Here is a 62,635-nt window from a genome sequence, read left to right on the forward strand (position 1 = left end):
AAGAGGCTCCACTACCCTCCGCCTTTGACGACGGGCGCCACCACCACCGCTGGCAGCGGCCAGGGGAGCGCACTGCGCACGTGTGAGGTTTGGCTAGCTAGGGTTTTAGAGGGCCTCCGGAGCAACCCTAGCGAGCGGGCCCAGGAGGCAGTAATAGTTCCTGACCAAGGCCAGACTTGAACTCGGGTTACATGACTCAGAGTCTTGTGAAATTGGAGGATACAAAGCACTTCACCATAGTTTGACAGCGCACTATCGATGATATGCATGCACTTCATAATGCAGAAAATTCAACATATATGTTTTTCACCAGACGACAACAATTATAGAGTATATCACATCAAATAACATGGTAGATTCAACAAAGTTCACAGATATTAGATAGTACTAGCTGATAAACGACAGGATCCACAACAACGTCCGCCTTGGAGATACTGATTGCACACTTTCTACGCACACGGCAATTCATTGATCAGCTGAGGTGACCTGCCGATAGGGCTGGAACTCCTTGACGCTGCCGAGTCCGGCGAAACGGGGGCGGGTGTTGATCTGCAGCGGTGGCCCCTTGGCAGACGCCCAGCGACGGCTCTCGGCCATCGCGAGCTCCCACTCCCTCTCCACCTCCTCGTCCGACGGCTCGGAGAACTGGCCGGCGTAGACGAACTGGACGGGCTTGCATGCGCCCGCCCCGTGCTTCTGGAGGTACTCGAAGGTGTCGGAGTCGTAGTCGAGGACCGCGTCGTCGTAGGTGTCGTCGCCTTTGCGGGGCTCGGGTGTACGCTTCACGCTGGCCGGCGGGCGCTCACGTGGGATCCCAGGGGCGCGGGGGGAGGTGCGCTCGCGGCGGATCTCGGAGTGGTCGGCCTCCTCCATGGCTCCGTCGGTTAGGGTTAGGGCTTCCATTCAGATTCGAAGATTAATTGAAGACGCACGAGGGGAAAAGGTTTAGGGTTAATTAGGGCCAGCAAAAAGCAGAGAGCTTATGGCTTTATCATGTCTTTATCCGGCATGACTCTGAATACTTACCGGCATACGAGTAGGACCCTTTATCGATCTGCCGGCCATCGGTCAAATCCAATCTTCATAAATTTAAGAAATATTATTATATTTCAAAGTTTTAGAAGTTTTTAAAATAATTCACGCATATACGTACTCACTCTTGTAAAATAGAAATTTGACCGTATACTACCTACACAAAAAAATAGAAATTTGTATTTCTTTGAAATGTTAACTCCAATTGTTGGTGTTACTATTTTGACATTTTGTCATTCTTGTGTAGGCCACATACACTCAGATTTTATCTTGAACATTTGCACGAGTAAGCATCTTGTACATGCTAAAAAAATATACATTTTTGAAAACTTCAAAATAGCAATTTTTATTTCAAAAAACAGGGCCTGGCGGAACCCGGGATTCACTAGCCACTTCGGTTCACTTGGTTCCATACTAATTGATGGTGTATATTGTCTTAACTCAAACTATTTTAAACTTCACAAGTCTAGGGAAACATATATATGAATATATACAATATCAAATCGGAAATTCAATTCGGCTCCCGGGTGCGTATGCTCCCTCTATCAACAAAACATATTTCAAAGTGTGAAAAAATTATGACAAAAAATTCTACATGTGCATCTCCATAATATATGTGTGTGCGTCAAGTTTCACGAAAAAATAATAATTTTTGTGGCTTATGTAAAAAAGAGAAAACTTATCCTGTGAAAAGCATTGTTTTTAGCACTGAATTTTGTCTTTTTTACACACGTCACATGATAAGTTTATTTTTTATGAAACGACTTTGTAAGCGTGTAGCACCTGAAGATGTACATATTCTTAGGGCAACACTAGCGAATGACCTAAAATATATATCTCTGAATCTATTTTATATCCTAGTCCAAATAGTTTGGCTATGAGAAAAATCATACATCCTAAATTTTGGGAATTATTATTTTTCATGTATTTCTTATTCATTTGATCATACAAGCTCTCTTTATTGACATCCAGAATAAGCCAGAGTACGAATTTTTAGGTTTAAACTGGAAATATTTCAACAATTTTACAAATACAAGCTCTTTTTTTTTTTAGGTTTAATTCAAATTTGACCAAATAGTTCATAATAAATTTATCACAAATAGTTCATATATCACTAAAAATAAATGATTCAAACATAACATATGATAGAGAATATGATCAAAATGGATACTATCACCTACCAAATCGAGATCATTGATTTCAAATAAGGTCATCACAAAGTTGGGTATAGAAAACCCGTACTTCTGTATGTTGGTACACGATTAGGAATGTCTCAATCCGATCAATTGTCCTTTGAGGCCTCCCACAAGTATCATCACTATAGTAGCCATATATATTTCAACTCAGCCCTCTCATCTTCTGTGATCATATTATGAAGGATCACACAACATGTCATTATAAATCTTAAAGCATTCTCGTCCAAAAGGTGAGCAGGTCTACCCACAATTTCAACCTAGATTGCAACACTCCGAATTTTCGCTTTCCTCGTTGCATATTGAACTTTGGCAAAGCGGACATTCTTCTTACGTATAGTGTTCTAATTCCCTCACATAGGTGGACCAACCGGGCTAGAAGGTACTAGCTAGATAATAATCCATATCATACTCATGACCATTGACATTGTACATGATGGAGCTTCCCAGTTCTAGTAGTGCAAAAAAAATGCCGTATTTGTAAGACATATTAGTTTCATTGTGAGGGCCAAACATCCCAAAGTAGCAATTCCAAATGTCCCAACGTACCGACATCGGGCATGGAAGTACAAACATGATAGTAACTCCAAAAGGACAACAAACCCCACATAGTTTCTACAAACACATGAAGCGGTCATTATTGCAATCAATGATCAATTGTTTCTTCTTGTAATACCAGCAAGCCCTTGTCACATTGTCTGATGAGGGCATTTTATATCGCGTTTTCATTATGATTTTACAAAAGTAGTGATTAGATTTTTGGCATTTTACCGCTCTCAAACACACCTACTCTACTTGTTTCACAAGGATCCAAGAAATAAAGAGTTTGATGAAAAAATCAATTAAAGAAATCATTTTTTACACAAATATGGTGATTGAAACCAATAAATACGTTCCATACATTTACCCATTGACAAGGTATCAACTTATCAATGCCTATGGATTGTAGGCTAGGGTTTAGTTGGAAGTAGAGGGCAAGTAGATCTCGAAGGTTTCAGCCGAAAAGTACTCGACGATTATGAAAACTAGGATTTGCAGACAATGATTCGATGATCTCTTCGTCCCTCGACTCCCCCTTTATATAGGAGGCGGAGCCGAGGGTTTCGTTTCGTACAAGTTACAGAGTCCGGGACGGTTTCTAACTCATCCCGTCATATTACAAATAGCATTTCCTATTACAACTCTAACTTTCCTTAATATATCTTGGGCTCCCGAATCTTCTTATTCTTCGGGTAATGGGCCTTCAGTAAACCCCGGGTACTATCTTCGGCAGGCCCATTTGGGATGCCTGTGTCAGTAGCCCCCGAGATTTTGCTTGAATTGTAGAGTCAGGGAAAATCTCCATTGTTTATTTTTATTCGAGAGCTTTAACTTTTTTATATTTCTTCATATAAAATTCTATATTGTACAGGGATAATGGTAATTGGGGCTAGTTCATCTGACGGATCAGGTACTAGTTAACTGCTCTAGTGGCAATCCGCAAAAACCTACTTCAAGATCACGTCCCTGGACATGATCTCGGGATACTGGTGCAAACTTCGACGAGTGCCGCTTAAGGTCTTACCATTCTGTCGAGTCCCGGTCAAATTTATCGAGTACCTAACGCGTCCGTTAGGATTTTTCTTCGTATCTGTTGATACGGATAAAAGTAGCAGAGCGCAGTCTTCGGCGATGCCACGCCCAGCAGAACGGATCTGGGGTCTTACCTTCGCAAATTTGCGGCATTCAGAAATTGATCGCAACTTTGGCGTTCTGAGAATATATTGTCGAGTGCTTTTCCGGCTGTTGGAATAGCACATTTCATCGAGTCAAATATGACTTATATTGCTCTCCCGATGGGAGTATATGTAGAGTTAATTATAACTCGAAATATACTCTCTTGCTTTTCTATCTTTTTTCTTTTTTAATTTCATCGGGCACGCGAACAGCGTTCCCGATGGGAGTAGCCCCCGAGGCTACAACCAAGAACTTGTGCTTGGTTGTAGGCTCAACATTTTAGTCCACCTTGTCGCTATATTGTCATTATTTCCCGATATGATCTTCTTTTCATCTCTCGGGTGCGCGAACAGCGCTCCCGATGGGAGTAGCCCCCGAGGCTACAGCCAAGAACTTGTGCTTGGTTGTAGGCTCCCACAATTTCTATATTGCCATACTCGAAATTTTACTTTTATCGAAGTAGCCCCTGAGCATTTGGGCAAAAACTTGTAGTTGAGCAAAGGCTCCCGAAGTATTCAAATAACTTCTTCTGTCGCCAATCTTCTTTTATTTTTCTTGTCGACACGCTTCCCTTAGTCAAATTCACTTCATCTCTATTAATAGTCGGGATTTTTCTGCTTTGTGGGTCCATTGTTTCCACCACGTTGACACGTCGTGCAAGTGGGGGACACACGTCCTCCGCTTTTCCTGGCGCACGTACGGTAACGCCTGTTCTATTCCATCTCAGTAAAAATACCTTTTTATCCTTTTATCTACAAGATCATTTTTCACCACACGATTTCTTCATCCAACGGTGCATTGCTTCGCCCGATACCTATATAAACCTTTCTTCAACCTCGATTCACTCCTTCGCTTGCGCCGCACATCTGTTCCTCTTTGCAAAAACTTCCCCTGCGCCCAACTCTCCTTGATCTTCCGCACGCACGAACGTTGCTTTTCCAGTGCCGTTGATGCCACCGCGCACGCGACTCACTCGCCACAGTACTTCAGAGTCCAAGATGGCCACTGAAGATCCTGAGTGGGAGAGATCTAAAATCTCTAACCAAGACGTCAACATGCTGAAGAGGCTTGGTCTGATGAAGAAAGAGGACGCCATCCGCTTTCCCAGCGAAGAAAGCTACCCAAACCCTCCAATGGAGTACCGGGTTAGTTTCGTTGATCACCTCATCCGCGGCCTTTCTGCCCCAATTCACGATTTCCTCCGTGGCCTTCTTTTTGTTTATGGGATTCAACTGCACCAGTTGACCCCCAATTCCATCCTCCATATTTCCATTTTTATCACGCTGTGCGAATGCTTCCTTGGAATCCCTCCTAACTGGATTCTGTGGAAACGCATTTTCTGCCTCCGCCGCAATGGCTCCCACAACACCACCTATAACATAGGCGGCGTTGTTATCTGTGTTCGAACTGACGTTGATTACTTTGACGTCAAATTTCCTGATTCTGTCCAAGGATGGCGCAAAAGGTGGCTCTACATACACGAAGAAAGTGCCAATTCTGTGGAACACAACATAATCCCTTTCGACGGAAGTGCCAAAATTCAACGCCGCCGCTCCTGGGATGCTGAGGCTTCCGAAAAAGAGAAAAAGGCGACAGAAGCACTTATGTCTCGTATTCATCAACTTCAAAATACTCGAGGCAAAGAGCTGTCTGGTGTTCAAATCACTGCCTACTTTCTTAGGATTAGAGTGCAGCCTCTTCAGGCTCGCAAAAATCCCCTTTGGACGTATCTTTGGTGAAAATGACGCCAATAGGCTCTCCAATGATCTTTCCGTGAAGGACTTGGAGAGGCTGATTCGAAGAATTTCCTCCGCTGAACAAGAGGGATCCTATTCCCTCCTCTTGCCGCGTGGAACCATACAGCTCCGCCAATCCTCTCCCCGAGGTATTTTGTCTTCTCGAATTTTTATCTTGTTCCAAACTTTCCCTGCATCTCATTGTATTGATATCTCTCTAATTTTTCTTTTGTCGCTATTTTTCTGCAGAACCATCCTACTATGGCTTCCCTTCCTCCTCTTCCTGAGGGTGGAGATGTCGAGGAAAGGGCCGTTATTGCCGATGACAACCAAGAGGCCCCCTCTTTTGTGAATGAACCCGCAGATTCTCGAAAATCTGCGGGATCTATTGAAAAGGATGCTGCCTCTGAAGGTACTACATCAGCACAATCTCCTCCTCCTGCTGTTTCTCCAAAGAATAAAAGGAAAAGGAGTGATGTCGAAGATTCCGGGACCTCCAAACCCGAAGAAACTGCTCCTTCACCGCGAAAGGCAGGTTATGATCCATATCTCGAGAGTCTCATTAGTTCGTGAGTTCCCTGTCTCTTTTTATTTATCTACTCGAAGAATTTTGTTTGTCTTGCTTTTTATGCTACCACCCTTTTTCCACAGTGATGATGATGAAGAAACACCAACTTTGGATGTGGCTGCTCGAACGAGTACGTCACATACTCTAGTTATTTCGGAACCGCCAGTTAAAGGAGAAGAATCCTCGCCTCCTCAACAAAACGTCGGCGCGTCTACTCCTCCTTCAAGCCCCCTTGTCCCTTCGCCAAAAAGGGCAAGGACTGAAGCAATTCCGGAGCCGAGTCTCCAATTGAGTAGCTCTTCTAACCTTCTCTTGGATGATGTAAGTTCTCAATACTCTTGTCACTGTCTCGTACTTTCTCTGTTTGCCTCTGTATGCCATTATATTTTCCTCATACCGAAATTTTCTTTCTTTTTCCCTTTCTTTTCTTGACAGCCCATGATTAAAGAGCTTATTCGCATCGGTGCTCAATTCATTGGGTATCGTGAATATGCCAACAAAACTGAAGGTGATGCCTTGCTGCTTTCTTTTTTTACCATTACTCTGTTACTCCGTTGTTGTCGATATTTTAACGAAATTTAATCTTTCTTGGCAGAAAAACTGGCGGCTGTCAACGATCGTGCCAATGCACTTGCTCAAAAATTAGAGCAAAGTGAAAAGGCTCGTAAGAAGGCCGAATTAGATGCTATTCAAGCTAGAGCAGAGGCTGACAAGGCCAAGACTGATGCTGCTGGTGTCGAAGATCTTAGGAAGAGACTTCACACTGCCGAGACTTCGCTGAGCGAGCATATAGCTGCACAATCTGCTCGCGAGGAAGCGATCCTTAAGCGTGTAAGGACGCAAAATCGCCGCTTTGTCAGTAAGTATCTGAACCACTTCATATCCTTTGTATTTTCTTCTCTGCACTCGTTTGTTGCTCAATAAGTTTTTTCCTTGACAGATAGAACAGCTCAAGAGTTTGAACTTGAAGATCCCGACAATGATCCTCTTCTTGACGCCGTTTCATTCCTCGAGTTTCATGGGTCAGAGGCACGCGGGGGCATTGATCAGGCTAAAGCAGGACTGTCGCGGCTCTTTCCCTATTTCTTCCCAAAGAAAGAGGAACCCGCAACTTTCCTTAACCTGGCCAAGTGCTTTAATCCACCAGAAGATCTTGGGCTGAAGGTGCGTCATGAGAATATGAAGGTCACCGTTGAAAACACTGTTGCCTTGGTTGCCGATAGCCAGCAAACTATCGGCCGGGCGAAGGTTGGCGACAACGAGCAGATAGAACAATCAAGGTGGAAGTCGTTGATCAAGGCAGCTAAGCCCAACACGAAGAAAATCCTGGCCTATCTCGGGATCAAGCCGTCTTCAACTCCTAGCTCATCAAGGCCGGAGGTCTAGTTGAATGCCTCTTTGCTTCTTTTTTTAGCGTACCTCTTTCTTTTGGCATTGTCGCCGTAGTGTTCTTGGCGATAACCTGCTTCGATAGGTCTCGAGAAGGTCCTTCTTTTGTAATAGACATGTATATATTATGGGAATGAATGGAAATCTATCTTTACTCCGTGATTGATGTCGAAATATTTCTTTTTTCCAGTTAATTTTTGACAATTATACGCCAGCTCCTGGTCCTTCCAATATTTCGCCTTCTTCTTCTCGCTCAAGGAGAGCTCTTGCTGATACTACACCTGTCGAAGATTTCTTGCCGCAAGAATTGGATGAACTTCGGCAGCAACTTCAGTATGCGAAAAAGCAAACACTTGTGATGATGGAAAAGTCTCGTAAGTCATCTGAAGCCGAAAAAATTGCACTTCAGCAAGCTCGCGAGGCCGTTGCTGCTAGGGAAATTGCTGCTTCCGAGGCTGAAAAGGCGACTACTCGAGAAAATTTCATGCTCGAGTTAATGACTGAAGCCAGTTCGGATATGTCGGGTATGCTTGTTTCATCCTCAATATCTTCCGTTTTCATGCTACTTCTCTTAAGGTTTTCTGCTCCTTTGTTTTAATAGGTTCCTTTACTGATGCTGTTGCCGAAGAGGAGAGGGTAAATACTAGGACAAACCTCCGTGTTAACCTTGCCCTTGATCATGGTTCTCTGTTTTGGGCTACCCCAGAGAGGACCCGCCAGATTGTCAGATTTCAGGATCGCGCCTCTCAAACTCGCGACTTCCTTGACTTCTGTACCAAGACCCTGTCTATGGTTTATAACTCCATGTTTCCTCGGAACGTTCAACCAAAAACTCTTCCCGAGTTAATGGAGAAATTTAAGGATGCCCACAGGATTCATGACTTTGTCAGAGCTCAACTGGTAGCTGGCGCCAGATTTGCCCTTATCATGCTTCAGATCTGCCACTCAAAGCTTGACCTGACCCAAGTTGTTGCAAAAGTTCACGAGAAGGTACGGCGTCGAAGAGTTGGTGTTGATCGTATTAACACGAAGGTTTCGCCTATAGCTGAAGAAATGATTGAAGACCTTCTTCGGATGGATGCCGACTTTTTTGCAGATGGTCATTATGCTGATTTTCTTGGCGCTGCTCCTGAAGAAAACAGAATTACCCTTGATGATATATTGAATCATGACTAATTATTTTCCTTTGGTAGATAATTCTTCCTTGTGAATCATGATTGTGATTATATTGTGAAGAAAACATCATATTTCTATATTTGTCTAGCCCCCGAGTGTTTTCGGTGGCTATTCACTGTATTTGTATAATGCGAGGTTTTGAACCAAGGCATTTATTCAATATGTAGTTTTGGTGAATATCAGCCCCCGAGCTTCTTTGTTGAGTACTATTTTGTATTTTTATTGACTCACGAGGTATTTTAATACCAAGGCGAGGCTTTTCTTTTTGCGAGGAACTATATTGAAATTCGTCGGGTTGGGGATTTTGAGCATGTCGATAAAGAAGAGTTATATTGACACTATCTTTATTATATTGCAGCACCGCGAGCCCGCCTCATTAAAAACCTTTCCCGGCCCCACTCGGTGCCCCGAAAAAGGAAAAGAGTGCGTCTGAAAACTCGCGGGCGTTTCGGTACATTGAAGTTTTACAAGGACTATATTTTAGCTCTAGGCGTAGAACCGCCCGAGTTGCGCCACGTTCCGGGGGTTTTGCTCCTCCACCCCTGTCTTCTTGTCCTTTATCCTGTATGCTCCTCCTCCGATTACTTCCGTGACAATGTAAGGGCCAAGCCATGGTGACTCGAGTTTTTCATGACTTTTTTGCGTGAGCCGAAGAACTAGGTCTCCCACCTGAAAAGATCTTGGCCGCAAACGTCGGCTGTGGTAATTCTTCAAGTCCTGTTGGTATTTGGTTACCCTTGATAATACTTCGTCTCGAGCTTCGTCGAGTGCGTCTACGTCGTCTTCCAATGCTATCCTGGAAGTTTCTTCATTATACTCTGTGACTGCGGGGGAGTCGTGCTCTATTTCTATTGGTAGTACTGCCTCTGCTCCATGGACCGGGAAAAACGGGGTCTCTGTGTTCGTTGTATTTGGTGTTGTTCGGATGCTCCACAACACACTTGGTAGTTCTTCGGCCGGGTATGTCGAGCTTTTTCCGGTGGTCCTAACAGGCGTTTCTTGATGCCATTGGCAGATGATGCCATTGGCTTTCTCGACTTGCCCATTGGTTTGAGGATGTGCAACTGACGCAAAGTGCAACTTGATACCCACTTCTTCGCAATAATCTTTGAATTCGTGGGATGTGAAGTTACTGCCATTGTCCGTGACGATGCTATGGGGCACTCCAAATCTGAAGACGAGGCCTTTTATGAATTTTACTGCGGATGCTCCGTCTGGTGAATTTATCGGCTTCGCTTCTATCCACTTTGTAAATTTGTCGACAGCTACTAGCATGTATTCTTTTCCTCCTGGCCATGATTTGTGTAACTTGCCCACCATATCGAGTCCCCATTGTGCAAAGGGCCACGACAATGGTATTGGTGTTAGCTCTGCTGCTGGAGAGTGAGGTTTTGCGGCAAACCTTTGACACGCATCGCAAGTCCTTACTATTTCTTTGGCGTCCTCGATTGCTGTCAACCAGTAGAATCCTGCCCGAAAAACCTTGGCTGCAATAGCTCGACTACTCGCGTGGTGGCCGCATATTCCTTCGTGTACATCCTTCAGAATTATTCTTCCTTCTTCGGGTGTGACACACCTTTGCGGGACGCCTGAAATACTTCGCTTGTACAATTCTCCTTTGATCACCGTGAAAGCTTTAGAGCGTCGAATTACTCGCCTTGCCTCAAGCTGGATCATTGGGTATTTCTTTCCTGAGGATGTATGATATATATACTTGCATCCAAGGAACCTGTACCATCATCACAAGCTCTGGTTCCTCTTCATCCTCCGTGGTTTCTCTGAGGGATGTCGAAGTTTTCTCTTCTTTTGCTTTTTTCTGCACCTTTTTTGGCTTCGTAGATCTCTCCGCTATTTCTTCCCAAAATACTCCTGGCGGGATTGGGAGGCATTGCGACCCGATGTTTGCGAGGACGTCAGCTTCATCGTTGCTCAATCTACTGATGTGATTTACCTCGCATCCATCAAATAGCTTCTCGAGTTCATTATACACCTCCTTGTATTCTACCATGCTATCATTGACTGCGTCACATTGGTTCATAACTTGCTGAGCCACCAACTGTGAGTCGCCAAAGATTTTTAGTCGAGTTGCACCACAAGCTTTCGCCATCTTCATCCCGTGTATGAGGGCTTCATATTCTGCTTCATTGTTAGATGCGTTAGGGAACGTCATCCGAAGGATATACTTCAATTTGTCGCCTTCAGGTGATATAAGTACTACTCCGCGCCAGCTCCTTCTACTCTTTTGGACCCGTCGAAATTCATGGTCCGGGTTCTCGACAAGTCCGGGGGTCCTGTGTTTTGCAGCTCCATCCACTCGCGATGAAGTACGGCGGAACTTGCGACTTGATTGCTTTTCTTTTTTCATACGTGATGTCCCGAGGGGAAAGTTCTATTCCCCAAAGGGAGACACGACCCGTAGCTTCTGGATTGTTTAGTATATTTGACAAGGGAGCTTCATTGACCACTATGATCGGGTGTGCCGAAAAATAGTGGCACAATTTTCGTGTTGTTGTGAACACTCTGTATGCTAGCTTTTGGTACTGAGGGTACCTTTGTTTTGATGGCGACAAAACTTCGCTGACGAAGTATACTGGCCTCTGTACTCCGTGGAGTTTTCCTTCTTCTTCTCTTTCGACAACTAGCACCGTGCTCACCACTTGGGGCGTGGCTGCGATATATAGCAGGAGAGGTTCATTTTCCTTCGGCGCCACCAAAATTGGTGGTGTCGAGATTGTGCGCTTCAAATCTTCGAAAGCTCTATCTGCTTCTTCGTTCCACTGGAATTTCTCCCCTTGCTTTATCAAAGCGTAGAACGGTAGTGCTTTTTCTCCCAGCCTGGCGACGAATCTACTTAATGCTGCGACTCGCCCAGTTAACTGTTGTATTTCTTTCAACTTTGTTGGCTTTCTCATTGTTACGATAGCTTGTATTTTATCGGGATTTGCTTCAATCCCTCTTGCTGAGACTAGAAACCCCAGAAGTTCTCCTGCTGGGACGCCAAAGGAACACTTCGTCGGGTTCAACTTCAGGCAGAATTTGTTAAGGTTGTCAAAAGTTTCCTTGAGATCCTCGATCAGTGTTGTCCCCTTTTTTGACGTTATGACGACATCGTCGATATATACTTGCACGTTTTTCCCAATCTGTGTTGCCAAACACTTCTGCATCATCCTCTGATATGTTGCTCCCGCATTTTTTTAGACCAAAGGGCATTGTTCTGTAGCAAAACACACCGTAAGTTGTAATAAACGCGGTCTTTACTTCATCTTCTTCTTTCAATCTGATCTGGTTATAACCAGAATATGCGTCCAGGAAGGAAAGACGTTCACATCCAGCCGTGGAGTCGATAATTTGATCGATCCTCGGGAGGGGAAAGTGATCCTTTGGACAATGTTTATTGAGACACGTAAAGTCGACACACATGCGAAGGACTTTAGTGTTCTTTTTTGGCACCATCACTGGGTTAGCTACCCAAGTGGCTTCGGTGGATATCTCTTTGATGAAACCAGCTTCTCTGAGTCGATCAATTTCTGATAGCATCGCTTTGCGGTTTGGTTCCGAAAAACGTCGCAAAGGTTGTTTGATTGGTCTCGCTAATGGATCCAAGTTTAGGTGGTGCTCGGCAAGTTCCCTGGGTACTCCTGGCATGTCAGCTGGACACCATGCGAAGATTTTCCAGTTCTCACGGAGGAACTCGACGAGCGCGCTTTCCTATGCGATATCTGATACGTCTCCGACGTATCGATAATTTCTTGTGTTCCATGCCACATTATTGATGATACCTACATGTTTTATGCACACTTTATTTCATATTCGTGCATTTTCTGGAACTAACCTATTAACAAGATGCCGAAGTGCCGATTCTGTTTTCTGCTGTTTTTGGTTTAGAAATCCTAGTAACGAAATATTCTCGGAATCGGACGAAATCAAGACCCGGGTTCCTATTTTCACCGGAAGCATCCAGAACACCCGAGAAGGACCAGAGGGGGGCCACAGGCCACCCAGACCATAGGCCGGCGCGGCCCAGGCCCTGGCCGCGCCGCCCTATGGTGTGGCCACCCCTTCGACCCTCCTGCGCCGCCTCTTCGCCTATATAAAGCCTCTGTCGCAAAAACCCTGATGCGAAGAACCACGATACGGAAAACCTTCCAGAGCCGCCGCCATCGCGAAGCCAAGATCTGGGGGACAGGAGTCTCTGTTCCGGCACCCTGCCGGAGCGGGGAAGTGCCCCGGAAGGCTTCTCCATCAACACCGCTGCCATCTCCACCGCCATCTTCATCACCGCTGCTGCTCCCATGAGGAGGGAGTAGTTCTCCATCGAGGCTCGGGGCTGTACCGGTAGCTATGTGGTTCATCTCTCTCCTATGTGCTTCAATACAATAATCTCATGAGCTGCCTTACATGATTGAGATTCATATGATGATGCTTGTAATCTAGATGTCATTGTGCTAGTCAAGTGAGTTTTACTTATGTGATCTCCGGAGACTCCTTGTCCCACGTGTGTAAAGGTGACGAGTATGTGCACCGTGTGGGTCTCTTAGGCTATATTTCACAGAATACTTACTCACCTGTTGAATGGCATAGTGAGGTGCTTATTTATATCTCTTTATGATTGCAATGTGTTTGTATCACAATTTATCTATGTGCTACTCTAGTGATGTGTTATTAAAGTAGTTTTATTCCTCCCGCACGTGTGTAAAGGTGACGAGTGTGTGCACCGTGTTAGTACTTGGTTTATGCTATGATCATGATCTCTTGTAGATTGCGAAGTTAACTATTGCTATGATAATATTGATGTGATCTATTCCTCCTACATATGCATGAAGGTGACAAGTGTGCATGCTATGCTAGTACTTGGTTTAGTCTTTTGATCTATCTTACACTAAAGGTTACTAAAATATGAGCATCATTGTGGAGCTTGTTAACTCCGGCATTGAGGGTTCGTGTAATCCTACGCAATGTGTTCATCATCCAACAAAAGTGTAGAGTATGCATTTATCTATTCCGTTATGTGATCAATGTTGAGAGTGTCCACTAGTGAAAGTGTAATCCCTAGGCCTTGTTCCTAAATACTGCTATCGCTGCTTGTTTACTTGTTTCTTTGCGTTACTACTGCTGCATTACTACTTGCTTGTTTGCTGTCCTGGGCAAAGCACTTTTCTGGTGCCGTTGCTACTACTTATTCATACCACCTGTATTTCACTATCTCTTCGCCGAACTAGTGCACCTATTAGGTGTGTTGGGGGCACAAGAGACTTCTTGCTTTGTGGTTGCGGGGTTGCATGAGAGGGATATCTTTGACCTCTTCCTCCCTGAGTTCGATAAACCTTGGGTGATCCACTTAAGGGAAACTTGCTGCTGTTCTACAAACCTCTGCTCTTGGAGGCCCAACACTGTCTACAGGAAAGGAGGGGGAAAGTAGACATCAAGCAAATTTCTGGCGCCGTTGCCGGGGAGGGAAGGTAAACGGCACTCACACATTGGCAAGCCCGGCAACTAAGCACTTTTCCTCCCTCGTCAACTACGCGCCAAGCACTTTTCTGGCGCCGTTGCCGGGGAGGAAAGGTAAAAGGCACTCATACTCCGGTTCCAGGTAACGGTACTTTTCTGGCGCCATTGTGTTTGTGCTCGAAGCTATTTCCTTTAGATCCTGCAATTGCATCTTTTTGTTTCTTGTTTACACTAGTTTGGCATAATGGACAACAATGAGCTTCTTATTCTGTTTCCTGATTTAAAACATGGATTGTTTGATGCGAAAATTAAAAAACCTATGAAATCTTATTTGCATGCTGGTAGTAATATTAGTATGAACGCTTTGAACACCATTGTTGATAATGATATAGAAAGTTCTAAGCTTGGGGAAGCTGGTTATCATGATCTTTTTAGTCCCCCAAGCATTGAGGAGAAAATTTTCTTTGCTGATACTTTGCCTCCTATTTATGATGATTATAATAGTGGTCTTTTGGTACAACCTGTTATGGAGGATAAATTTGATTATGATTACAATATGCCTCATATATTTGATGATGAGAATAATAATGATAGCTACTTTGTTGAATTTGCTCCCACTATTACTAATAAAATTGATTATACTTATGTGGAGAGTAATAATTTTATGCATGAGACTCATGATAAGAATGCTTTATGTGATAGTTATATTGTTGAGTTTGCTCATGTTGCTACTGAAAGTTATTATGAGAGAGGAAAATATGGTTGTAGAAATTTTCATGTTACTAAAATGCCTCTCTATGTGCTGAAATTTTTGAAGCTACACTTGTTTTATCTTCCTATGCTTGTTACTTTGCTCTTCATGAACTTGTTTATTTACAAGATTCCTATGCATAGGAAGCATGTTAGACTTAAATTTGTTTTGAATTTGCTTCTTGATGCTCTCTTTTGCTTCATACTCTATTTTTCATGTGAGCATCATTAAAACTGCTGAGCCCATCTTAACGGCTATAAAGAAAGAACTTCTTGGGAGATAACCCATGTGTTATTTTGCTACAGTACTTTGTTTTTAGATTTGTGTCTTGGAAGTTGTTTACTACTGTAGCAACCTCTCCTTATCATGTTTTTGTGCCAAGTAAAGTCTCTATGGTAAATTTGATGCTAGATTTGGATTGCTGCGCAGAAACAGCATTGCTGTCTGTCACGAATCTGGGTCTAATTCTCTGTAGGTAACTCAAAAAATTATGCCAATTTACGTGAGTGATCCTCAGATATGTACGCAACTTTCATTAGTTTTGAGTTTTTCCATTTGAGCAAGTCTGGTGCCATTTTAAAATTCGTCTTTACGGACTGTTCTGTTTTTGACAGATTCTGCCTTTTATTTCGCATTGCTTCTTTCGCTGTGTTGGGTGGATTTCTTTGTTCCATTACCTTCCAGTAGCTTTGAGCAATGTCCAGAAGTGTTAAGAATGATTGTGTCACCTCTGAACATGTGAGTTTTTGATTATGCACTAACCCTCTAATGAGTTTGCTTAAAGTTTGGTGTGGAAGAAGTTTTCAAGGGTCAAGAGAGGAGGATGATATACTATGATCAAGGAGAGTGAAAGCTCTAAGCTTGGGGATGCCCCGGTGGTTCACCCCTACATATTTCAAGAAGACTCAAGCGTCTAAGCTTGGGGATGCCCAAGGCATCCCCTTCTTCATCGACAACATTATCAGGTTCCTCCCCTGAAACTATATTTTTATTCCGTCACATCTTATGTACTTTACTTGGAGCGTCTGTGTGCTTTTGTTTTTGTTTTTGTTTGAATAAATGCTTGTGTGGGAGAGAGACACGCTCCGCTGGTTCATATGAACACATGTGTTCTTAGCTCATAATATTCATGGCGAAGTTTCCTCTTCGTTAAATTGTTATATGGTTGGAATTGGAAAATGATACATGTAGTAATTTGCTATAATGTCTTGGATAATGTGATACTTGGCAATTGTTGTGCTCATGTTTAAGCTCTTGCATCATATACTTTGCACCCATTAATGAAGAAACACTTAGAGCTTGCTAATTTGGTTTGCATATTTGGTCTCTCTAAAGTCTAGATAATATCTAGTATTGAGTTTTGAACAACAAGGAAGACGGTGTAGAGTCTTATAATGTTTACAATATGTCTTTTATGTGAGTTCTGCTGCACCGGTTCATCCTTGTGTTTGTTTCAAATAACCTTGCTAGCCTAAACCTTGTATCGAGAGGGAATACTTCTCATGCATCCAAATACTTGAGCCAACCACTATGCCATTTGTGTCCACCATACCTACCTACTACATGGTATTTCCTGCCATTCCAAAGTAAATTGCTTGAGTGCTACCTTCAAACAATTCAAAATTTATCACCTCTGATTTGTGTCAATGTTTTATAGCTCATGAGGAAGTATGTGGTGTTTATCTTTCAATCTTGTTGGGCAACTTTCACCAATGGACTAGTGGCTTCATCCGCTTATCCAATAATTTTGCAAAAAGAGCTGGCAATGGGATTCCCAGTCCCAAATTAATTAACAAAAATAGACACTCCTCCATGGTATGTGATTGTTGGACGGCACCCGAAGGATTCGGTTAGCCATGGCTTGTGTAAGCAAAGGTTGGGAGGAGTGTCATCATAATAAAACTAAAATAAAAAGGCACTCCTTCATGGTATGAGATTGTTGGCGGGCACCCGAGGGTTCGGTTAGCCATGGTTTGTGAAAGAAAGGTTGGAAGGAGTGCCATCCAAAAATAAAATAAAATGGGAGCCGCTCTTTGAAGGTTTGTCCGGCAAGGGGGTTAGAGTACCCGCTACCATTCGTTGACAACAACATACACCTCTCAAAACTTTATTTTTATGCTCTCTTTATGTTTTCAAAATCAAAGCTCTAGCACAAATATAGCAATCGATGCTTTCCTCTTTGAAGGACCATTCTTTTTACTTTTATGTTGAGTCAGTTCACCTATCTCTCTCCACCTCAAGAAGCAAACATTTGTGTGAACTATGCATTGATTCTTACATACTTGCTTATTGCATTTGTTATATTGCTTTGCATTGACAATTATCCATGAGATATATATGTTATAAGTTGAAAGCAACCGCTGAAACTTCATCTTCTTTTGTGTTGCTTCAATGCCTCTACTTTGAATTATTGCTTTATGAGTTAACTCTTATGCAAGACTTATTGATGCTTGTCTTGAAAGTACTATTCATGAAAAGTCTTTGCTTTATGATTCACTTGTTTACTCATGTCATTACCATTGTTTTGATCGCTGCATTCATTACATATGTTTACAATATGATCAAGTTTATGATGGCATGTCACTTCAGAAATTATCTTTGTTATCGTTTTACCTGCTCGGGACGAGCGGAACTAAGCTTGGGGATGCTGATACGTCTCCGACGTATCGATAATTTCTTGTGTTCCATGCCACATTATTGATGATACCTACATGTTTTATGCACACTTTATTTCATATTCGTGCATTTTCCGGAACTAACCTATTAACAAGATGCCGAAGTGCCGATTGCTGTTTTCTGCTGTTTTTGGTTTCAGAAATCCTAGTAACGAAATATTCTCGGAATCGGACGAAATCAAGACCCAGGTTCCTATTTTCACCGGAAGCATCCAGAACACCCGAGAAGGACCATAGGGGGGCCACAGGCCACCCAGACCATAGGCCGGCGCGGCCCAGGCCCTGGCCGCGCCGCCCTATGGTGTGGCCACCCCTTCGACCCTCCTGCGCCGCCTCTTCGCCTATATAAAGCCTCTGTCGCGAAAACCCTGATGCGAAGAACCACGATAGGGAAAACCTTCCAGAGCTGCCGCCATCGCGAAGCCAAGATCTGGGGGACAGGAGTCTCTGTTCCGGCACCCTGCCGGAGCGGGGAAGTGCCCCCGGAAGGCTTCTCCATCAACACCGCTGCCATCTCCACCGCCATCTTCATCACCGCTGCTGCTCCCATGAGGAGGGAGTAGTTCTCCATCGAGGCTCGGGGCTGTACCGGTAGCTATGTGGTTCATCTCTCTCCTATGTGCTTCAATACAATAATCTCATGAGCTGCCTTACATGATTGAGATTCATATGATGATGCTTGTAATCTAGATGTCATTGTGCTAGTCAAGTGAGTTTTACTTATGTGATCTCCGGAGACTCCTTGTCCCACGTGTGTAAAGGTGACGAGTGTGTGCACCGTGTGGGTCTCTTAGGCTATATTTCACAGAATACTTACTCACTTTGTTGAATGGCATAGTGAGGTGCTTATTTATATCTCTTTATGATTGCAATGTGTTTGTATCACAATTTATCTATGTGCTACTCTAGTGATGTGTTATTAAAGTAGTTTTATTCCTCCCTGCACGTGTGTAAAGGTGACGAGTGTGTGCACCGTGTTAGTACTTGGTTTATGCTATGATCATGATCTCTTGTAGATTGCGAAGTTAACTATTGCTATGATAATATTGATGTGATCTATTCCTCCTACATATGCATGAAGGTGACGAGTGTGCATGCTATGCTAGTACTTGGTTTAGTCTTTTGATCTATCTTACACTAAAGGTTACTAAAATATGAGCATCATTGTGGAGCTTGTTAACTCCGGCATTGAGGGTTCGTGTAATCCTACGCAATGTGTTCATCATCCAACAAAAGTGTAGAGTATGCATTTATCTATTCTGTTATGTGATCAATGTTGAGAGTGTCCACTAGTGAAAGTGTAATCCCTAGGCCTTGTTCCTAAATATCGCTATCGCTGCTTGTTTACTTGTTTTCTTGCGTTACTACTCGTTGCATTACTACTTGCTTGTTTACTCGTCCCGGGCAAAGCACTTTTCCGGTGCCGTTGCTACTACTTATTCATACCACCTGTATTTCACTATCTCTTCGCTGAACTAGTGCACCTATTAGGTGTGTTGGGGACACAAGAGACTTCTTGCTTTGTGGTTGCGGGGTTGCATGAGAGGGATATCTTTGACCTCTTCCTCCCTGAGTTCGATAAACCTTGGGTGATCCACTTAAGGGAAAACTTGCTGCTGTTCTACAAACCTCTGCTCTTGGAGGCCCAACACTGTCTACAGGAAAGGAGGGGGAAAGTAGACATCAATATCCATGTCGTTTGCGATAGATGTCGTCTTTTTCGGGTCTGTCGGGTGAATCTGCACCTCCTTAGAATTTTTCTCGGTATTGAAAGTTGATTCTTTATTTGGCCTTCCAACGTCTGGCAGTACGTCGTAATCAGTCATACTTTTTGACGCCAAATACTCAGCTTGCATCCCGAAAGTTTCTGATAACCGATGAAAATCCTTGTCGCACTTATCGGCTAAGGCGAAACTTCCTTTGACTGTGATTTGTCCCTTTGGTCCAGGCAATCTCCACAACAGGTATGTATAGTGTGGTACCGCCATAAATCTAGCATATGCTGGTCGTCCCAACAAAGCGTGGTACTGTGATGGAAAATCCACGACTTCAAATTCCAGCTTCTCGATCCTATAATTTTCTCGGGTTCCAAACTGAACGTCGAGATTGATCTTCCCCAATGGATAACTTGGTTTCTCCGGTGTGATGCCGTGGAACCTTGTATCTGTCGGCTTCAAGTTTGCTAAGGATATGTTCATCTTCCTCAATGTATCTGCATACATAAGGTTTAAGCTGCTGCCGCCATCTATGAACACTCGAGAAACATCAAATCCCGCAATGATCGCTGGCGAGAATAAGTGCTGATCGCCACTGGTCGAGGAACTTGCTGCGGATGATCTGCTATGGTAAAGCCAATGTCTTGTCATGACCAATTAAGATACTCAACTGTTGGTGGAGGCATTTTCTCTGCCATAAACACCTGTCGTGAGATTACTTTCTGAGCTCTATTGGACGGCCTTCCCTTCTGAATCATCGACACCGCTCCGTTGGAGTTAGGATCGACATAAGGTGGTGGTGGAGGTGCTGCCGCTATTCTGAGCTGATGCCGATTATCGTCTGTAATCGCGGGAGGTGGTGGCAGGTGAATCTCGCTCCTGGGCTCCCGAGGATTTCTTTGTGCTGCTCGAGCGTTAGCGTGCTCTGCATACCTGAACATTGCCTGAAAATTTCGACAGTCTTTCGCGGGGTGCCCTGACTGTCTTTTTCCGTTGCTGTCGAGGAAAAAATGCATCTGGCACGGTCCGTTCATCATTTCTTCGGGGGATACGAAAGGCCTTGGGAACCTGGGCCCGCTATTTTGCCTGTTGCGAGAGTCATCCCTGTTATCGCCTCGCTGCTCACTGCTTCTCTGATAATCATCTCTATTGTTTCCCGCTGTGTTTGCCCAAAAGCCTGCCGAAATTTGCCCTGTGGCGTCATAGTTCGGGTACTGCCGAGGAAATCGTCGCCTCGGTTGGTAATTTCGACCACGGTCCTCCTCTGGCGACCTGTGCCTTTTGTTGTGGACAACATCTTCTCCATCTGCCCATTTGTTTGCTATCTCCATTAACGCGGATACTGTCTTTGGATTGGTCCTTCCCAAGTCCTCGACAAAATCTCCACGCCTGATTCCTGCGACAAACGCATCTATTGCTCTCTCGTCGGATATATTTTCTGCCGAGTTTTTGATGATGTTCCACCTTTGGATGTACTTTCTCATTGACTCATCTGGCTTTTGTCGACATGCTCTCAATTCTTCTAACGATGCAGGTTTTTTGCACGTGGATCTGAAGTTCTTGACGAATACGTCCTCGAAACTTTCCCAGCTGTCGATAGATCCTGGAGTGAGTTTTTTTATCCAAGATCGTGCGGCTCCACTCAAATGCACCTGGATGCTTTGCATAGCTGTTGCCCTGGTTCCTCCTGTGAGCTTCACTGTCTCGAGATAATCGACTAGCCAATCCTCTGGATCTTGAAGGCCGTCAAACTTCTTGAAGTTGTCGGGTAACTTGAATCTCGAGGGGACTCGAGTTTTCGGACTCTCCTCGTGAAGCATGGTAAGCCGCACATATCTTCGTCGTTAAGCTCCGGAGATTGCCGATGATCCCTTCTGCTTTGCCGCGCTCTATCGACCCTTGCTTGTGCTGCTTGTGTCTCTTGCTCCGCTTGGTCCTTCGGGGGCTGCCGCCGTTGCTGCTGCAGGTCGTGGACTATTTTGCCTTGCCGCTCCTTCGGGAGGCGTTGATACAAACGCTGTCCCCATAGCTCCAACCCCTGCTATCGCCATATTGTATAGTGTTTCCCTTGGATCACCTGGAGGTGGCTTAGATGCGAGGATAAAAGCTTGTGTCGCCATATACCCAGCTTCTGGTGTCTTAGGGATAATGTTTCCTCTTGTATCTATCGACATAAAGGACATGTCGAGGTTTTGAACCAAGTGCTCTCTTTCTGCTTCGGGTATGTGTTGTAACCTTGATCTTCCTCTGTTCCGAGCCTCCCTGTGGCTATCACCCGAAATTCTAGATTGTCGACTTAGATCTGCCCTTCTCCTGCTGGATGCAGAAGCTGCCTCCTTTCTCCTGTTCAACTCAGCTGTCTATTTTTCTATTTCTCTGGCAGCTCGCGCGAGCCTATATTGATATGCTTGTAATTCCTCTGATGTGGCTGTGGTAGCCATTGGTTCTGTACCGTTCATAGCTCTCGCGGCTCTGTCCCACGCTGCTTGTGAAAGTTGAACTCTGTCTCGCGGCTCTGGCCCGACGTATTTGTTGCCCAGCCCTTGTCGCAGATTGGAGGGATCGACGTATGGATTTCCCGGATCGTCGAAGGCCTCAGATGTTTCCTCTTGATCCTCAATGGCATAAATCTGATGATATTTTGTACTCAGATCTATGTTGGGTTTGGTGACATCATCGTCGAAATTGATGAAGACCTTGCCCACTGTGATAGATTTGTCGATGAAGTCGTAACTGTCGACATCGCTTGAGCCATCGCCTATATATGAGTCCGCGAATGACTCAAACGACATGTCGCTGAAGATCTTGGCGAGTTTATCTCTTGCTCTGGTGCTGACGTAGCGTGTTGCCGAAGTTTCTTCTTCTCCTGACTCGGTTGACGATGTATAGCTTGAAAAATCGAAATCGACCGCCGACGATCCCGACGAAATCGGAATTTCGACACGATACGATCCTTCCTTCTCGACGCGAAAGTGAAACCTTCCGAACGTCATCTCCATGGGCTCCGCCAGATACGCATATGCATCCAAACGGGAGGGTGGGTGAGGATCAAAATCGACAGGACCAGCAGCGATCTGTTTACCTCGATCCATTGCGTTGCTTGCGGTTGACGATGTCGAAGATCTTGAACGTGCCATCGAGATCAGATCCTTACGCCTCTAGTTCCCACAGAAGGCGCCAATTGACAAGGTATCAACTTATCAATGCCTATGGATTGTAGGCTAAGGTTTAGTTGGAAGTAGAGGGCAAGTAGATCTCGAAGGTTTCAGCCGAAAAGTACTCGACGATTATGAAAACTAGGATTTGCAGACAATGATTCGATGATCTCTTCGTCCCTCGACTCCCCCTTTATATAGGAGGCGGAGCCGAGGGTTTCGTTTCGTACAAGTTACAGAGTCCGGGACGGTTTCTAACTCATCCCGTCATATTACAAATAGCATTTCCTATTACAACTCTAACTTTCCTTAATATATCTTGGGCTCCCGAATCTTCTTATTCTTCGGGTAATGGGCCTTCAGTAAACCCCGGGTACTATCTTCGGCAGGCCCATTTGGGATGCCTATGTCACCCATGCACATGGGGATCCAGTGAAAGAGTGAATTCATGAAGAGACGTTCACGTACATGGGTTTTAATGACCACTGATACGGTCATGCTCGCTCGTACCAGATGACCGTGTGTTATAGGCTTTGTATCATCAAATACTTTAACCCCATGCAATCAGATCAAAGATCCGAGACTCAGAGACATACAACAACCACAAAAACCTTGCCTCCGAAAGGGATCTAGAGGGGGAACTCGTAGAGGGAATCCATTTCCGCTGCTTCTTGGGTCTTGATGCCTTGGCATCGATCTCCATCATCGTCACCAACACCTTCACCATCTTCATTCATCTTGTTGCAATTCCAAACCCTAGTGTGGATTTGCATTTGTATTCATTCGATCTCTCTCATACTCCATTTGTATAACCATGATGATGTTATTTTTCTCCATCTGTGAGAAGTTCATTTGTTAATGGGGGGATGGAGGAACCCTAGCAGTATCATAAAATGAAATAGGATTTGTGTTGTTTTCATTAGTATGTACGTCAATTTGTTCCTGTTGATCTTCTTCAATGATGTTATGTGTTGTCAACCGCATAATATTTGCCTTCGGGACATTGGCGGAAACCATCGTTGTATGTTGTTGGAGGAATGTGTGAGTTAACTATGTGAAAACATATGCCTCCACCAACTATCTATTAACGAGGAGAACAAGATCTAGGAGTTGATATCCATAACCATAGGGAGACCTTAAATGACTAGAGTACTCTAGTTGATGGCTTGGAGGCTTGTGGTGGTTATGCGAGGCGCATCATAGCTAGACTATGAACACATTTATGTGGGACCCCTCCATACACACATGCTACAAAGACAAATATGCTAATCAAATAAGGACTATGCTATGCTAGTGGTGAATCTGCAATTCCCTGAGAAGGCTCTACCCTTGTGGAGTTTCAACTACTTTAAATACATAGCTCACGGTGTAATTTCTCTCGTCTTTTGCTTTATTCACTCATGCTTTGTTCACAACCAGAAAACAGCAATCGATTTTATTGCACATTGCTTTGGATCAAGAATAACTTGCAGGTACATCTAAGTGAAGGTAGCAAGTTGGAATTAAACTTTTACCAAATAGCTTCACCATGGTTTGATACTCTTACTTTTTCAAAGTAGCTACAAGTGTCATGTGCACTTGTAGACATCATCATCCATGAGGCTAACATAGACCATCATCACACGCATATCCTCCATGAACACCTTGAGATCAACTCCTTTCTCCCTTGTAGTTGCATTTAACTTGGTGGTGGAGGCAATCTCCCCATCAATTCAAAGCTTCTCAACACCAGTAGAAGCTTCTCAGCGGTTGAGGCAACATCTTAACGATACTTCTCTTCTAGCATATCCATGAAGCTCTTAAAGAACTCATATTTCTTTAGTTCTCGAATTCCCCTCTATTTCCACTTGAGCTCTCTTTCACGAAAATCATTTCTTTCAAAGATTTTTTGCAAGGCGATAATGGAAGCCTCACGCTGGAGGTATTATTTCAAAAGCTTCTTTCTCCGGGGTCAATCTGAGTGATTCCCCTTACCCCACGTGTTTCATTTTCTTCAAGATCGACTGTGTATTCATCATTGATCCTTTTCTTTTTTCCACTCTTGGCATTCTTGGTTTGGAGCTTGAGAGATGCAACTAGATCAATTCATCTAGGAGCTCCATGAATATTTATCCAAGCATGGACTAAGTCAAAGCTCTTGCTATCGTTTTGTGCCTAGAGGGCTTCCGAAGCTTTGGGGATTTGGCCGGCCATGCCAACTTCACTAACCAGCCGCCCATTACTAACATCATATGCACTATGAACTTGTTGCATTCCTCTTGGATGACTCCCCAGCTATGTTGAAATGAATTTTCATCGCGATCACTTTTAATCTTGCAGGGAGGATAGTTTTTGTATTCATGGTAATGGTCATGGACACACCTCCAATAGGCTCATCCTTTTGCATGGACACATATGAGATCTTGTCCAATTTGTAGCCATGCATCATGATGTCTACGGGAGCTTCTATTCTTGTAGACAGTGTTGGGCCTCCAAGAGCAGAGGTTTGTAGAACAGCAGCAAGTTTCCCTTAAGTGGATCACCCAAGGTTTATCGAACTCAGGGAGGAAGAGGTCAAAGATATCCCTCTCATGCAACCCTGCAACCACAAAGCAAGAAGTCTCTTGTGTCCCCAACACACCTAATAGGTGCACTAGTTCGACGAAGAGATAGTGAAATACAGGTGGTATAAATAAGTATGAGCAGTAGTAACGGCGCCAGAAAATAGCTTGCTGGCGTGTAGTTGATGGTGGTAATATGGTAGCGATAGTAACGCAGTAGAAACGAGTAAACAAGCAGCGATAGCGATATTTAGGAACAAGGCCTAGGGAATAGACTTTCACTAGTGGACACTCTCAACTTTGATCACATAATAGAATAGATAAATGCATACTCTACACTCTTGTTGGATGATGAACACATTGCGTAGGATTACACGAACCCTCAATGCCGGAGTTAACAACCTCCACAATTCAATGTTCATATTTAAATAACCTTAGAGTGCAAGAAAGATCAACACGACTAAACCAAGTACTAACACAGCATGCACACTTGTCACCTTCACGCTATGTAGGAGGAATAGATCACATCAATACTATCATAGCAATAGTTAACTTCACAATCTACAAGAGATCATGATCATAGCATACGCCAAGTACTAACACGGATGCACACACTGTCACCATTACACCGAGTAGGAGGAATAAAACTACTTTAATAACATTACTAGAGTAGCACATAGATAAATTGTGATACAAAACACATTGCAATCATAAAGAGATATAAATAAGCACTTCACTACGCCATTCATAACAGTGAGTAAATATTCTGTGAAATATAGCCTAAGAGACCCACACGGTGCACACACTGTCACCTTTACACACGTGGGACAAGGAGTCTCCGGAGATCACATAAGTAAAACTCACTTGACTAGCACAATGACATCTAGATTACAAGCATCATCATATGAATCTCAATCATGTAAGGCAGCTCATGAGATTATTGTATTGAAGTACATAGGAGAGAGATGAACCACATAGCTACCGGTACAGCCCCGAGCCTCGATGGAGAACTACTCCCTCTTCATGGGAGCAGCAGCGGTGATGAAGATGGCGGTGGAGATGGCAGCGGTGTCGATGGAGAAGCCTTCACGGGGCACTTCCCCGCTCCGGCAGGGTGCCGGAACGGAGACTCCTGTCCCCAGATCTTGGCTTCGCGATGGCGGCGGCTCTGGAAGGTTTCTGTGGGTTTCGTCGTTCGTATCAGGGTTTTCTCGACGGAGGCTTTAAATAGGCGGAAGGGCAGCGTCAGAGGGTCGAAGAGGCGGCGGCACCATAGGCTGGCGCGGCCAGGGCCCGAGCCGCGCCACCCTATCATCCGGGGCCCACAGGGCCCCTCCGGCGGCTCTCGGGTGTTCCGGATGCTTCCGGTGAAAATAGGAACCCGGGTCTTGATTTCGTCCGATTCCGAGAATATTTCGTTACTAGGATTTCTGAAACCAAAAACAGCGAGAAAACATGAACTGGCACTTCGGCATCTTGTTAATAGGTTAGTTCCGGAAAATGCACGAATATGACATAAAGTGTGCATAAAACATGTAGATAACATCAATAATGTGGCATGGAACATAAGAAATTATCGATACGTCGGAGACGTATCAGCATCCCCAAGCTTAGTTCTGCTCGTCCCGAGCAGGTAAAACGATAACAAAGATAATTTCTGAAGTGACATGCCATCATAACCTTGATCATATTGTAAACATATGTAATGAATGCAGCGATCAAAACAATGGTAATGACATAAGTAAACAACTGAATTATAAAGCAAAGACTTTTCATGAATAGTACTTCAAGACAAGCATCAATAAGTCTTGCATAAGAGTTAACTCATAAAGCAATAATTTAAAGTAAAGACATTGAAGCAACATAATGGAAGATTAAGTTTCAGCGGTTGCTTTCAACTTGTAACATGTATATCTCATGGATAATTGTCAACATAGAGTAATATAACAAGTGCAATATGCAAGTATGTAGGAATCAATGCACAGTTCACACAAGTGTTTGCTCCTTGAGGTGGAGAGAGATAGGTGAATTGACTCAACATAAAAGTAAAGAGAATGGTCCTTCAAAGAGGAAAGCATCGATTGCTATATTTGTGCTAGAGCTTTTATTTTAAAAACATGAAACAATTTTGTCAACGGTAGTAATAAAGCATATGAGTTATGAAAGTTATATCTTACAAGTTGCAAGCCTCATGCATAGTATACTAATAGTGCCCGCACCTTGTCCTAATTAGCTTGGACTACCGGATCTTTGCAATGCACATGTTTTAACCAAGTGTCACAATGGGGTACCTCCATGCCGCTCGTACAAAGGTCTAAGGAGAAAGCTCGCATTTTGGATTTCTCGCTTTTGATTATTCTCAACTTAGACATCCATACCGGGACAACATGGACAACAGATAATGGACTCCTCTTTAATGCATAAGCATGTGGCAACAATTATTATTCTCATATGAGATTGGGGATATATGTCCAAAACTGAAACTTCCACCATGATTCATGGCTTTAGTTAGCGGCCCAATGTTCTTCTCTAACAATATGCATGCTCCAACCATTAAGGTGGTAGATCTCTCTTACTTCAGACAAGACGGACATGCATAGCAACTCACATGATATTCAACAAGGAATAGTTGATGGCGTCCCCAGCAACATGGTTATCGCACAACAAGCAACTTAATAAGAGATAAAGTGCATAAGTACATATTCAATACCACAATAGTTTTTAAGCTATTTGTCCCATGAGCTATATATTGCAAAGGTGAATGATGGAATTTTTTAAAGGTAGCACTCAATCAATTTACTTTGGAATGGCGGAGAAATACCATGTAGTAGGTAGGTATGGTGGACACAAATGGCATAGTGGTTGGCTCAAGTATTTTGGATGCATGAGAAGTATTCCCTCTCGATACAAGGTTTAGGCTAGCAAGGTTATTTGAAACAAACACAAGGATGAACGGTGCAGTAAAACTCACATAAAAGACATATTGTAAACATCATAAGACTCCACACCGTCTTCCTTGTTGTTCAAAACTCAATACTAGATATTATCTAGACTCTAGAGAAACCAAATATGCAAACCAAATTAGCAAGCTCTAAGTATTTCTTCATTAATGGGTGCAAAGTATATGATGCAAGAGCTTAAACATGAGCACAACAATTGCCAAGTATCAAATTATCCAAGACATTTTAGAATTACTACATGTAGAATTTTCCAATTCCAACCATATAACAATTTAACGAAGAAGAAACTTCGCCATGAATACTATGAGTAGAGCCTAAGGACATACTTGTCCATATGCTACAGCGGAGCGTGTCTCTCTCCCATAAAGTGAATGCTAGGATCCATTTTATTCAAACAAAACAAAAAAAAAAAACAGACGCTCCAAGTAAAGTACATAAGATGTGGCCGAATAAAAATATAGTTTCAAGAGAAGGAACCTGATAATTTGTCGATGAAGAAGGGGATGCCTTGGGCATCCCCAAGCTTAGACGCTTGAGTCTTCTTAGAATATGCAGGGGTGAACCACCGGGGCATCCCCAAGCTTAGACTTTTCACTCTTCTTGATCATAGTATATCATCCTCCTCTCTTGACCCTTGAAAACTTCCTCCACACCAAACTCGAAACAAACTCATTAGAGTGTTAGTGCATAATCAAAAACTCACATGTTCAGAGGTGACACAATCATTCTTAACACTTCTGGAAATTGCTCAAAGCTACTGGAAGGTAATGGAACAAAGAAATCCACCCAACACAGCGAAAGAAGCAATGCGAAATAAAAGGCAGAATCTGTCAAAAAAGAATAGTCCGTAAAGACGAATTTTAAAAGGGCACCAGACTTACTCAAATGAAAATTCCCAAATTGAATGAAAGTTGCGTACATATCTGAGGATAACTCACGTAAATTGGCATAATTTTCTGAGTTACCTACAGAGAATTAGACCCAGATTCGTGACAGCAAAGAAATCTGGAACTGCGCAGTAATCCAAATCTAGTATTCACTTTACTATCAAAGACTTTACTTGGCACAACAAAACACAAAACTAAGATAAGGAGAGGTTGCTACAGTAGTAAACAACTTCCAAGACACAAATATAAAACAAAGTACTGTAGCAAAATAAACACATGGGTTATCTCCCAAGAAGTTCTTTCTTTTTAGCCATTAAGATGGGCTCAGCAGTTTTAATGATGCACTCGCAAGAAATAGTATTCGAAGAAAAAGAGAGCATCAAGAGGCAAATCCAAAACATATTTAAGTCTAACATGCTTCCTATGCATAGGAATCTTGTAAATAAACAAGTTCATGAAGAGCAAAGTAACAAGCATAGGAAGATAAAACAAGTGTAGCTTAAAAAATTTCAGCAAAAAGAGAGGTGTTTTAGTAACATGAAAATTTCTACAACCATATTTTCCTCTCTCATAATAAGTTTCAGTAGCATCATGAGCAAACTCAACAATGTAACTATCACATAAAGCATTCTTATCATGAGTCTCATGCATAAAATTATTACTCTCCACATAGGCATAATCAATTTTATTAGTTGAAGTGGGAGCAAATTCAACAAAGTAGCTATCATTATTATTCTCATCAAGTGTAGGAGGCATAGTATAATCACAACAAAATTTACTCTCCATAGTAGGTGGCACCAAAAAACCACTATTATAATCATCATAAATAGGAGGCGAAGTATCATCAAAGAAAATTTTCTCCTCAATGCTTGGGGGACTAAAAAGATCATGAAAACCAGCTTCCCCAAGCTTAGAACTTTCTATATCATTATCAACAATGGTGTTCAAAGCGTTCATACTAATATTACTACCGAGCATGCAAATAAGATTTCATAGGTTTTTTAATTTTCGCATCAAACAATCCATGTTTTAAATCAGGAAATAGAATAAGAAGCTCATTGTTGTCCATTATGCCCAACTAGTGTAAACAAGAAACAAAAAGATGCAATTGCAGGATCTAAAGGAAATATCTTCGAGCATAAACACAATGGCGCCAGAAAAGTATCGTTACACTGGAACCGGAGTATGAGTGCCTTTTTACCTTTCCTCCCGGCAACGACGCCGGAAAAGTGCTTGATGTCTACGGGAGCTTCTATTCTTGTAGACGGTGTTGGGCCTCCAAGAGCGAGAGGTTTGTAGAACAGCGGCAAGTTTCCCTTAAGTGGATCACCCAAGGTTTATCGAACTCGGGGAGGAAGAGGTCAAAGATATCCCTCTCATGCAACCACTGCAACCACAAAGCAAGAAGTCTCTTGTGTCCCCAACACACCTAATAGGTGCACTAGTTCGGCGAAGAGATAGTGAAATACAGGTGGTATAAATAAGTATGAGCGAGTAGTAACGGCGCCGGAAAATAGCTTGCTGGCATGTAGTTGATGGTGGTAATATGGTAGCGATAGTAACGCAGTAAAACAAGTAAACAAGCAGCGATAGCGATATTTAGGAACAAGGCCTAGGGAATAGACTTTCACTAGTGGACACTCTCAACTTTGATCACATAACGAGAATAGATAAATGCATACTCTACACTCTTGTTGGATGATGAACACATTGCGTAGGATTACACGAACCCTCAATGCCGAGTTAACAAGCTCCACAATTCAATGTTCATATTTAAATAACCTTAGAGTGCAAGAAAGATCAACACGACTAAACCAAGTACTAACACAGCATGCACACTTGTCACCTTCACGCTATGTAGGAGGAATAGATCACATCAATACTATCATAGCAATAGTTAACTTCACAATCTACAAGAGATCATGATCATAGCATACGCCAAGTACTAACACGGATGCACACACTGTCACCATTACACCGTGTAGGAGGAATAAAACTACTTTAATAACATTGCTAGAGTAGCACATAGATAAATTGTGATACAAAACACATTGCAATCATAAAGAGATATAAATAAGCACTTCACTACGCCATTCATAACGGTGAGTAAGTATTCGTGAAATATAGCCTAAGAGACCCACACGGTGCACACACTGCCACCTTTACACACGTGGGACAAGGAGTCTCCGGAGATCACATAAGTAAAACTCACTTGACTAGCACAATGACATCTAGATTACAAGCATCATCATATGAATCTCAATCATGTAAGGCAGCTCATGAGATTATTGTATTGAAGTACATAGGAGAGAGATGAACCACATAGCTACCGGTACAGCCCCGAGCCTCGATGGAGAACTACTCCCTCTTCATGGGAGCAGACGGCGGTGATGAAGATGGCGGTGGAGATGGCAGCGGTGTCGATGGAGAAGCCTTCCGGGGGCACTTCCCCGCTCCGGCAGGGTGCCGGAACAGAGACTCCTGTCCCCCAGATCTTGGCTTCGCGATGGCGGCGGCTCTGGAAGGTTTCTGTGGGTTTCGTCGTTCGTATCAGGGTTTTCTCGACGGAGGCTTTAAATAGGCGGAAGGGCAGCGTCAGAGGGTCGAAGAGGCGGCGGCACCATAGGCTGGCGCGGCCAGGGCCCAGGCCGCGCCACCCTATCATCCGGGGCCCACAGGGCCCCCTCCGCGGCTCTCGGGTGTTCTGGATGCTTCCGGTGAAAATAGGAACCCGGGTCTTGATTTCGTCCGATTCCGAGAATATTTCGTTACTAGGATTTACGAAACCAAAAACAGCAGAAAACGAGAGCTGGCACTTCGGCATCTTGTTAATAGGTTAGTTCCAGAAAATGCACGAATATGACATAAAGTGTGCATAAAACATGTAGATAACATCAATAATGTGGCATGGAACATAAGAAATTATCGATACGTCGGAGACGTATCACATCACACAAAACCTTGTCTTCGACGTTCATGAATGTTCTGGTCCTATTAGTGAGGTGTTTCTTGTGAGTTCACTTGATCAAGCTCAACTTCAAATAAACCCGCTCCTCTAACATCAGACTATTCCTCTTGCGCACCATAATGAACACCCCATGCTCACCTCCATACCCACCTTGCCCACCACCATGCTACCCAAATCGGCGAGCCACTGGTCGGGGACGTATGTGGCGTTGAGATCAAGGTTTGGTGGGAAAAGAGTTGCTGATATCCAGTGACTCGTTGCATGAGGTCAACCGGCTTGGCACCGGCTGTAACCCATTCCCGGTAGAAAGCCTTATGTTGGCGAAGACACCATTGATGGCATGTTTTGAGAAGGGCCGATGAGGGAGGAATGGCACGACCATGGGTTCGGACAATACTTTCGTGTAGAGCATGAGCAGTGCATGATGCGCGACCAACTGATGGTTCACCGATTGTTGTGTTGCGTACTAGACAGTGGCTTCAGCCGCATCTACCTTCACATCATTCTCCGACGGCATGAACATAGCCATGTCGCAGTGGTGGCTGCGGCACTCCGATTCCGGAGATAGGAAGTGTTGGGGCAGATGAGAATGGTTTGTGTGGCTAAACGGGGCCCCACGTAGACACAAGAGGAGTGCAGACTGTCGGCCCCCAAACCGGCCCCAATTTTGGGGCCAAGATGGGGAAATGGGGTTGTTCGCGGATGGGGGACAGGTTTGGGGTTGCCCTGATGCTCCAACCAGTTGGTTTATCATCCGTGTTTTGCCAGAAAGATATTATTTAGTGATACCACACCTCATATAATATCATAAGACAACCTGTCAAAATTCAAATCTATAAATGTTAGAAATTTATGAAAAAAAATTTATAGGCGTTCACAAAATGCACTATGTTTACATTGTCTAGAATTTTTAGAACCAGATTTCACATACACACATAGAAAAAAAAATGCAATGTAAATAGTGTCATCTTGTACTTTGTCATTTTGTGACACTATTCATGTTTAATTCGTTTTGTTTCTCCGTGTGTATCTCGAATTTGGTTTTCCAAATTCTAGGGATTACAAAAGCACATCTTCTGAAAATCCAAAATTTTATTTCGCAATTTTTTGAAACTTGATGAATTTTAAGGGGGTATTCGTATCATGGTACTCCCTCCGTCCTAGAGTGTAAGTCATATTCCCAAAAACTATTTGTCCATAACCCCCACCTCTAAGGCATAATTTTATTTAATGATGGAGAGAAATGGATTGCATGCACCAATGAGGGAGAGAAAGAGAATGCATGCACCAATGAGAGAGAGAAAGGGACCGCATGCACCAATGAGAGAGAGAAAATGAGACCCAATCAACTAGTACCTTGGGCCAAGATATTCAAATATTGTTACTTAGACTGCGCATAGTGGGAGTAACATAGCTAGTAACATCACACATCTCAAGGCATTGTGGTGACATGTCATGCTAATAAATGAAGAAAGAGAGTGAGGTGGTAACTAGCCATGTTACCATAACATCACACACCTCAAGGCAAGATGAGTCTACAACATAATAAATGATACAATGCATGACACCACATATAAGGGCATGTACAATGGGATGACGTCAGTCTTCCCTTGGAGCTGCCACATAGGATTTTTACTTAGTTGGAGGAGAGAGAAATAAGAAAGAGAAGGTTGTCTTCCCTTAGCTAAGGGATGATCCCTTAGAAAATAAGAGATGACTATTTTATGCGTTGTACCATTTGTCTTCCCTTAGCGAATTAATTTCTTACCATTAATTAATTAATTATCATTAATTTATTGGATCAGATGAAAGGATAATGCGTTGATATCTATCGCTTTCTCTAGATGACGTGGATGGCTAAGAGAAGGCATGTCTTCTCCACAATTGTACATGCCCTAAGTTACTACCCATTATGAGGATAATAACTTAGACCAGTAACATGGCATATATTACTAACCGAAATTACTCCCCACTGTGACCATGTGCTCAGCGGATCCGCTACATGGCCGTGCTGTACGTGTTTGACTATCGCTCGCCAGGTGTCCTTCACACCCCCCGGGCCGTACGCCGGTCGCAGTCCGACGTCTCCACCTCGCCCCCGATTCCCGACGACGAGTACCATCAACGTGTCCGGTTGCTCTCAGGCCCCGGCCAACCTCCTTTCTTCTCCCAATCCACTCACCTTCATTTGGACAACTGGCCAGGAGCAGGAGGAGGGGAGAAGTGGGTGCTCGCACTCGCAGGCAGGGTATCCTCGCCGCCGTCGCCGCGCAGATTGAGCGGCCGCTGCTTGCTAATCGAGGCGAGCCAAGGCAGCAACTCTCTTGATCGGGTTTCCCCGAGATCTCGCCCTTCTCCAATTCCTCCTGCTGCTGCTGCTCTGCTGTGGTTCTCACATCACAAGAGACTCAAGGTGCGCACATCCGTCTCCTCTGCTTGCTTTTGGCAAGGTAAATTTCTCCCACTATCTGTTCCAAATTTCAGAGTTGAGTGGCGTGCCTGTTTGATCTGCTTGTGTTGTGTTTATCCTCCATTCTAGATGTCCCGCGCCTATTCTGTTGCGTACATAGGTCTCATGTCCTTGCGCAGTTGCACCATTGCAGTTACGGAGTACATCTGAAACCATGGATTGCTTAGGCGCATTGACGCAGCATTGGAGCCACCTGACATCATGTAATGCATAGGCACATTAACCCAATGTATATTATGAGACAAACCACGTTGCTCAAGTTGCCACTTGCCACAGCCAACCGAGCTACGATCCTTATCCTCAGAGTTTCCAAGGTAACCATAGCACGTTCTCAAGTAAATCCATACAGTTATAAGTGTTCTACAAACGGTCATCATGCCATAACCCCAACCCTAACCCTGATATATTTCTACTACACCATCCACTCACCTTTTTTTTTGAGGTAAAATCCTCTCACATTATTGTTCTCTGCATATGAACAATCAGGACAAATTATCAGTTAAGTGTCAGGACAAACTTTCCTTTCGTAGCTTCGTGGCCTTTTTGGAATCTTTTTTCCGGACCATACGGCCTTTTGGACTTTTGGCAAGGAAGGGTAGTGGTACCCCGTCCATCATATCTAGCAGGTTAGTACCAGAGAAAATACTCCAGCCTCACATCAGAAGGAACATTCTTTGGATGGCTTCTTGTTGTGCTGTGACCTGTGGAGCTCCTCTTGCCCCAGGATATTTTGATATAGGGATGTCATCTGGGACTTGGTAAGATGATAATACTTTTGCCAGTATAGATCACCCTTTTGAGACTGTAGTATAGGGTTCTGGTTGAGTTGCTCTTGTTAACTGATCATGGCTTCAAGCATGTCTTACCGCGTTTTGCTATAATGGTTTTGGACCTTTCCTAGTCCTTTGAGTTCAGTCTAGTTTGCGTTCACCAAACTGAGTGCTAGATGTTTTTTCTTCTTTTGCAACAATTTCTGGTATATTCCCCTTTTCTAAGAGATTTTAAGTTTTACTAGAGCCTCTGGGAAAACAATAGTAGATTCCTTGAAATCATGCTCGCTCTTAGAATAAAGTATTTCCCGCTATCTGTATTCAACCAAACTGTTCCTCTTCCTGTTGCACTTTCTCTGGTCGGAATGTTTCCCACACCTTACTTTTTCATACATGGAAACTAACATAATATCAATTGTACTCTGATCCTTTCTTGTGTTCATTTCTAACTGATGTGTGCATCATTCTTTTGTCTGGATTGACTTAGGATTTCAGTGTGTAAACTCATATTTATCTTTTCTCTGACAGATTTTTGCAGAAGTACTCTAAACTTGTGAAGAAACACTACTTGATTTTATACCTAGTAACTCAATCATGTCAGGCTGTGCCAGGAATATATTCGATGAGGAAGAAGACTTTCAGGTTGGTTTGGGCAAAGGAAATCCTGGGTGGATGGCACGCTGGACCAGAGCAAGCAGCAGTGCATATGGCAAGAACTGTAGTCCTTTCGAGGAAGCCAACAATAGCACTTGCACAAAAGATTCTGGGGCTTCACTTTTTGAGCTTAAGAAATCTAGCATGGCTGAAAGGTTTATGTTAGGAGGAAATTACCAAGGAATTTCAATGGAGAATATGCAGCAGTTAAACTCTAACATGTGGGGTGTGGGGGATGATGTTTGCCAAGAAGCTGAACAGAAGAAGATTGAACAGCAAGATGTGTCTTTTCAAATTTCTCCAATGCAGATGCTCAGAGATAGGAGTTTCTATGCTAAGAGAGTAGTCTCAGAAACACTTTCCGTTTGCAGGCTTCCAGATCTACCATTGACTTTTCAGAAACTTGTGAACTCAGACGAGAACCTTGATTCACATTGGAACCAGTTTTCTATGTTGCCAATCAATCAAAAAATCGACAGGATATTCAATCCAAAACGAAAGTATGCCACTGGTACTGTGTTCGATGATCTTTTTGTGCCACAACAAACTCCGATTCTAAATGTGGCTCCCTCTGACTTGATGGAATTATCACATCAGGAGTATGAGCTGCAGTCTCATCGAAAAACTGACAGGGTCAGGGATCATTGCAAACCTGCAGGAGGCATCATCCGTCTCCGAGAAGATCCTACCTGGATCACTTCTGATCATGCAGGGAAGAAATTAAAAGTTGACAATAACTCATTGTTAGATTGTCTAATAGATGAGCAGGATGCAGGTCACTATTTTGCAAACCCAAATCTGGAGCCACTCTGCAAATTTGGTGAAAAGACATTCAATCTTTCAGAATACAATGAGAAGGGCCAAAGTGTTGGAGGGGCCTCTCAGAATCAGAAGTCAAGAACACCGGCTGGACTCAATGAGAAGGGCCAAAGTGTTGGAGGGGTGTCTCAGAATCAGAAGTCGAGAACGCCGGCTGGACTCGATGAAAGACAACCACAGGAGGAATTTACAGATTCCAGTAAAGAAAAAGTTCCACATTTATTTGAAATGCTGACAACACCTTCCAACTCTAGTGGCGTTGGAGTTTGCTTGTATGGCCCAAATATTGACAGTCATTTGTTAGGAGCTCAAAAACAATTCTCACCTAAAACTGAAAAGTTGCACAGTGAGACACAACATGTGTCAAAACTGTCAGCAGGTGAGAGATAGTCTCCAACATAATACAATATTATGTAAGAGCATCTTTTAGCACATAATCATAGCAATAACTCACATCTTGTCATTGTTGCGTCATAGCATGTTTCTTGGTAATGCAAAGTACGAAGTATCAGTTCAATTGTATCACTCACAATTTTGTTCTGACGTTTTGCAGGTATCACTTTATCGTTGGCAGAAAAGGTACTACCTATGTTCTTATTTACTTGACATCCTAGAATCTATGCTGTCAAACTTTCAGTTAGACTGCCGATAAATTCATAATTATTGATTTTTTTTTTATTATATTTTGATTTTTTTTTGTAATGATTATAGTTGTAGTACTACATGTTAATGTAAAATTGTAGACAGTAACAGTGAAAGTAACAAATTTGAAGTTTTTAAAAAGTAAAATTTTGAAGTAAAAACACTGTGGGAGTATCACTGTTAAATTTGTGTATCACTCTAATGTCTTGTATTAGGCATTAAAATAAATTATGAGGAACTGTTTTCTTGGAACTATTTTTAAATATATGAGAGTGAATTTATAGAATTCATAAGTTTATTTTCTTTCATGAAACTTTTGTCATCATCAGCTTTGATCATGCAATTATGTTGTGTAATACTACATTTTTCTGCTTGTGCGCAGTCTGCACCTTCTAACCTATTGCTTTATGCTATTCGATATGGCACTTCATTAAGGCAGTATATCATCTGTAGTTTAAGATCTGTATCAGTTAATTCATAACTTCTTATTTGATATTTGCATTACGAACAAATGTACCACAGGACAATTGCTGCGCAGAAAAAGCGAATGAGCAGCTGGCAACTCTGTCCATCAAAGGATCACCAAGACACAATGAAGAAAGCAGATTACGTAATTTCAATGTCAATCAAGATTTTTCCAGCAAGCCCAATACCGAAACCATGGACTTGGATCCCCTGCCATTTCAACCAAGCAGGACGAAAAATCAACCCCCCAACAGCACAACTGAATCGCCAGCGCGTACCGAGCCAAGCGACAGATGGCTCAAGCGTCTGCGCCACGATGTCGCAGATCCTCGTGGAAGCCCCGATTCCAAGAGGCCCAAAAGTGTAGACTGCTGTCCTGTTGGAGGAGCAAGCAGAATGCCCGACACTGACAACGCTGACCATGCCGAGGCAAGGAGCGTCCACTCCTGGGTAGGAAGATGGTGTGTGGGTGGTGGTTCCCCTGCTCCGCATGGAGATCCGGACCAGAGAGAGCGAGCAGCAGCGAAGCCTGGCGTGGCAACCGGAGAACTCGGAGTTGGCGGACACTTCCCGAGCATCAAGGCGATGGCGATGATGGGGCGTGTGATGAGCAAGATCCGGCCGCTTGATCGCGAGAAGAAGGGCCCTTGCGTGATGTGGAAGACTGAGGGAGCCTAAGTGAGTGGCTAGCAGGTCTGTTTTTTATTTCTTTGTTATGTTGAAGGTAGTGGTGTATGTTGCTGTTGCATTTCGTGTGGTTTGTTCCTAAGAATGTAAAGTGTACATAAATATGTGAACTCTGTCAGCTATAGCTCATCATATATATATATTCAGCTATTTCTATTTTTCTGAAGGGAAATTAGGTAGTACCAAACTGAGGTTAGAGCAAAAACCATGTGAATTTTATCCAAGAGCTTAGGGTCTGTCTATGCCTCAGTTCATTCTGATTTTCTTATGTGTCAGTTGATTTAGTTAAACTAAAGTTACACTTTTATGTGAATTGATTGACAGCCAATTGAGACATAGGCACATAGCAAAACCGACTAAAAGAACATCTGTAACCAAGAGTAAGGTGAACTCTATAAAAGTCCCCTTTGTAATTAAGTGGAAAATGGAGTTGCTAAGTCAGAACAGTTGGCAATAGTGCCTGGCGTTGTCATTGTAAAAAGAGGTTTGCGATTTTCTCGTCACGTTGACTGCTGTCTACCCTGGATCCACGGTTGATTGACGGGTGTCTTTATCGGCGCGGTGTTTGAGTGTCCTGTTTGAAGTTCGTTTGTGTCGCCTCATGATCCTTTGTGTTGGCTAGTGTGGGTGCAACCATGTTGTTCGGGTCTTTGTTAGACTTGGTTTGTGTGGGATTGGTCCTGTTGTTGTAGGTTTTCTCTCGGGTTTCTCTTAAAAACTGAACACTCTCTTCTTAATTAATAGATGACGCAATTTTTTTGCTTCCGTTTTAAAAAAAGAAAATAAGAAGAATTCATGCAAGATTTCCTGCAAGTGAAAAGAATTTGCATTGGTTGTTTTGTTGTAAAAATTGAAATACTGTATTAAAAGTTCATCTTCTTATATTCTTTTGAATAAAAAAAAGACGTTTAAGATGGAAAGATCTTGCTTAAACCCGTTTATAAAATCCAAAAGCCCAAACCCGCTAAGAAATATCCCAACTCGTTTGTTTCCCTTTCTCCTTCACTACCTTATCCGCCACCAAAGCAGTCCCAAAACCTCTCTCTTTCTCTCACCCCCATCCATGGCGCCACCGCGGTAAACCCCCCACATCAATTCCACCACCGCCATGGCGCTCTCCGAGCTCCCCCTCCACCACTCCTTCCGCCTCGCCTCCCGCCCCCACCTCCACCTCCTCCCGCTCCGCCTCCTCTCCTCCTCCCGCTCCTCCGCCTCTCCCACCGCCGCCTCCGCCTCCTCCTCCGGCGCCAACCGCGCCCCTCCCGCCCCCTCCCGCGGCGGCGGCGCGCCATGGATGCAGAAGTGGGCCCCAGCCGACCCCTCCGCGCCCCCGCCCGCCCCCTCCGCGGGGCCCTCCCCCACCACCTCCATCGACCGCATCGTCCACCGCCTCCGCAACCTCGGCCTCGGCACCGACGACGACGAGCCCTCCGCCTCCGCGGCCACCACCCCACTCGACGGCAGGGAGCGCCTCGGCGACCTGCTCGACCGCAGCTGGGCGCGGCCCGACCGCCAGTTCGCCGCCGCCGGCCTCGACGAGGCCGCGCTCCCGTGGGAGAGGGACCAGGAGAGCGACGGCGGGAGGGGCGAGGACGCGGACGGGGCCAAGAGGAAGAGGGTCAAGGCGCCCTCGCTCGCCGAGCTCACCATGGACGACGCCGAGCTGCGCCGCCTGCGGGGCCTGGGCATGAAGCTCCGGGACCGCGTCACCGTCCCCAAGGCCGGCGTCACGCAGGCCGTCACCGAGAAGATCCACGACGCTTGGAGGAAGTCCGAGCTCGTCCGGCTCAAGTTCCACGAGGACCTCGCCCACGACATGAAGACTGCCCATGAGCTCGTCGAGGTAATGCCCCTGCTATCCAACAATGTGGCACTCGCAGTGTTCAGTTTAGTTGTCGGTTGTGGCAATTGAGCTTGTGCTAGTCTGTAAATTCCTTGCCGGTGTTTGTTTCTGTTGATCAGCGGCGTACAGGAGGCTTGATCATATGGAGGGCCGGGAGTGTGATGGTTGTGTACCGAGGGAACAACTACACAAGGCCTGTGAAATCTCAAACTTCTGATGGTACCTCGTCACCACGGAACGCAGAAGATACAGCATTGTTCATCCCAGATGCCTCGGGCACCGGTGAGGACGATAACCAGCCGAAGGGTTTAACTGCCCAGCGTGATAACGTATCCAGGTTGGATATACACAACACAGATGACATGACAGAGGACGAGCTGGAGTTCAATCAAATGCTTGATGAGCTGGGCCCTCGTTTCGTGGATTGGTGGGGGACGGGAATCTTACCGGTGGATGCCGACTTGCTGCCTCAAGCAATTCCAGGTTACAAAGCGCCATTTAGACTTCTCCCGACTGGAATGCGCACATCCCTTACCAACACGGAGCTGACTAATTTGCGCAAGTTAGCGAGGAACCTCCCTTGTCATTTTGCTCTAGGTATTGCTTTTTGATACTGTGAATATCGTTTCCCTGGCATAGCTCTTACTGTTGGCATTGATCACCTGCTTATAGCTTCGTAACTTTCATTGAAGGGAGAAACCGGAATCATCAAGGCTTGGCCGCAGCTATTGTTAAGCTTTGGGAGAAGAGTTTGGTGGTGAAAATAGCTGTCAAACGTGGAATCCAGAATACAAACAATAAGCTCATGTCAGAAGAAATAAAGGTTTGAATACAATGTTGCTGTTGTTCCCTCGTGAAAGTTATACAAGGGACCTTAAAAAATCTGGTTCTTGTCCAACTATTTTATTCCCTTAGTAGCTAAGCTGAATCCCAAATGACTATCATGTAAATACTGTTAAAAATGATTAAATGCAGCTAAAAGCCTTTAGTTGACCTGTTTTAGCAAGTTCATTTTTGTGTGTTGCCAGTCTTAAGAAATTGATTTCCTTACTATCAAAGCAATATCTGGAGTTGCTAAAAGGACCACCACACTCTAGAAAATATTAAATGAATAAATGCTGCTAAAAGGCTGTAGTTGACCTGTTTTAGTGAGTTCATTTTTATCTTACCTGTCTTGTGAAACTGATTTCCTTACTGTCAACCCATGTCTAAGACTTACTGGATTGTAAAACATCAGTAGCGAAATTGTGCCACACATGATATACCTTGCTTTCTGGATCCTGTACAAATAAAGTCCTCTTACTAAGAGCATTGTGGAGAACTTGCACACTTCAGCGATATATTCCCATGTTAATGTTTGAATCCAGTTCAAAATCAAATCATTTCCATTCCACTATAATTGGTTTAACTTCTACAAGCTCTCATGCATTTGCTAATGTCTTCCCAATTTTGCATGTCCAGAACCTAACAGGGGGTACCCTGCTTCTTCGAAATAAATATTACATTGTAATATATCGGGGAAAAGACTTCCTCCCAACAACCGTTGCCTCAGCCTTGGCTGAAAGAGAGGAGCTAACAAAAGATATCCAGAGTATGGAGGAGCAGAGAAGATGCATTTCCATTGCACACTCTCCGGACGATGGTCTTGATGGGCATGCTCTCGTGGGAACTCTTGCTGAATTTCAGGAGGCGCAAGCCCGTTGGGGAAGAGATGTAACTTCCAGGGAGCAAGAAAAAATGAAAGAAGCGGCTTTAAGATCAGAAAAGGAAAAGCTTTTCAGAAGACTTGAACACAAGTTTTCTATTGTAAGCAATTTATATATGTTGTCCTTAGATAACTATAACTTCAGAAGGCAAAATAGGCTTCCAATAAAATTGGAATATCTCATTTCAATCTTGCATATCATTGTATTGGCTGAATTTTCTTATTGCTCTTATAATTATGTGGTTGAGTTCACTTTCCTTTTCATAGGAATGCAAACATGACATCATCGTGTTTTCTTAGTTATTTCTTCTTTAAATATGTAGGCCCAGGCAAAAATACATAGAGCAGGGAAGTTATTACAAAAGATTGAAGCTTCTATGATCCTCGCAAACCCATCTGATGACCGAGAAATGATTACAGATGAGGAAAGGTCTGTTTTCCGTAGAATTGGTTTGAAAATGAGAGCATATTTGCCTGTTGGTAAGTTTCTTGAACGATCACCTCAGAACATGCTTAACCACTAATATTGAGTATCTCATTTATTCTTCTTATGTATGTTAGGAATCCGTGGTGTCTTTGATGGTGTCATTGAAAATATGCACTTGCACTGGAAGCACAGGGAAGTTGTCAAATTGATTACAAAACAAAAGACCTTGGCCTTTGTTGAGGAGACAGCACGACTTCTACAGTATGAGAGTGGTGGTATACTAGTTGCAATCGAAAGAGTTCCCAAGGGTCATGCACTTATTTTTTACCGTGGAAAGAACTATCGGAGGCCTATTAACATAAGGCCGAGAAATCTGTTAACAAAGGCCAAGGCATTGAAACGGGCGGTGGCAATGCAACGCCATGAGGTAATTTCACTGTGAGAAAAGTGGAATTTCTCTATATTGGGTTTTCATAAGTGTTAACTTATGATTTCCTTTGAACTCATGACTACTTGTGCAGGCCCTCAGCCAGCATATAGATCAACTGGAAAGCAATATGAAGCAAATGAAGCGTGATTTGGTATGTAATTTTTCTATACAACAAAATAGTTTGTATGTCCATTACCACGATATTCTTATGTTAGTCCATACACCCTCTGCACATAACTGGCTAACTATCCTTTACTTTAGTTTTTTTTGTTTATCTATACCCCTATATAATGTACCAGTTTTGAATTGGTTCCAAACCATCAATTTCAGCCATTGGTCTCCTAAATCCAAGGGCTGAGAACAACTGGATTCGCCATGCACAGTATATGGTACATGCGTCCACAATATTCTAGAGCCGTCTATGCTTACTCCCATCCTCCTTATGTGGAAAAGAGGTTCACCAGTGATGTTTCGAGAGCCAATGTTCCAACATGAGTAGATCAGAGCAGAGAGCGTGGGAACATGACATGGTCGAGGTGGAGCTGGCTGAAGAGCGAAGTGGTCGCCGATAGCTCGGCAAGGACCGGCGGCGCACGGATTGGGCTGTAACAGGCGGACGTGGGCAGCCGTAACCGGATTTGAAAGGCCGACTGGAACTTGCGGAAGATGCGGACTGAGGTCGGGAGAGAGCCTCTGATTCCCTGACTCTCCATATGTCGCATGCGGCGGAAGCCTGAACCTACCGACGAGGGGGCATATTCCCGCTCCGACGGAAGATGTCGACCCAGGCAGCGAGGGGGCCCTTCTGCCTGGCCTCTTCTAGCTCCGACCGAAGGGGGCGCGTGAGCACCGAGTGACTGAGTGAGGCTCTTCCTGCTCCAGTGGAAGGATGCGCGAACATCTTCTAGATCCAGTGGAAGGACGCGCAGCGTCCGGATACGGAAGAGAAGGTGCCTGCCGGCGAGGAAATCGCGGCGGCAGACAGCGAGAGGACGAAGAGATGGAAGATGCGAGAACATCTTCTAGATTTGGGGATTTTCTTTCCCCTGCTCAATACGGTGCTCAACGATACAGTAGGAAGATGCGATTTGTTTTTTTCTAGAACAGATGCGGTTTAGTGTGACGCTTGGACTGGGCTCTTTGGATACTTTTGGCTGGTTGAGCTAGCATGATGTGGCGTTACGGCCCACAATGCAAGCAACCTGAAAAATGATAGCTGGACCAAAATCTATCTGTTTCCCTTTGACTAACCAAATCGACTAGAACAACTACGTTTTGTATGCATCAATGTCCATTTCAGTTGAAGTTAATACTCCTGTAAACATTTTGAGTCAATAAAGTCAAGGATGCTTTGTCCCAAAAAAAATCTAGAAAAATTACATTTGTCGTTACAGTAAAAAAATTAAGTCGTGGTCTCGCCATATCTGCTCCCCATGCGAGAGTCTCGGGACCAGAACAATTGCAAGCTGAAATGTGGCCAGAGCCATCTAGAGAAACATGGGAAGGGGTGGGGTGGACCGAAGTGACTCTATCCCGAGACCTCTGCCACTCGCGGTCGTCTCAAGCCGTCCCAAGAACTTTCCTCCTCTAGCTTCGGACATCGGATGAACTCACCGCCTTCCTTCTCTAGCCCGTTCCCATCCTCCCACCGAACGACCGCGTCTAGCCCAAGCTCATCGTACAACACAGATGTGGTAAGAGCAAAATCTCATCTGATCCAGTTTCTTCCCTGACTGTGAGGATGACAAAGTTCGGTGAAAATTTAGTCGGCTAAGCATGGGCCTTCTTTTGAAACACAACTGTTCGGCGTGTTCCTAAGCCACTTACTTGAAAGTGTGGCCACACATTTGTCCCTACATATGATCGACCATATCAATGTATGTATTGAATGTATGCCGTAACTATGCCCATTCGATTTCTAAATTGGATCTTATGTTGCCTTGAGTTATCCATGACGTGCGAAGCACGTGCATTTTACTAGTAGTTGTAAAAGGGCACGTAATTATTGTTTGTCACTTTGTAGCAAGGCAGTAGCAGATAATAAGCAGTCCAGCAGACTTCCACTCTAGCTTCAACCTACGTTCATATTCACTTGTGTATTTGCAATAGTTTTGACGCAACATAAAATCCATAATACTAGAATCAATGAGGCAAATAACTGTGCTCAAACTAGTACTCCCTCCGTCCACAAAAGGATGTCGAAGATTTGTCAAAATTCAAATGTATCTATACACTAAAGAGTGTCTAGATACATCCAAATTTAAACAAATTTCCGGCGTCCTTTTATGGACAGAGGTAGTATTATATCCTATCGGAGTTCATAGTACATCTCTTCCATTGATTAATAATTTCCAGACGTCACCTGAAATAAAATAGGGTATGGAGGACTACGATGAAGAGGACGAGGATGGATCAGATTCAGAAAATGAAGACAATGCAGCAATGTCTGCAAGCTACGATGAGGTATCAATTCTATTAAATCTGATACTACCTGTTTTATAACCACCATATAATTCATTCACTTGTTTGACGTGTCTAGGACCAAGACGATTTCGATGAATCTAGCGATGAAGATGAATTCGGAGATTATGATGAAGACAAAGATGGCGGGATGGACGGCTAGCATCCAATTTTTGACATGAAGGTCTAGGTTGATGTTTATCTCTACAGGCTATATTGCAGTCCATTGGACATTCTTGGTAAGCATTATTGTTTCCTACAAGTCCTTTGATGTGTCTTGAAGCTTCACACAAGTTGCATCTCTTACTGCAAGCTCTAGGTTAAATCCTTACTGCAAGCTCTCCTCAATCTGTATAAACATTGTGCAATCTTCTGAACACAACGTTGATAGGTGGACGTGCTGTGCAGGAACCAAAGAGGATCTGCGCGAGGACCTTGATGATTGTATGTACGAGTTCACTTGGCTGTGATGCCGGTCTGTACTCCCTTTGATTTGCTCTCGGCAATATGATTGTTGGCTTCTCCCTTTCAATTGATAGCTCTAGCCTCTAGGTTGGACAGAAATGATCCTGAATAGCTTTTTTTTTTCCGGTTATTGTTTTGTACTCCCCTATCTGTTGACCGAGGGAGTGTATAGCCTTGAGGTGTAATCACTGTATAAGCTCTTCCCTGCTGCTACCGAATGTAGTACAGTGCAGAATAATTTAGATCAAAAGATCAATGGAGGAAATGGTGGTTCAGTACAGTTCTGCAGAATGCTGATGAACTTTGTTCCTCTGTAACCTTCTTCAGATTGGTGTCGAGAAGCATGCTGGGCTCCTCTTTCACCCGTTGCAATCCCTTTTGGTGTAGTATGCACGTGGATACTTGGAATGGATAAAGCTTTTCTCGTAGTTTTTTTTTTTTTTTTTTCAGCCTGATCTTTTCTCAAAAAAAAACTACGGAATGTTTACATGCTGTAAGACTGCAAGTCATCAAGCAGAGAGCCTCGAGAAAAATTATCCGCTCCCGTCGGAACTGAAGATGCAACTAAAATTACACCGACCACCATTGTGTGATAAACTTCTTTTCTGAAGCAGAAACGACGAGGGAGCTGACGAGCAAGTGACTTTTGGATCGCAAAATCAATGGCAATGGAGACATCAAAATTCTAGGTGGATCGCAAAATCCAAGCAGAAGAAGCAACACAGCAACGTCTACTAGTAGACGCCATTGCTGTGGTTGGCTGGTTGCAGCACCCGCACCGGCACTACCTTTGTCCGCATTCTGTTCTACTAGGAGCCAGGAACATGCCAACGCATCGAGATGACGGCTGCCTCCACTGATTCCAACTTATATATATTAAGACCTCTTTTGGATAATAGTTGACCTGTTCCATCGATCTCTTCTTCCATGTCACTTCTTCTCCTTTGGAGAGTCAATGCTGTTCTAAAATGCATAATTCCTCTTCCAATTTTAAAATGGACAGTTCATGGAGGCGTTGATAGGCCATTTGTGTTGTAGTCAAGTGACCAATCGTTTTCGACCGGAGTCTTACCCGTGCAATTTTATACACTTGCTGGTAAACAACTACCAGTAGCATAGGAGATCAGTGTACAAGAGTGTGAGGTGATGATACCCTCAGGCCTCAGCCAAGGATAATCTACACTATTGCTAGGTTTGAGTTACCTCAGGAGGATAATCTACACTATTGCTAGATTTGAGTTACCTAGCAACCACACTTTTTAACAGATGGTTCCGGCCAGTCTACGCTCGACACTTGATGTTCTTTTTCGAGACATGGCCTTGATCAACTAGCTGGGGATGGTCGTCACGAGCCACAACCTCCCATTTTCTACTCCGACATGCTTCGGTGCACGTAATCCAAGACACCCGTCAGCTAAACATTGCTAATTTGAGGACATGACGGTACTTACAACACATTATTTTACCGGCCGGCTGTTAGAAAATGTAGATAAAATGGCTTCAACTGCAGCACGCGCGCATCACATCCATTAGCTAAGATGCTAAGTACACAACCGACGAGTGACCACGAAAAAAAAATCAATCTCGCCAACTTCTTCAAATCTTAACCGCATGACGTACGCATGCTTGACACAGACATGCGAATTCAGATATGCACATGCCTAATGGATTATTATTTCTTTCGAGTCAACCAGGAAGTGTATGTGCTTATGCCATTGGCTAGAGCTTTCACCAAGTGGAAGGGCAGGCGATGTGCATGCGTCGAACATATTCATCCTGGACATGACCGTCTCCGTGTGAATTTTGCAGTAACTAGTAAGCTTGAGCTGCTGAATCGACTGGCAAATCATGAAGATGAAGCATGATTTGGTTCTGTCGACTGGCAAATCCGCCGTGAAAGGCACATGAACCAAGAACTTGCAACGACAGCCCGGTTTTGATTCCAGTCCCCAATTGAAGTGGCCGAGCACAACAGATTGGGTCGTATAAAATCAGAATCGGTCTAGTACTTCTTTTTGGGCAAAACGAGGTCCCTGTACACCCTAATTGACGCGTGATTTTAGCCCTTCCTTGCTAACTTAAAGGCAGCACATGCATATATACCATGCACCATATTCTTGTTAACACTGATGAGCACCAATCACCACATATGTGATCGCATCATATCTAGCATACATCTCTATCCCTTTTTGTATAATTGGGTGCAGCGGCACTTATACTCGCAAGGATTTCGTAAAATTTGCATGTTTGCCAAACAATTCGAAAATTCCCGTATAAATGTCACACCATGGCGATATTGGATTTCAATCAATCACTTGCTTAAGTTTGTATATGAGAGTTTGTTTTTTTATCGAGGGGAAAGCCCCGGGCCTCTGCATCAAATGATGCATGCGATCTTCTATTAACTTATTATTACTTGTTCAATGGTTTACAGCTCATGGGTTACAGAGGATACATGAATCAACCACTGAAAAAGAAAAGTCTAGCATGAACCTTTCCTAACTGCAGATCCTCCGGCTGAAGAAACGACTACATATGGATCCAGTGTGTAGCCCGCGGAATAAATAGCATAAAAGAAAGATTATTCGTTTTGTTAAAGATAAAATCATTGTGTGTATTCCATATAGTCCAAAGTAAATCACAAACTCTCACCCGAGTTTGAACTTTACCTTTTTTTACAAACACCATGCAACCAATTACCGAACATATTCGTTATATTAGTGGGGGTGAAAAATATTGAAATTCATATGAACAATACTCCAAATAATTTTTGCTACTCCTTTCATTTTTATTTACTTCGTGTTCTGGGTTTAGTCAAAGTCAAAATAAAATTAAGGTACATATGATAAAATATAAAAGAAAAATATCAATATCCATAATTCAAAAAATGTATATAATATGAAAAATACACCTTATGACGATAATAATACAACAGGTGTTATATTCTAGTTATTGATTTTTTTTCTCAAATAATGCGTCAATTGACTAAACCTAGAGTGGGAGGTAATTGTGAACGAAGGGAGTAGAGGACAATCTATGAAGAGATGTTGGATTGGCTCGTCTTGGAATAAAAACAATATTTTATATTACCATGACAATTGCGTTTTGCTAGATTATCTTTAGTGAAGATCTTTTTCTATTAAAAACCTCATAAAAATCATAATCTTTATACTTATGAAGATACTCGGTATGACCATTCAAATGATCCAAATAAGAGACTTGACCAGAAAATTAGCGTAACTCGTTAACTTCTAAACAAACACATCTTCATGTCGAGAAAGTTGCACATCCATGAGATGTCGATCTAAATGTAGCCATCTTCACCATTTGTTCTACGTTTAGAGCCCTTCTAAATACCCCATTTCGTTTTTTAACCTCTACGCCCAGCCCACCTTAATTTCGTCCTATAAATGAGCGTTTGTATTCTCTCTTTCATGACAAGCAAATTTGGTGAAATGACTTTTTTTTAACTTAATTTGGTGAAATGACTAATAAATGAGAGCACACCGCTTTTCTTTGTTTTCACAACGTGGGCGCTTTCCGATTCTGTGCCCTATCTAATTAACACTAAATCGCCTCCAAGTTGCACGCATTTTGACCATGCATGGCTTTTGAGTTGTTCGAGTGGACCTTGCGTAGGTGCCTTTTCTCTCATTTTCATTCTATCTCACCCTCCAGATCTCGATACCGTGGCTACATATTCCCAACTAATTTTGGTTTCCAGCCAAGTTTTATGTGCTTTTACGTCGCCAAATCGCTCGCGGATACATATGCCGATCCGATGACATGATTAAGTGCAGAACGATGGGCTGCAATTGCTCGTACGACGAGGTATCAAATCATCAGTCCTCCCATTTGGTCGTTGAGAAAGAAGGCAGCCAAAATTGTCAAATGTTCTCCGCGTCTAGCAAGCAAGTGCAGTCGAATCTACTCCAGCTTCTAATACGAAAGGTCAAAAGGGCGAAAGTCCTGGGCACGACTTAGGTAGAATCTACGATTATATAGAATCTGTGAGATCACTTTTTTTGAAGACAAAATATGTTCAAATATTCTAAAGAAAATTGACAATACACATCAATGTTATATATGCAACGTCAAGAATTTGCTGCCTCAAATTCGACCTACACCTAGAGAGCTAAAAAAGATAGAGTGAATTCCATTTTTTACCTTCTAATTATGTATTTGTGACACTAATTACCTCGTAGACTGAAAATTCGTGTAGATTACCCATTTTAAAAGTTTTGGACCCTTGTTTTCATATACGTGTCCATTGAGCAAGGTGTTAGGTGATGATCGGGGTCCAAAAATATCAAGACGATGGTGAGAAATGAAACATATGGATTAAAAAGTTTGTACATAATTGTCCATGAGGCCCTCATGTTTACATATTTTATCGCTCCACATCGATCTATCATGCCTATCCTATATAACAATAGCAAGCAAAATGCTAAATTGGAGCTAAACCATGTCTAAATTCTCCTAAATGGGATGATTTGGTAGAAGTTCCACTATATAGGATAATATGTGTCACAAATGCACAACTAAAGGGTAAAAACTAGAATTCATTCAAAGATAAATTTAGGTGTAAATAGTTTGGAATATTGTTCACCCAAAACTGACACTATTGACAGTACAATTTATCTTTTTTTGTTTATCCAACTGTAGGTCGAATTTGAAGAAAAAGTTTCTTGGACTTGTAGAAAAACAGCCCCGTGGGTATGTTGTATAAAAGTTTTAGATTTTTTCACAATCTCTAAATATGATTTTTATGTGTTTATCCTAAGATCTCACATAAAGTAGAGATCGTATACAAGTCCCCCTAGAAGTCCTCGCGCATCTCCGGTTGTTACTTGCGTCCATCGAAATCATTTTCAGTGGAATTTCATTGAAAATCATTTGATTTCAGTAATATCGGTAGACGCTAAATGAATTACCTGACGGTAAAAAAAACTCAGACATTTAGAGTTGTACACAAGAAGCCAAATAAATTATAAAAATAGCTTTGATTTTTTAAAACTTTTCATAAATTTTGAGAGAAAATTTTGATCGTTTGGCTCTGAATAGAAACCGAAGTCGCTGAAATACACTAAATTTATGCAGTGATTTTAGTTGATGCCGATCTTGCACGGCATTTTTTTATGTTGTCTAGCATAAACTCTCACATTCCACATTTCGGAGGAGGTTTGTTTGTGGCCACTATGAAGCGTACATATTTTTCTCCTGCGTTTGAAATCGGCAGTACTATTTGGCCAAGGAGAAATCCAATTCGGCTCATGGATGCATATGAACCAATTGTGTAAAAATATAATTTTTTAATATAAAAAATTATGAAATAAAATGTCGCATATACATCTACACATTCTATGTTCGTACAAAAGTTTTCGCGAAAAATGAACATATTTTGTGTCTCATGTAAAAAACATTTTTTGATGCTCTAGCATATGTAATATTATATTTTTTTTACACATGTCGCATAAAATGTTAATTCTTCCGACCATAAAATATCTAGATTTATAAACGAAATGTTATTTTAGAATTTTTTAATATTTTAAATTTTGTTTTTATGTATTTTTAGTAAGATATTCATATGCAACTATAAGCCAAAACACGACCTCCCTCGACTAAGCACATTTTTTTTGTTGTACACGAACTCGTAGCACTATATTACCCGTACTCGATGGACCCATGACGGGTATTCCAGTGCAAGGAGGCTTCTGGACCTGTGTCGAGCGGAGGCGCCGGAAGGCATGGGCAGCTCTGGCCGTGCCGCTGGGCAGGACACATGGACCCGCCCAAGGAGCCTGCGTGGTTCAACCCGGACTCCCAAAGGACGAAGAACAGCAGCACGCCTTGGAAACACCTGTTCCGTTCGAGGCGTCCTTTTTTCAGAGCCTCATCAAGGTGCAGAAAGCTGAGCGCATCCTGACACACTTAAGATCACGAGGCCCGTACTGCCACCGATGGCTAGTGAAAAGGAAAGCCTGGCCACCTATTCCCTCTATTCTGATTTACTTCATCCTTCCCGCAAATATCTGTACGTTTTTCCAAACGATCCGAATCTCTAGTTTTCAAATCCTAGATCATCGTCGATAGCCGAGACCCCTGAGCACTCTCCCATTGTAATCTCTCCTATCAATACAATCAAGCAGGAAGTAGACATTTTACCCTCTGGGGAGGCTGAACCTAGGTAACCTTGTGTCTTTGCCTAATCTCGACCCCCAGATGGCTGCGCCCTCCTCGCCTCACACCGGTGAAATGTTGCACACTGTAGCCCTTGCCATGAACACATACACGGCACTAGGGGTGTTGATTTCAAATGTAGGAAAACCGGTGTGTTGATTTGTGTTGTAGTAGAAGGAAAACTCACCCGACATGTCGTAAAGCTTAGAGTTGTGAATGCTGCCGCTCAGATATCTGCCACTGACTGATATATAGGTCCTGCCTAATTTGGAGGAAGAATATCATTGCATGGCCATTTGCTCTCTCCACCTTCTTTCCCGATTTTTTTTTTTGAGTTCAAGGCAGTCGATACCTGCCGCCCGATTAGATAGAAAGAGTGTTGTGCATAGAGTGATCCAGTTTATAAGGGAAACCGGGTCCAAAAACCATACATTGCCCGGTTTATAAGGAAAACCGAGACGAAAAACTGCACAAACGAGGGGCTCGTCATCCACACAACGCGGCCACCAACCCAAGAAAACACACCTCTAGCTTCGGGGCCGCCGCCCCGACTTACAAGCCACAACAACCTCCGCATTGCCCGGAGACGAACCAGCCGGGTCGACATCCTCGCTGTCCACACAGATCTCCAAGTCACCACCCAAGCACCATGCCTTCGGGGCCGCCGCCCCGACGTAACAGCTAGATCGACCATCGCATTGCCCGAAGTCGATCCAGCCAGGTCGACGAACTCGCTGCCCGCGCAGCTCCAAGCCGCCACCCAAACAATCGCAACGCCACAGTCAAGCCCCATATGACCGTCGCTGCAAAGAGGCTCGAGGCCGCCGCCTCGGCACACCACCGCCGTCCGGGGCCGCCGCCCCAGCTTCCACCTCCCTAGCCACAGAGACCTCTCACCCAGCCACCACGAACCAACCGCACCGCGAGGACTAGAAAGCTCCAAGGCGACGCCTCCAACAAGGTAGCAACGCGTCCGTTGCCGTCGCTCGCTCCCGACGGAGCTTAGGTTTTCACCCGGAGCTTCTAGAACCCCTCACGTCGGTCGGAATCGAGAGAATCCACAACGACGCCAACAAGAAGGAGAACGACGCCCGGAGGCGCCGCCATCGTTGGCACGGACCGAAGTCGCGTGCAGAGCTTTCACCCGGAGGTCGACCCGACCGTGAAGTAAGATGGAGCAGCAGGCCGAGCGCCGAAGCAATGTGGCCGCCCACCAAAACTCCGCAGCTCGCCCTCACCGCCAAGACCAAATCTAGGCCCTGAGCAGCCGGAGCCTCCGCCCTGCGTCGCGGCCGCCAAGAGCACAGCAACCAGCGCCGCCGCCGTGCCCGCCCGCCGCGGCCCAAATCGGGCCCGGAACGGCCCGCCCCGGCCACCACCTCTACGCAGCGCCACGCTCGCGCCGCCGCATTCTGCAACGCCCCGCCTCGCATCATCTCTGCCGCCGCAGCAGGCGGAGCCCCAGGGCCGCCGCCCTGGCTCCCTCTTCCCTTCCGGCGACGCCCCACACGGGCCGGCCTCCCCCAGCTAGACGAACACGGGACCCCCTCACTTCCTTTGGAGATGAGGCCCGCCGCCACCGCGGCAGTGGCTAGCGGCAGCGGCGCAGGCGAGCCTCTGGCGGTGGCGGCGTCAGGGTTCGCTCCCAGCGTCGCCAGGGGTGCGACGCGAGGAGCGTTTCGTTCAGTCCTTTCCCGATATTTGATGCGGTATATATGAATAACCTCTCAGGTGATGAATTTTTGTTGCATCACGAGAAGTTGTCCGTGAACTCGTGGTGCAACACCAATGTCATCACTACGTTTCACCGCTACTACTATATTAGCCCTACCGATTATGTGCTATATTAGTTGTTTCCTGAAGTGGAATTGCATGAAACACATTTGTCGGCGTGTTCTCTATATATGCTGGAGAAGCTCACCACATAACACAGGAGGTAACCCTATCAGGGAAATGCGCGCATGTAACTATTGGCAATTAGCTGAAACGCAAATTTCAAACAACTAGACGAATGTGGCTTAGCTTGGGCCATAATGTAGAGGAAAAAAAAATATTGGCAGCCAAACTGGTTGTAGATCATGAATTCGAAGTTGCATTTTTATTCGCGCGCGAAATCGGTACGAGTAAACAAACACGCCCTAGCTAGAGTAACTTGTCACTATGGCGAAAACTCCCTTCTACGCCCGAGCTAGAGTGATCTGGATATCTACTCTGAATCAAACCGTTGGTATCATTCGCTGACGTCACGGTCTGTATCCGTAGGAGCTGTAGTAAAGCATCTGGACAATACGCTAGACGGCAGAGCCAACCACCATCACCGTGTGAAAAAACTCGGATGCAATGTCGAAAGCAACAGTGCTACGCGGTAGGTCGGGAACCTGTACGCGGTTTGGTGGAATCGATCCTGGACCAAGCAACCCGACAAGCTGCACAAGTCTCTTTTCGAATGCCTCAACACCTTCACCGTCTGGCCAGTTGATGAGAATGGCTGGTCAAAGAAATATCCAATATTAATGGACACCCATTACAGCAGGTACAAATTGTTTCTCAAGCCAATTACCTACCCTCATTTCTGATTGATTTGTTGGGAGCATACCCCTTATTTTTCACTTTTGCACAAAAAATAGGGATGAATTAGGATTATGCACAACATTCTTTGTGAAGAATTTCGGTGGCACCGACATGAAGATCGGAGTTTCAAAGGTGAAATAAGCTACCTTGCCTTTACTGCACCCCACACCCAGCAGCATGCCACTTTTTCATCCATAACATGTTTTTTTTCTTCCAATCACCAACATTTTTTTGTCAGGACAATATAAATAACCACCGCCACATGCTCCTACACCAAGTCATGAAAATCCAAGGGAATGCGTCCCAACTGCCCAGCGAACACCTTGTTGCATCCAAGATCGACGACATCGCCCTAAATGGATAGATGTAGAACAAGCTAGCAGTTACCTTTTCATGCTTATTTCGGGTCCCATTCCCATGTCTACCTAGCACTTTTATATGATTCCACCTGTAAGACCCCCGAGAAACTATTTGTTTGGAGATATATATTATCTGTGTAAATGGGGGAAACCAACTAATGTAGTAGTATCAGCCAACATCAAAACTACGAACTCAGACCACCAGCCCGAGACATGAACCGCCTAGGCTCACACGAATTGCTGGACATTTTCCACCACATCCCCTACACTTGCAATACCGGGGGGAGTTCCGTTAACAATCAAACGGACCGGCCTCTCAGTGGGAGAAGCCACTGGGTTTTTCCGGAAGGGGTAATCAGGAACACGAAAATGCCGCACATGGCCACCATATCACCGAGACACCGTGCCGCATGTTAGCCCCATGCACCCATGGGGCAGAGTTGTAGATTGTGGTATCATCATCGAAGGACTTACTTGAATAACTATAAGTTGGTGTCATCTAGCAAGGGAGTTCAAATTGAACGGAAAGCGCTTCGTACAAAATAGACACCGTGTTATTTAATCACATTTTTGGAGTCGCCCGTCTGGCTTGTAATGGATTAGTACTCACCGAGCAGCCGCAGACTATTTCTTGCATGCATTTAACCCGATCAACATTGAGACACCTTTTGCCATATCGTACCCCAGATCCCCTTTCCCATGAATACAGATTGTAGAAGTCGTAAACCTCTCCAATCGAATCGAACGAAACCCCCACCTCTGGCACAATAACCTCCCCACCGATCCTTGACGGGAATTCACGCAGGGTTCGCTCAAGCGCCGTAACCAAGCACCTCCGCCTCGAGTGGGCGCGGCAGTTCCCGGAGGACGTCGCCGCGATGGAGGCCTTCTACGCGAAGAAGGAGGAGGAGAAGGCGGTGGCGGCGGCGAAGAAGAAGAAGAAGGCGGATCGCGATGAGCGGCGGGCGAAGTCGGTGGCGAGGAAGGCGGAGAGGGCGGAGAAGGCCGCGAGGAAGGCGGAGGAGAAGAAAAACGGCGCCGGCCCGTCGACGATCGTCTTCTCCTCCTCCTCCTCCTTCGAGTGGACATCCACTCCGGTGTCGGACACCACTCGCTCGTCGAATTTCGACTGGGACTCCGAATAGTTTAGGGTAGTTTCGAAATAAAATGTCATTGTAGCGTCGAAGTTTCAAATATATTTCGTATTTCCAGTTAATTTTTCGTGTTTTGTTTGATCTATTCCGTAGAAAAATATGATCAAAAAGTTATTTGCGCTGCGCTACGCGCTGCATAATGGAGCGTCCGGCGAAAGAATGTTTTTAACGCCCGAGCACGCGCTGCATAATAGAGCGTCCGACGGGGGGGGGGGGGAATAAGCGCAGCGCGCGGCAAGCATTTACAGCGCGATCGCAGTAACGTATAGCGCGCCAAATTTTAGTGCGAGAGGATTCCGCTGCCGATGGTACAAACTGTAAACAGAAATCTTAACTGAGAACGAATAAGCAATTTATTAGGTCTTACAAAATTCTCCACTAACATGCATGAAAAAACCAGGCATATCCAAAATGCATGTACTATAATAGTTGTAGCTGATTGAATATATTAGTGGAACACCTTCATTAGGTCCTGTTCCTGTTCCACGGTGCGTCGACCTTGTCCCTCCTCATTTAATAGAACACTTTCACAACTGATTCATTCAATGCGTACCCACATATTCCTCGTCCTCACGGCCTCACCCATGTATCCTACCCCGTATTCAGTAGTACTTGTCAGACACACAATGTAACATTTAATGCCACTGCAGCGAAACATAGCCGCACAACCCGTATCCTGATTTCCGGATCACCCCAGCTCGGGCGCTATTCGTCCGCACTCCTCACTATGGCTGGCTGCCTAGCGCAGCTAGGAGTGTATAGGAGTTGGGTTGGCCACATGCGAAGTGAATGACTGCGGGAGAGTAGCTTTGGAAAACGCAAGTGATGGGGGAGCAGACGATTGAGGTCGTAGACTCGTAGCATCTCATCGGAGGAACCCAATTCGTGCGCAGCGGATAGGACCACGACGCGGTACGTAGCATCTAGTCATGGGGAGTTCTCCACGCCAGTCAATATAGCCTGCCTTCTCGCAGGACGCACGGAATCCAAGGCTTCCTGCACGGCCTCATCCCACTTTGGATCGCCCGCCGTGGAAAAGCAAAGTGATGACTGAAGACTGATCGCGTAACCTTTTCTTTTTGTGTACCGTCGCATGTTCGAGCGAGCAATCATAGACGCTGATCCTAGGGTGAAAATGGACAGATTTTTTGTTCGAGAGAACGCTAAAAGACGTACCATATTTTCATAAAAATGGACAGATTTATTTAACTTTTTAAAACTTTGGTATTAAATGAACCATATTTTTTTTTTCTAAATATGACCCTTCTTGCACGGGGCCATGGGGTAGGGCGCCGTGAGTGTGGAAAAAATAGATGTTCGTTGTAATTTGCCTGAGTACCCTATTTCAACTTTGTGGCATGCGCTATTGAACATTACACCATCTTTGAGAAAAACCAGACACATACAACACGATAAAACAACCGTCGCAACAACAAGAAATCAACTTTGTGGCATGGAGAAAAAAATTCTCACATACGCCCAGAACCATCGCAACATGCCAACTTTGCGGCATGGAGACAAAATCAACAACCATTCCCAAAATCAACATGTCAATTTCAATGGCTACCATTCCCGATGTGAACGAGGATCGCACGAGAGACGAAAGGGTGGGGAAACCGTGGGGAGAGATTTGACGAAGGAGAGAGAAGGGAGTAGAGGGCGGTAATTAGCACCAAGGGTTGTTGGTGGGGGGTAGCGAGCGAGGAAGACATCCGAGTAATCGATTTTTTCGATCAGCCTATCAAGGATAACCATTTTCCAGAAAAGAAAAAAATAGTAACTCAAAATGATCACGAAAATGCATATATTTATTGGATAAACTCTTGTTGAATATGACGATTCCGAAGATATGTGCGAGTCTATATTTCTAGATATAGAGGGACTAGTATGCTCCAGGACTTGTACGGGTACAACAAGTTGGAGAGTCTAGACGGAAGGATTAGTATGTTTCCCAAGACATGTACGGGCAAGACCGTGGATCGCCGGGTGAGATTGAGAAGCGAGGAGGAAAAACATGGTTGCCAAGAAGATATCACGACGCGTACGTTGTACCAATCCAGTAGCTAGCAAACGAGGGTCGTCGGAGAATTCCGTCCTCGTCTCGCTGTCACCTCGACGGACGACGGTCCGCCGGTGGATTATTCACCTCCTCCTCCGCCGGTGGAAGGAAGTCAAGGTCAAAACGGTATCTATCCATCACCGGCACGCTGAGCGATGAAAGTAAGAGCATCCCAGCGGTGTGCTCGAAACGGCATCCGGTCACGTTTTTTAGGAGCGCTTCTGCCCAACGACAACCCCTAAACGGCTTTTAAACAAATTAAACCCGCAAGTTAACATAAATTTAGATTTGTAATCAAATTTTGCTATATATTACAAGCGTGAATTTAAAAAGATGAATTTAAACTAGACAACTACCCTACTCGCAGTCCGTCGGCGGGCGGGATGTCGTCGTTCTTCGCCCGCATCATCCTCTCATTCACTCACCTCCGCCTCTCCATCTAGTCCGCCGTCATATGCTCGCACCACTGCCTGTGCTAGCTCGTCAATGCTGATGAGGCCTTAGCAGCGACTCAGCGTTGGATCATCGTCAGTCGCCGCACAATGGTGAACTTGTTGTTCTAGGCGAGCTGCTTAGTTTCGTGGCAGTTTTTTTCGGCGAGGGTGCAAGCGTGTTCATCTCAAGGATCCTCTGCCGCTCGGTCTCCATGGGGAGCCGCTCAACCTCCTCCGTAAGCAGCCGCTTGTGGGAGACCTCCATGACGCATTGGAGGAGCTACTGGTCATCCTGCGCCAGTGGGCAGACTCGAGTGTCGCCACTTGTACCGGATTGGCGGCGGGCTACTCTTCTTCCTCGGCACAGAATTGCGCGTCGAGGAGGACGAACTCTGCCATTTTGGCCTCGGCGAGGCTGAGGTCGTAGATCTCTATAGGCTCTGGCTTCGGCGCCGCAGGCTCTAGCTCCGGAGGCGGAGGTGCACACGCCGTGCGGGCGTTGCAGCCCAACATGGAGTAGGTGGTGGGCAGGTGGCGCGACGGCGAGGTGGCTGCGAGGGGCTAGTGTGGTGGTGAGAACGGCAGAAGCGAGTGTGGTTGCGGGGGCAAGTGTGGTGGTGTGAATGGCGGAAGCTAAATATGGTTGTGAGAACGACAGATGCCGTATTTTATTGCCGGAGATGAGGCGGGAAACGGAGGTGGGAAGCAGGGGAAAGGGCGGAAAAAAGCGGTGCGGGGAGGCGCAACGGCGACACGTGGTGAAGGTGCAGCGATGAGGGGTCCTGGATGCCACCGCCTCAGGAACCGTCACGTCATTAAGGAAAAGCTACCGAATCTACGATTCTCCCAATGACAGGGGTGGCCCTTCTCGTGACACATCCCCCGGAGCTCGTATCCGGCGCCCCCAGTTGGCAAGGGATGGCCTAGGGACGCCGAACAGGTTATTTGACCGCGCCGGATGCAAAACGATCTTAGGGGCTGCCACTGGACATCGATTTTTGTCCACCACCACCCAAAAAGCTTTGGATGCTCCTTTGAAAGACGTGGCTGCGTTGCTCTTAGGTTGTCGTGACGGTGCCTCCGTCGTCTTGCGCCGCAACGCAACGAGCGAGCGTTCTGGCGCGCGGAAAGGGAAACGCGGGAAATCGAGATGCGAGTTGGGGAAGAAGGCGACTTGGGATCGGCCGGGGGAACCGAACAAAATTTCAGCGGGACCGTAGAGAAGAAAGTCCAATTCTCATCCTTGAACTCTTGGAAAAGTTCACTTTCAGTCTCAAAATTTATTTTTAGTCTACAATGAACCTTGAACTCTCATAATAGTTCATTTTTCATCCCTTTGCAGTTAGAGCAAATTACTGGCGTGGAAAGAAAAAAATAGGGAACCAACCAAATTGGTTTAGAACCAGATCAAGCCCAAACTAGCTGAGATGTTAAACCAAACGTCACAATGCAAAAAAAAAACAACGAAATCTTTGGATCCCTGAACCAGTCTCTCGCTTGATTTCTCTCCCTCTAATTCACGTGAAGAGTTGCGCCACAAAGGTCTCCTTGTTTGCTTATCAACATCGTTCCATCTCTCTACCCTTGCACCGTTACCTTGAGTTTTTGGGCACCTATGGTGGATATTTGCCTAGCTCAATCGGGATAAGGACTAAAAGTGAATGATTCTGAGAGTTCAAGGTTCATTTTAAACCAGACAGAAGTTCTAGGACTAAAAGTGAACTTTCACTAGAATTTAAGGACCAAAAGTGGACTTTCTTCGACCGTAGACGTCTAGCCGAGGCGCAATGACCCGACACGACACCCAGGGCGGGCCGGTTACGTTCCCAGAATCGGCAGCGCTTCGCCGTGGCCCGTGGCCGCTCGCGGCACGGCGTTTGTTCGCCGAATCCAGCGCCAGCACGCCCGCCGGGACACCCGTGCGCCGGGAGCAGGTTAAACAACTGCTCCGGAGTGCCGCCGGGACAGGCGACATCCGCCACCGCACGCCTTGGAATGTTCTCTCCTCGCCGTCCCCGGGGAGGGGCATGCGCCGCTTAGTTTAAGCACCAGCCTGAACCCCCTGTCTCCAACACACACATCTGTTCGTATTCCTTGGAGTCACGAGCGCAGAAGCTGCCTGCCCTCCGCACGCACACGCGCGCATGGCCGAGACGCAATCATGCAACCATGCAACATGGCCTCCTAGTCTATTTTAAACCCTGAATACTGAACTAGTAGTGGAGGTCTCAGCCAAGTAATAACCTCTGAATTTCAAACCGGTTTGTACCCTTAATTAGTTTACAAATCCTGTTCTAAATGAAATGTTGGAGCTGTTATTCTTCTTAGAGGAAAATAAATTATAAATTACTACACTGCTCCACATTTCATATTGAATCTTTATATTGGCAGGGAAGAGGTGCCCAATGCTAACTATGGGGCCCGAATGTCAGCGTGAGATTAGAGCATCCTCACCTGTGTCCCCAAAAGCCACCTCTCCCCAACCCCAAATGGTCTTTGCGGCTTCTGGGCCCAAAACGGCTCCCACTCGTGATCCCAAACGGTGCCAGCGCGAACTTAGGCCAGATAACTCGACCGGAATCTTGCATCGGTGGTGCCTTGGGGGGGGGGGGGAGGCAACGCATGACACGCGGAAAAGGTTGTGTAGGGCCGTCCTGTAAGTGAAACAACACTGCCAAATCCGCCACCACCCCTCCTCCACGCAATCTGTGGTGCCTCTCCACCTGTGAATCTTCCCCGCCGTCGCCTCGCATCGACGATGATATCTCCGCCAAGGCTGCGAGACAAAAGGTTCTCTCTGAGCATAGTTTCCACTGCTAGTCTCACCGAGCTAGACACACCCTCCTTCGTCAACTCTCGCACGTGGTGTCGGTTGCATCATCGCTCGTACATCCCCCCACCTTCCACCAAGCACGACATTTGTGCTTCCGCAGCATGCCTGCTTCACCAGAAGGAGTAGAAGGCCGTTGTCCATTTTATGAGACCGTATGCACAAGAATCCAGCCGACACCACCACCAATCCTCGGCACCCGCAAGGTGTTCGACGCATTGACTACGTTAGTGTTCGTCCCTAATTTTGATAAACTTTTTGATTTGGTGTGTAAACTATTGAGTGTATTTGCTTCCAATTATTGTAATAAAGAGTTTATTTGATTGAATTACGCAATCTAGACCTCAAAAATATTTGGGGGCTCTATTTGGAAGGCGCTGGTGCAGGCGGGCTGCGGCCACACCGAAATATCGATAGTTTTGGTTGGCGCCCCAAATGGCTCTTCTGTCGTAGTTGCCGAGCCCCGTTTGGGAGCTACATGTGGCAAACCTAGGACCTATCACTCTATGGCGTGGCTCACTAAACAATTGATGAGATGGTGTTTGTATTAAAAGTGGGAGCTTTGCCTAGATGATGTCCTAGGTGGAGGCATCGTAAGAGGTGAGCTTGGTGGGAGTCATCAGAGGTAGGAGGTGGAGGCAGGCGAGCGTCAAGGACCTCTGTGAGAGGAACATCACGCGACGATGGCGGTTGGCCGGAGCGGGGCTCCTGACGGTCGAGGAGGAATGCAGGAGCGATCGAAGTTCCATTCAGAAGGTAGCCACCGTCGCCCACCCCCGGAACCGGCGAAGACGCGGACCCAACCACTCCCCTACGAGCTCACCCTCGATTATGTTGTTCACGGCCCACACCCGAGCTCAGCATCATGTATATACCCCCTCCTCCCCCAAAGGTCACCAGCGCCTTCCTAGCACATCGGCACACCCTAAATCCTAAATCCTAGCTATTTTTTGGTTTATTTTGACGACCTATATGCTGAGGAGCTTGGGTTTAGGATTTATTTTGACGAACATGGACAAGTATAGAGTTTGAAATAGAGTTTTTTCCCTAAGACAAACCAAGTAGTTTTGGGGTTTTGTTTAAGATCCCGTATATGCACTGTCATGTCCATGGTTGTCACGACACTGCCAAATGAAGCTCACCTTTAGTTTTGTCGTATACCTGTCTGGCTGTCTCTTGATGAATTCGACTGCTCGATCCGGCTCTACCGTACCTGTGGCGCCGCTGTATCCTCCAGTATATATACACCCAAGCAGTGCCACACGAGACAGAAGCAGAACCCCTGCCACCCCACGGGCGAAA

The 62,635-nt window shown here is 44.7% G+C and overlaps 2 protein-coding genes across 6 annotated transcripts; both read left to right on the plus strand.

The window, feature by feature from the left end:
- The first annotated feature begins 34,137 nt into the window (after nucleotides 1–34,137).
- LOC124649660 lies at nucleotides 34,138–38,522 on the plus strand. 4 transcript variants are annotated; one of them, XM_047189252.1, is made up of 4 exons: nucleotides 34,138–34,359; nucleotides 35,678–37,001; nucleotides 37,176–37,201; nucleotides 37,787–38,522. In XM_047189252.1, exons 2-4 carry the CDS (start codon nucleotides 35,744–35,746, stop codon nucleotides 38,405–38,407), a joined length of 1,905 nt encoding a protein of 634 aa, XP_047045208.1. In that variant the 5' UTR covers nucleotides 34,138–34,359; nucleotides 35,678–35,743; the 3' UTR covers nucleotides 38,408–38,522. The 4 variants fall into 4 exon arrangements, with proteins under 4 accessions (XP_047045208.1, XP_047045210.1, XP_047045211.1 ...); XM_047189254.1 differs by having other exon boundaries at nucleotides 34,138–34,322; XM_047189255.1 differs by lacking the exon at nucleotides 34,138–34,359 and adding an exon at nucleotides 34,655–34,693.
- Nucleotides 38,523–39,443: 921 nt separating this feature from the next.
- LOC124707175 (CRM-domain containing factor CFM3, chloroplastic/mitochondrial) lies at nucleotides 39,444–45,813 on the plus strand. 2 transcript variants are annotated; one of them, XM_047238836.1, is made up of 10 exons: nucleotides 39,444–40,259; nucleotides 40,379–40,856; nucleotides 40,952–41,082; nucleotides 41,721–42,065; nucleotides 42,288–42,444; nucleotides 42,526–42,818; nucleotides 42,913–42,972; nucleotides 45,198–45,284; nucleotides 45,361–45,520; nucleotides 45,673–45,813. In XM_047238836.1, the coding sequence occupies exons 1-9, from the start codon at nucleotides 39,525–39,527 to the stop codon at nucleotides 45,442–45,444; spliced, it is 2,370 nt and encodes a 789-aa protein (XP_047094792.1). In that variant the 5' UTR covers nucleotides 39,444–39,524; the 3' UTR covers nucleotides 45,445–45,520; nucleotides 45,673–45,813. The 2 variants fall into 2 exon arrangements, with proteins under 2 accessions (XP_047094792.1, XP_047094791.1); XM_047238835.1 differs by having other exon boundaries at nucleotides 39,445–40,259; nucleotides 45,690–45,813.
- The last annotated feature ends 16,822 nt before the right edge of the window (nucleotides 45,814–62,635 follow it).

Source organism: Lolium rigidum, chromosome 4 (assembly GCF_022539505.1).
Source record: "Lolium rigidum isolate FL_2022 chromosome 4, APGP_CSIRO_Lrig_0.1, whole genome shotgun sequence".
Classification (NCBI taxonomy): Eukaryota; Viridiplantae; Streptophyta; class Magnoliopsida; order Poales; family Poaceae; genus Lolium; species Lolium rigidum.

Excerpts from the sequence above, each read along its gene's own strand:
- LOC124707175 (XM_047238836.1), top strand. The coding sequence starts at position 39,525 with ATGGCGCTCTCCGAGCTCCCCCTCCACCACTCCTTCCGCCTCGCCTCC. Across the intron at positions 40,260-40,378 it reads CTGCCCATGAGCTCGTCGAG|CGGCGTACAGGAGGCTTGAT; the intron begins GTAATGCCCCTG and ends TCTGTTGATCAG. Across the intron at positions 42,819-42,912 it reads TGGCAATGCAACGCCATGAG|GCCCTCAGCCAGCATATAGA; the intron begins GTAATTTCACTG and ends CTACTTGTGCAG.
- LOC124649660 (XM_047189252.1), top strand. The coding sequence starts at position 35,744 with ATGTCAGGCTGTGCCAGGAATATATTCGATGAGGAAGAAGACTTTCAG. Across the intron at positions 37,002-37,175 it reads TGTGTCAAAACTGTCAGCAG|GTATCACTTTATCGTTGGCA; the intron begins GTGAGAGATAGT and ends GACGTTTTGCAG. Across the intron at positions 37,202-37,786 it reads CTTTATCGTTGGCAGAAAAG|GACAATTGCTGCGCAGAAAA; the intron begins GTACTACCTATG and ends AATGTACCACAG.